We start from the raw sequence: 68,728 nt of genomic DNA on the forward strand, positions 1-68,728 counted from the left end.
AGCTCCGGTGACCAAGAAGATCCTGCACCGTGGTGATGGAGAATTAGGTGGAGGTACCGTACCGCTAGGTCAAATGGACTTATTAGTTATTGAAAAATGGAAAGGATGAGAGTAGAAAAATTTCTCAAATATACATGCAGAGTTACAAATGATAGACGACAAAGACCAAAACCCATCACATTTTTATCTAGTATAAAAGGTGGCGTGCTACCGTTACTTTTTGTTTCCCATGAAGACCAAAACCCATCACACTCACTACTTGAATTTAGGTATATGGCAACGGCTAAAGAAACGTGGCGATAGAGCCAATATAGTTGCAATAGGTATAAATTGCCACAACAGAAATTTAGTTGCGAGCCGTTGCAATTAGCTTTGAGGCAATAGGTGCTTTGCAACGGTATTTGTTTCATGTTGCGATACTTGTAATTGCCACACAAAGAAGAATTGCATTAGCTAGTTGTTGCAACTTCCGATGTCATGGCAATACCATGTATTGCCACACAAGTCGGCCGTTGCCATAGTATTTAGTTGCAACGGACTGACACTATGGCAATAGATTGTTTGGAAACGGCCAATATCATGGCAATAGGGGGTATGGCCACGCATATATTTAGTTGTGATTGATCCTATGGCAACAGAAACCATTTCGTTGAAATAGACTATATTGCCATGATACATGGTGGCAATAATTATTACTGCAACGGAAAGTAGTTAGAAGCAAAAAATGATGCCGCAACAACATGTTGTTTGAGGTAATTAACTATTGTAGCATCATTCAATAATGTGTGCAAAAACTTGTATGGATAGAACTAGAGTTGTGGCAATAGTACGTAGCAACGAACTACACTCGTTGCATTTAGAGTTTTTGCATCAGCCATATCTATGATGCAATGCATATTGCATTTGATATATTTGGATAATATAAATCATATTTGGAAAAAAATAATTGTACAAAAATGTGAGTTGTATCATCATGAATATGAAATGAATCCATCATCAATTGTGCCAATAGGTAAAAAATAGTATGTAAAGCGTCCAATACATTATTCGAATTGAAAATAGTTCATAGATAATCAACACTACGACGACATCTATCTTATGTAGGCTACATCAAACTTTGGTTAACACTGCATGATTCCTTATGTTGACCAAGAAAGGCATCCAAGTTCGAGTGATCCATCTAAGTTCAAATATCCTGCTAAAAAAAAGAATTTGTATGCATCAGCAATACTCAATACTCAGTAGCAAGTCATTCTTTTTGGAACAAATATGATAGAGACGAAAATAATTCTCAGCCATGACCAATTTATTGATGGTAGATAGAAATCTTATAATAGAGTTATAGTATCAATTCACCATAGGTAATGACATAGAATAATATATGACAAAGTAGACAAATAGCTAGAATTCTATTGTGGCCTCAAGTCAGCAACCCTGGGAAAATTAAATAATCCAAGGGAACAACAACACAAGGATTTCAGAGTTAGATAGAAAAATTCAGGATTTTTTTTCTGAACTAAAACAAGTCCGCTCAACATGCTATTCGACTGAAATCAAACTGAACCCCCACAGAGAATTAAAAAAACGATTAGCAGCCTACATTTATGTGCTAAAGCAGCCAGTTTGTGCCTACACTAGTTCAGCAATGATATATTCATGTATATTGACCAGGCCTAACTACTTTGATACTGAATCCCCCAATATGTGCTAAAGTAATGTGATCTGAATTATAATTATGAAAGCTACCATAGAAAAAGAATAGTGTTAAAAGGAACATAAAAAGTGAACAGCAGAGTCACCTCAGCTATTGCAATTCATGTATGCATATTCTGATCACATAAACAATGAGAAAAGGAATGCTCAGTTCTTACCTAACATAACTTATCACCTAATCACACATAATAAGTCATAGCTATGCTTAATCTGCTCCCAGGAGATGTACCATGGACCATTTCTTTCATTTTTTGTTGGAAAATAGAAGCAGGTGAAGCAATTAGCAAAGCTACTCGCTACTGACTTCAATCAGAATATTGACCAGATGAAAAATTTAGGATTTTTTTTCTAAACTAAGCTACAAGTCATTATTAATGGACACAGAGTTTAGGTCGTAAAAATTTTTCCAAATATTGTCTAGAAATCATATTTGCATTTTATACCTGTTGGCTTCTTGTCCGTACACGTTTTATAGCAACATTCATCAGTTGATGTGTAGAAATATAATTCTTGTTGTTTTGAGAAACACTTCGCGTCGCCTTAGAAGCTAGAGTTTTTGCAGCAGTTTTCTGAACTATTGGTGTAGCTTCAGTCGGATCGATGCTTTTTGGGGTAGTCTGCATAGGAAGAAATTGTGGAAGAAACTTAGCTTATATTCCAATACCATCATGGGTGCAATCAATATCAAAATATTATTTACCTGAACTGTTCGGGTTTCGCACACATTTGAAGTTGGAATATCAGCAACACTTTCCTCAACTGTTGGCGTAGCTTCACTTGGGTCGATGCTTTTTGTGGCAGTCTGCATATAAAAAGATAGTGGAAGGAACTTATTAGATCACATTCCAATACGATCATGGGTATGTTGATATCCAAATAATTTTTTACCTGAACTAATAGGGTTCCTCTAGATCCTGCAAGCGCAGCCATAAATTCTTCCTAAGTGCTTGGAGTTTGTTACTCTCTTCCTCTTTAAACTGTTGCAATTTTTCTTTCAATCTCCTTTCACTTTCAGCTTCTTGATTTGCAAGTTTTTCATTTAACCTGACAACGTCTTCTTGTAGCTCAATATTTTTTTGGTTGGCAGCATCTGTAGCACGGGCTTGTTCTTGGAGTTGATGCGGCATGGATTCCCTCATTGTTGGACGTTTAGACAAGTACCCATGACCATGAACAGTGGATATTTTGCATCCTGTGCTTTGCTTGTAGCTTGACTGGAAAATATTATTTTCCTCACAAGTGGACACGAAAGCAGGATCAATGCTGCATTGTCTCTCTACAACTTTAAACAATGCATCATCCTAAAGAAACAACAGCAATGGAGTTAGCATTTCACTTCAAAAATAAAACAATTTATGACTCTTGCTGTGAGTGGTGCATTATTACTCACATATACAGCCCTAGATGCTTCGTCTGACCATTGCCCATTCTTCATGTGCGTGCACATCCAAAGACTTAGATCACCTGGTTCTTCACCTATTTCAGGGTCTCTCTAAGATGCCAACAATGTATCACATGACTTGATTGTACACTTGTTAAGAAAGAACCATACAGAATACCATAGGAAAAAGAACCATAAAGTATGTCGTAGCATTACCTGCTCATCGCTAAGTTGGGAAAATGGTTTCGATCCCATGCAATGATTGGTCCTTTTTTTCTCATGGTTGATAGAGTTCCTGTTGCTAACCTTCTGCAAATTGTTGAAGTAACAACATATATTAGTACTCCATTGAACATATTGCACATGCATATAAGAAATGGAAATGAAAGGAAACGCTACCAGACCTTGAAATCATCACTTCCAAAGTACAGAATCAAGTAGTGCCACTCAACAATATCTAAGTCTTCAGGCTTGTGTTTCATCCTTGCATCATAACTATCATATGCCTTGTATGTAGCACTCAATGTTGATCACCATGCTTTGTACCGCTCCTTAGCTATGGCCCATATCTTTTCCTTTTGATCATCCATGTTTTGTAGGTCCCACCGATTCTATTTATTTGAAAGCACGTTCAGAAGGTGAAGTATTTAGCTAACTAAAGAAAAATGTAGGCAACAATATTAAATAATTTGCATACCATTATATCAAGTGCTATAGAATTCTTCACATTTAGCTCTATATCTTTCCATTTTCGGACTCCAATAAGAGGAGCTCTTTTCCTAGTGAACATTACCACTTTCATCAACAAACGAGCGAGCGTTAGGGCCTATGGGACCTCCAAGTCTTGATGAAAAATCAATTTTTAGTTTCTGGGAGCCGCTCTTTATTCTCTTTATGGCTGCTACTAAACCCTTGGCTGCACCACGTCTACCTTTATTGCGCCCTTCATTGGAACCTGCTACAAAAATAATAAGTTGGATATCATGACACAATTTGAGCAGGGGAGATGAAGTTGTAAAAAAATGTAGGACGCATAGCACACCATGTCCTTTTCTTTTTGTCCGCCAAGCATGAGATGGCAATTCCTTTTGTGGAGATGGGTTGCTAGCAAGACGTCCGTCATCAGGAAGATTGTCATCATCACTATCATCATCATCTAAATATGATACTGCAATTAATGGAAGCATCAGTATATACAATTATATGGTTTGCGTAAGTAGTAATATAATTGAGTGGAGAAATAAAGAATAGAGATTACAAATGTCTGGAAGAAATTCTTGACGCCTTAACCATTCTTTATATGTCTTTATGGTTTCATCCCTATAATCATCTCTGAATTCTGCATGTTATGGAAATGTAAGTTTATTGGACAAAGCAACGGGAAACTTAAATTAGTTGTGATGAGTGGAGGAATTTAACTTACCCGTATCTGGTTGATCTTGTTGCAGGTTCACAAACCACTCCTTATAACCATCAATTGGTTCTTCTGCAGTAGGTACATCTACAATTTTTTCTGTAGTTCTACAATATAATTCGGTCTGTTGAACCGTTGTCATCACTATTCTAAGTTTCCTCTCTCTCTCTCTCTCTCTCTCTCTCTCTCTCTCATTGGCAGCAAGCATGGCTGTTGTTTGGTTCTCATAATCAACCAAGATGAGGCTTGTTGTGTGATTGCCACATCGCTCCTTATAGTACAAGAAGTCTCGCCCACTGTAGCCCAGTCTTGATTTTAGTAAAACCAAGTTGTAAAATGTGATATAAGCCCTATCACATTCGAGCTCGACAATTTTTGTATCCGGAGGCGCCCCATCGCGATGGATAATTACAGTCCACATCTCACCAATGAGACTGCATCAACAAAAATTCGGTCAAATTTAGTATATTATTTAATTGATGTTGTGGACACAAATCAATAAAGCATTAAGAGATATAGCTAATCTGATCAGAAAATAATCATTACAAATATATCTAATAAGATGAAAAGAATAACAATAAGAGGTATAGCCTGACCAGAAACCATCCATTAGAAATATATGAAATAAGATGAGATGAATGACTAGAAAATATTTATACATAACCAGCCAAAAAATATTTGCAATCAAAAACAGAGATGATTTGCATATGAGATGATTTGCATATGGCCAAAAAACAATTAGAAGAGATTGATTGAGAAAAGGCAAGGAAAGTTCTTTCTATTCCCATGGACTGCCCTGTCATGAACAGGATAACAAGTACCTATACATGCAACCAAAAACACTCGTACTGCTACATGCATCTATATGCCCTGCGTCTACCCCTAGTTTGGCTCTTGCAGGGATCTGAAATCCATGAATCTCCCCATAAATAAATAGAGAGTCCAGTTGCAGAACTAATTATAGGATTTCAGACCTAGATCATAGCGTACCTGCTGGTATGGGGAGGATCAAAAGATGCTATGTTGTCACCATTGATCCCATGGACCTGAGAAGGCGGACGACGGCGTTCGCCCTTGGTCCCTTTGTCGCCGGCGGCACCAGCATCATGTGCCGATTCATCCCCGGCGGCACCAGGAACAGGACTCCCGTAGGTGGCGGCGCCAGCAGATGGAGTCGCCATACGTTGTTGTTGCACCCCCCCCCCTCTGCGCCCGGCCAGATTTAGATGGGAGTGCAGTCGTGCGGGAGTTAGGGGCCGGCCTTTTAGAAGGATTTGTTAGGGTAATATTTAGGGGAAATCTGGCGGGATTATTAGTATGTGGGAAAAAAATTGGAGGGGAGCAGAGAGAGTCCTGGCGGGATTAGGCATGTCAGCCGGGTCATGCATGGTGTCATGGTGAGATCAACTTATCATAATGTGAATTTTGGGATGTGTGTAAAATAAAAGTACGATCAACACAACCCAAGATATGTGGATAAAGTTCTACCAAGTAAAAATTTGGATTGTCAATAAATATATGCATTTGGATTTAATCATTGTCGAGTGATCAAGTTTGTTCAAATATGTGGAAAATCATAAGTAGCATGAAAGGTACCTAGCTATGTGAATAAGGTTGACCATGTCGAATTTTGCATTATAAATATATAAACATTTGCAACATTTGGAATGAGTTATCAAGTTTTCATAAGGTTTGGGTTATATCAGAAACGTGTTTGGGAGCGGGCCGGGGCTTAGCCCAGTTGGTCAGCCCTCGTGGGTACGAGATGGCAACCAGAGTTCAAATCCCGTGGGTTACGTCTCTAGTAGAGTGCGGGATGGACCAGTCGGGATTTAAATCTCGGTCCCCATGCCATGTTCCTGAAAGTGCATCTAGGCCCCTAATTGATTTTGGTGATTCTTGACAATCACAATTTGGGATATGATGCTTTGATGAAGTTGTGTGCAGGAATAAAATGAAAGATTTAAGAAGAAGATGAAAAGAAGGTCCCCAATTCAAATATGTATGGTGGTGGAGTTCACTGGTTATTTAATTCAAATTTTCATTTTGAATTTGAGTATAGGACCACCGTACTATAAAGGGGGATGCTGTCGATTGATCCAGGTTGTCAAAGTGCTTCAATTTGAGATGAAATACTCCTTTTTGAGAAAACCTTCCTTCCAAGTTCATCTGGGTCGGATGATCCGGCCTGCCAGCCAATATCCTCTGCCCTAGGCCGGATGATCCGGTCTGCCGTGCTGTTCCCCCCTGCCCTGGGTCGGATGATCCGGCCTATATACCTAGAACCCTCTGTTGCTGGCCGGCTGATCCGACCCCCTGGCCGGATGATCCGGCCCTGGGAATTCTGGAGAGCTTTTCGTGCTTAAAGTCAGTGCTGGGTCGGATGATCCGGCTCTAGGCCGGATGATCCGGTACCCCTCAGTTTACACATAACGGTCACTTGAGGAGGGTGGGGTATTTATACCTTCTCACCCCCCTCATTCATTGTTGCTGCTTCCAACGACCTAACACCCCTCCACAGCATTGATCTCAACTCTCTCCTCCATCCAAGAGCTTGTTTCTTGCAAAGATTCACCTAGGGATTGAGAGGAAGTGAGATTTGGGTGTGAGAAGAGAGCACTTTGTGGGCTTTCACTTGTTCATCTCAAGAGGCACTTGAAGCATCCTTTGATTCGTCGATTTGCATTTGTTACTCTTGGAGCCCAGCTCCTAGACAGTTAGAGGTGCCGGGAAGCTCCCATTCCCTTGTGGTTTGAGCTTCCGAAAGTTTGTATTACCCATCTCTTTGTGAGATCAATAGTAAGTAACTCAATCCTCCTTTGTGGTTGATTGTGAGAGTTTGGGGCTAGTGACAGCCCGGCTCTTTGTGAGCATCTCAACGGAGACGTAACTCTTTTGTGGAGTGAATTTCAGATTAAATCTTGTGTCTCCATTTACTTATTGTTATTCATATCGTTCTTGAGCTTGTTTTGACCCGATCTACTAGATAGGTGTAGATCTCTCACATTGGATACCTGCATAGGCTTTGCAATACCTTTTGCCAACTTTGTATTCAAAGGGATTTGTCAAAAATTAAGTATATTTTGAATTTAGTTGTTGGTCACTTTCTCCCGGCAGGAAGATCCGACCTTAGGCCGGATCATCCGACCCCACGGAAGATCCGACCTAGTGCCAGATCATCCGACCACTGACGATTTTCTGCCAAGATTTTCAGGAAAATTTGAACAAGGCCTATTCACCACCACCCCCCCTCTAGGCCTAGCGTCGGTCCTTTCAGTTCCTCGGGGTGGCAGGAGGCTAATCTATTCTCTGGCCTCTACTCAGAAACGTGTTTACTTATAAAATATGTTTATACTTTGTCAGGCAAAGATGCTTGTATAATATTTATTTTAAATTTGTGGACCAAGATGGGAGCAAGTTTGACCAAGTCAAAATCTCGATTCTTAATATTATATACATTAGAATAATTGGAATCGAGTGATCAAGTTTGTTGAAATATGTGCAAAAACATAAGTACCATCAAAGGTACCTAGCTATTATGTGAATAAGGTTGAAAAAAATAGAGTGATCATGTTTGTTGAACTATGTGTTCAATAAAAATTAGTGAAAAATGGTATGGCTTGGCATCCCTATTTAGCTCGACCATGAAGTAAGAATAGGAATATATTGATTGTTGTACAAATGTAACGAGTTGTAGTAATGTATCATAAGTGGGTTGGAATTTTTAATTGTTATGAACTATGTTGAAAATAAAATAGTAACAAAAAATGCGTAAACACAGAAGTATAGCAAAAAAGAAATGAAACATAGTCAGAATTTTGAGGAAAATAAATTTAAAACGATGCTAGGTAGCCAATAGGGCAGCCCAAAATAATCAGGGCAGCCAATAGGGCCAGGTAGCAGGAGAGATGGCTAAGCTATAATTAGTCAGGGAAATTCAAACCAGCATGCACGCCCGAGCCTTTAAGCTGAGCAACTGGAGCTTTAGCAAGCGAGGTGGGACTAAAGTGGTGGTTGTGCACCCAGCAGCGCTTGTGACATGAAGATGGGCCAGCGCAAGTGCCACGTATATGGGCCCCTTCCCCTTCCTGCGCCCGGGTACCGCATCCTTTCCCCTTCCCCTTCCTGCACCGCATCCCTTCTTCCTCCTCCGGCATCCACCGCATCCCCACCAGCGATGCACGAGATCCCCCGTGTAGGTCCGCACCAAAAAGAAGAAGGTGGCACTCTGTGTGGACTCATCCTTGTCTGATGAGCCACGTGCATCCATCGGCAATAAGTTCCACAAGGGGAAGAGCCCCCAAGCCACGGATCAGGGGACCTCTCAAAAAAAGAGGTGGTGCAAAATGATGTCTTCATTATATTATTGATTGACAAACCTTTTACTAGAAATTTCGGCCAGTTAAACCATATTTGTTAAACCTTTTACATTTCATGTGATAATGCTTTGATGCACATACACCCAGGGGCATTGATAAATTGCAAAAATAAAATACTCTGATCAGGTCTGAAATAACATATCTAGTTCATTCTCATGGCCAGTTGTGCTACTACATTTAGAAATCAGAAGGTCCAAGGGCATGGATAAATTGCAAAAATAAAATACTCTAAGGTCTAAAATACTGAAACATATCTAGTTCCTTCTCTGCTGCTACATTTAGAAATGCACTATATGAAAAATGCACCATCAGGTCCTTCAATGCTAGAATTCACTGGTGCTACATATCCATCATCAATATAGTCGTCGTAGGTGTCATCTTCTTCATCGTCTGCTATGTCAATAGCTGGTGGATCAGGTGTAGAATCAGCATGTGCCTCTTTAATAATAGAAGCATCACCAGTAACATCTTTAATACCCGACCTAGTCCAATTTGTCAACTCTTCAATAGCCTTTAAGCGTACGCAGATACCTCTCAATTGGGTACATCCATCTATAGCATACAGGTCCTCCTAGTTTAGCCTCTTCAGCAAGATGAACCGGCAAATGCATCATGATATCAAAGAAAGCTGGTGGGAAGATCATTTCAAGACGACAAAGAGTTTCTCTAATCGAAATGCTCAGTTTATCTAACTCTTCAGTGCTCAACTCCTTTGAACATATTGCATTGAAGAACCTACTAAGCTCATTCAATGGGATAACAACCTCTTCTGGCAATATGTTACGTACTGCAATGGGTAATAGTTTTTGGAATATAACGTGTCGGTCATGAGTTTTAAGTCCAGAAATCTTACACCTTGTCATGTCCACGCATCTCTTGATATTAGAGGCATAACCATCAGGCATCTTCACACCTTGAAGAAATTTGCATAAATATGTCTTCTCATCCGGGCCCAGAGAGTACAATGCAGGAGGCAAAGTGTACTTGTCATTCTTCACCAAAGGATGTTGATCCTTTCTCATGCCCAATTCTTCCATGTCAAGGCGAGCCTTTTCGCTATCCTTTGATTTACCAGCCATGCCAAGCAAAGTCCCTAGTATGCTCTCACAAATATTTTTTTCAATATGCATCACATCCAAATTATGCCTTAGAAGCAATGTTTCCCAGTACGTCAGTTCAAAAAAAATATTTTTCTTCCTCCAGTTGTGCCATCTGGTTTCTTCCTCACATTGCTTCCTCTTTTTTGAGGCGTTCCCAAATGTCACTTGCTCAAAGCTTTCATACTGCTGCAACACCTGTTCACCAGTCAAGGTACTGGAGCCTCCCTGGTTTCCACCTTGTTGTTGAAGCTAATCTTATTGCGGCGCCATTTGTGGCCCATTGGCAAAAAACGGCAATGACCCATGTAGCAGTGCTTGGACCCAAATTTCAACCATAAATAGTCAGTATCCTTATTGCAGTATGGACATGCAAACTTGCCTTTTGTGCTCCAGCCAGATAGCATGCCATATGCAGGAAAATCATTAATTGTCCAAAGTAGAACTGCACGCAGAGTGAAATTCTTTTTCACCTTTGCATCCCATGTCTCAACACCTTTTACCCAAAGATCTTTTAGCTCATCAATTAGGGGCTGCAAATATACATCTATGTTATTGCCTGGAGATTTTGGCCCTGGTATCAATATTGACATCCATAACGGTTGTTTCAAACACAACCAAGGAGGCAAATTGTAAGGTATTAGGATCACAGGCCATATAGTGTATGTCACATTCATCATCCCAAATGAATTAAAGCCATCAGATGCAAGACCCAACCTTACATTATGAGGATCCAATGCAAAATCCTCATACTTTTCATCCACGTGCTTCCATGCCATGGAGTTAGCAGGGTGTCCGTATTTTTTCATCTTGGACCAGTCCCTCCTTATGCCAATGCATATATTCAGATGTGCTCGCTCTCATGTATAACCTTTGTAGACGAGGAGTAACCGAAAAATACCTTAAGATTTTCTGTGGAAGATGCTTCTTAGGTGCAGCATCACTACTCGACGCCTCCTTTTCACTTGAACTAGTCGTTTGCCATCTAGACTCACCACACGTTGGACATGTATCCATGTCAATCGTATTCCTTCCGAAATAAAACACAATCATTAATGCATGCATGTATCTTTTGATAGTCCAGGCCAAGATCATGGACTACCTTTTGCACTTTCTCTAAAGTGTCCGGAACACAGTGGCCTTCAGGAAGCACAAGCGAGAACAATTGAAGAATGGCCTCTAATGCACCGTTACTAAGACCAAACATGCACTTTATCTGAAATAGCCTGATAATGAAAGATACCTTAGTAGCCTCCTTGCAACCTGGGTAAAGTTCCCTCTGCGCCTCTGTTAATAATTTAAAGAATGTCTTGGCACTTTCATTCAGCTCTTCGTTTCACTACCCATGATGTCTCCATGTATTGCACCACTGATTAGTGAAGAAACCAGATCCCTCGTAGAATCACAGTCACCTGTTGCATCGTCATTGCCAACCCCTTCACTAATGCCCTCAAATGAATTCTTTTCTTCTCCTTCCCCTTAGTTAAAACTTTCAGAAAACCCTCTAAGAATCAAATGAGTTCTAACTTCTTTAATTGTTCAGTAGGACATTGTACAACATCTTGTACATGGACAGGGTGTCGTTTCTCCTTTAGATGTACCAGCAAATGTAGCCTCTATAAATTTCTTGAATCCTTTTTGCCACTCCTCTGTTTGTTGTGGCAGGCGCATCCAAGACCTATCATCACGCGAATACATGCCCCTCAATATTTTCAATTAAAATGATACACTAATTAAAGTGATCAATGGCCTGCATATACAACAATGAAAAAGGCACTCAATTAAATAAATCTGTAATACAAATGTGTGTTTATACATAGAGTCCTTTGAATTCTTTGCCAACAGTCAAGCAGTTTGAGAAATTGTGTGTTTATAAATTCCCAATTATTAGATGTTCTCTACCGATGTTTACTGTATATGTGCTACATCTCACTTCTATTGGAAAACAACAACTGTATTTAACACAACGCACAAAAATTTAGCTAAATTAGCAGCAGATTTATTTTACTTCCTAATCTAAACTCACCAACACACGACGAACAGCTATCCTTTGCCTTCCTCCTCTTGCTATCGCGCAAGTTTTTAATTAAATTGAAACTACAAATGACATAAATTTTTTGAATCCTTTCTGCCACTCTTCTGTTTATTCTGGCAGGCGCATCCAAGACCTATAATCATGCAACGACATGCTTCCAAATCTATTTTCAATGAAAGTGACACCAAATTAAAGTGATCTATGGCCTACATGTATGACAAAGAAAAAGGCACACAATTAAATTAATCTGTAATAGAAAACAGGTAACTAGAATGGGCTTCGTCCAGAAAACAAAAAAAAAAGAATTTTATGCAAAAGTACTATGAAATCTTCACTGCGGGGCCCTAAGAGACAACATCGAGTCCTCTGACTTTTTGGCCATCGGACAAGCAGTTAAAAAAATTGCGTATACAAATTTCCAATTAGATGTTCTCTTTAACTAGGGTCCTCTGCCGGAATTTTTGTTTGGTCATCTTTACCCTATAGTACTACATCTCAATTCTATTAAAAAAAGCAACTTATTTAACACAAAGCACACAAATAGTCCTAGTAGGTTTGCAGCAGATTTAATTTACTTCCTAATCTAAACTCACCTGCACACGATGAACAACGTTTATCCTTTGCCTTTCTCCTGCTGCCGCTCAAGCTATAATGTTTAACGAAAACTGCAAACGACAGAGAAAAATAGTCTTGGCACTATCTCCAATCCTGTCCATTTATGCGGTAAACAGTAATAATATAAGCAGCATATTAATTTACAATACCTAATCTAAACTCACCTGCAGGTAGTACGTCCGTCGTCGATCTACTGCGGGGCAAATCGATCAGCTGCAGCCGCAAAGGCACACCGGCCAGGCGCACTCTTGCCGCCGGCCGGCCAGCCGCACTAGCTGCTCTACCACGATGGCGCGCTGCTTGGTCGCCCCTCCTCCTTGTGTCGCCCGTCTAGACCACGGCGCCACTGCAGTATACTAGATCGATATAGTGAAATCGAACAAGTCCCGATCAATCTATTCTTTTCTTTGCGGGCTCAGGTGCTGGTTATTTGGGTCCACCTACATATTGAGCCAGCGAAATATATCTTGTTGCAATACAATGATTTATTGCCACAAATTAAATTAGCATATACCAAAAAGTATAATCGATGGCAATAGCATCATCTTCATGCAACCACTAAATTTTTTGTTGCAATATAGATAAATGTATTGCAATGCACGTGAGGATTTAATGCAATGCAACAAATTCGTAGCAATATCATTTACTACTCGCAACCACTTTGAATTTGGTGGCAATAACCCTTACATATTGCAACAAAAATAAAAATTATAACAACGGATAATAAATGTTGCAAAATTATCAGCTACTCACAACCATATTTCAAATGGTTGCAATGGCATCAATCATTTGCAACGGAATTACAAAATGGTTGCAATAACACCTATCTAATGCAACATATTTTGTGTTGTTGCAATGTGCGCCGTGGCATTAGCCCTAAAATCTAGTAGTGATTTTTATCTAGTATAAAAGGTTTCAAATTATGAACATTACAATTTACATATGGTGCTATAACAGTTCGTCCAACCTCCAATCTAGTAGCGTGTTGCGTAACATAGGACCGTAATGAGATGAATAGTGAACATTAACATGGGTTTATGCATCTTTCATCGGTATATATTTTGTGGTGATTCTGCTTGTACCTTCCCTTTCGCAGAAACTTTTATGTTCAACTTGCATATCATAATGAAAGTTCAGGTCGTTTAATTGCCTGTCGTAGGTCCTCATGAAAAGAAAAATACTTTATGGTGTAAGATCATGAAATTGTTGCCGATGAACTAAAAGGTGAAACATCCTTTTGCATACTATTGAAATCGTAAGCATGCGACGCTGATGCGTGAAAGTTCATAAATAGTGGTGTATATTGCTACTACCATAGGAAAAATTAAGACATACTCACTACAAGATTCAAAACAATTTCCAAGAGTGATTCCTGGGTGGCCGACGGGGCTTGGACTCTGTATTGTTTTCTCCAGCTATTAGCCGAAGGTGCTTTATTATGATTGGTCCATTTCCCACACGTGAAATTAAATGAAATTGCTGACGAAGATTTGCCGACCACACAAAGCTGACGAGTGCATAAAAAATACAAGTATCCCGTGGGCCATCTGTTAGCTACCTCTCGGCAACTTTTGCAAACCTCGTAGTGACTCCACATCGTTTAGCACGAGCTTTTGTATGCACTTGATCTGGCCTTTATTACTGATTAATTACCTATTTGTGGGGGGAGGGGTGGTCGGAGCTTATCAACACTGCTCCGTCCAGTCGGAAAGCGACAGCTCACGGTCTAAAGACAAACTATCCAGCTAAGCTGGCTAATTAAAAACAAATAGTGGTGCAAGCAAATGCGCATTTCTAACGCGTGTTCTTTGATACCTCCATTAACTATGGCATGTTGCAAGACGACAAAGATCAGAACCCATCATATTTTTGTCTAGTATAAAAGGTGGCGTGCTACCGTTACTTTTTGTTTCCCATGAAGACGGGTCACTTTTTTAAACATGTACAGCGATGGGCCGTCACTTTAATGATCTTCAGTATTGTGCATTTTTCACGTGTGGTTTCTGTATTTTCTTTTCTCCTTTATCAATAGAAACATGCTGGCTCGTGCCGTTCTCTCTAAAAAACGGATGCAAAACTATAGATTGACGTATGAACACATTAGTTGCTAGTAAGTGAAATTGTAGCAGGACTAGCTGTGATAGTAGAGCTGTGTGTGTGCATAGGAAGGCCATGCATACCGGCCATAGTGTTTTGCTTCTCCTATAAATACGAATCAAACCCTGAGATAAAAGCATCAAGTTCAGCACAAGCAAGCATTGACATCTCCCGTCTGTGAGTGCCCTTGCTTGTGAGCACCGGCCGGCCTCAAGTTCTTGCGCGTCCCAGGAAGGAAGAGATGGCCTCGCTGCCTCTCGGCAGCACTGCGGGTGTCGTCTGCGACCAGGTCTGCCTTCCCGTCTCACCTACTGTTGCCTCCTGTTCTTCGCATCTTCTGGCTGCCGCTCGAGCGATGGTGCCCAGTGGCTTTAGTTTGATGGCTTAATATTCTGTGTCAGCCTGAGGATGCTGCCTGATCTGTTGCTGCTGCTAGGCTGATTCCGCTAGTTAGGCTTGAGGATTGCAAAATCCTGCTACGATAACCCCTTTGGGAGGGCTTCTCCTTCGAAAACGGCTCTGTCTTCTAGGAGATATTTCTTATTGTAGCAAAAATAATGGCTCCTCCAAATGAACTAGATCGAGCTTCACCAGCTCTCGCAAGCCAGAGAAGATGGAGCCCTACGAAAAAAAGCTCTAGATAGTCATCAGTCAAGGAGTCATATTGTATAATACCGGCATAATCAGTTTATTATTTTTCCTGTCCATACTTAAGTTCTGATGAGATCCAATCAGAGCGGTGAGGTTTCTAGTAGCGGTAACATGTCGATGCTGATGATGATCCTGGAGTATGTTTAAAAAACAGTTTACAGTACGTCATGTCGAGTGTGGAACATATGCTCTTGTGAGCTGTATCTGTTCTGAATTTTCTATTAGACAATTGTGCTCTGGTCAACTTACTGTGTCACAAAAGATTGATGGTTGTTTCTACCAGGACAGAAAGCATTTTTTTTAATTTCCTATCCTCTATTTGCCAGCTTTTGGTAGAAGCCAATGGCTATGCGCGGACACTGATTTTGAACCGGCCAGAGCAGCTGAATGCACTCTCCTCCGCAATGGTATGTTAAGAGTTCACTTTTTGATAATGGAATAGTTCCAGCCTCCACATCAAGAGATGTCATAGCTGTTCAATATTACACTGCACTCACAGCAAAAGGACACACTTAATTCAAATAGGACAAAAATGCTTAATAAAAGAGAAGCCTTTTTAATTAGCATATTGCACAGTACCTGGATTTACTTTTAGAATAGTTGGGGGGACATGATGATTGTTCTTCCATGTTGCAGATTAAGGCACTCTTGAGGTGTTTCACTACTTATGAGAAAGATGATGGAGTTAAATTGTTGATAATGAAGGTATCTGACACCACTATGTTTCTACTGTCATGCAATGTTTGAGGTGATCTAACATGAATTTTACATTTATACTAGTGTTCAGCTTAGGCTTTTGGTTAAACTAATTGGTGCATGTAACTCTCTCTCTCTCTATCTCTCTCTCTCGCCCCCTCCCTCCCTCCCTCCCCCTCACTCCCTCCCTCTCTCTCTCTCTGAGCGCGCGTGCTCCAATAGAAATAACCAAGTAGCCAAGTAGTGGCATGGAAGATGAGTTGCCCAAACATCTCTCAAAATCAACAATACAAAGAGCTGGAGGTGTTATTTAATTTGTTCTGAAGCACTTTATTACTCTGTTCTCTTCCAATTTCAAGCGAGTGATTTGTGTTGAACTCATGAGGTGCTAATATAGCGGTATTTTTAAATGTGACTTCTTGTATTCTGTAGATCTAACTCTCTTCACTCCTTAGAACACCTTCAGACTTGCTACAAAGCTTACCTTTTATTTTAACTTGCTGTTTTTCCCCCCCTTCAGTTCAGATTGCTTTCGCATTTTCTTCTATTAGCTCCTATAAATTGATATGATAGTCACTATCCCTTTATTGCCTAGATGTCTCCTATTGATCTCATTGTTCGTAATTGTATTGAATTTTGTTTCCAGGGGAAAGGAAGAGCATTTTGCTGTGGAGGTGATGTTACTGCATCTATACAGTCAATACATAATGGTAATTAAAGCTTTAGCTATATAATATTCAAATTTGATTTCTTTACATATTTCACATTATCTCTGTTACATATTACATGTTCCATATGGCTGTAATTTTGTTCCACGTGTTTAATTCTTAAATCAGAGGGCTGGAAATGGGCTGCTGATTTCTTCCGAAATCAGTATTTGTTAGACTACATAATTGCAACTTACACCAAACCTCAGGTGAGCTACATCTCTACATAAATATTTATTGTAGCTATTTAATTCTATGTTCCTCGCCTTTAATGGATAAATGATTTGACCATAGGTTTCTCTTCTAACTGGAATTGTCATGGGTGGGGGTGCTGGTGTTTCTTTACATGGAAGATTTCGAGTTGCCACTGATAAGACGGTATGTGCCACAGACGCCCCCTTTTGTGAGCTTGATTGCTTCTAGTAGGTCTTTTACTCATTTGATATAATACGGAGAATCTTGCTTGCTTTTTATTGGAAAAATCAGAATAGTTTCAAGTGCCAAATCTTTATCATTTACATTTTGAATATTTCATGCAGGTTTTTGCAATGCCAGAAACAGCTCTGGGTCACTTTCCGGATGTTGGGGCCACATATTTTCTCTCTCGGCTGCCTGGGTTCTACGGTTACCATTTTATCTCCCTTCTTTATTCAGTTGAAGTATATGTAGCCATGTCATTTCTATCTGGTTAATATTGCTGGATATTATTCATATTCCTGAAATATTGTGCACCGTCATGTTCTCTTTTGCACTTTTAAAATTACATGTGTTTAATTGACTTTTAGCAATTGTGCTTCTTGTGCCAATGATCTATGGAAGCACAGAACTGATTGTAGAGATAATCATACATAAAGAAACAAAAAGAGACCAAATTTCTGGTTGATGACAAAGGCAGCTCAGGAAACCCTGCTCACTAAACTGTTACCATGTCTTTGTCCAGGAGAGTATGTTGCTCTTGTTGGTGCTAGATTGGATGGTGCGGAAATGCTTAAGTGTGGTCTGGCAACTCATTTTCTCCGGTCAAATGTAGGTTCCCTTGTAACTTCAATTGTAACAGATAGCATCACCAAACATCCTTTTCTATAAACTCTTGGAACAATAACCAATCACTGTAGCTGTCAACTTTTGCTTTCAGTTATGATGTTTCCTGTTATAATTATGGTTATTATTGTCTGGAACATGCTACATAAATCTTGACCTCAATTGATATAGTATTTGCATGCTTGGAATTTTTGTTGGCCTGCATGGTTAAGGCTATGTATGTACTATATGAGTCTATAACTCCTAATAAATACTATTTGTTCTCCAGAACCTGCTATTGCTGGAAGAATCTCTTAAAAAGGTTGATACTTCCGAAACTTTAGCTGTGCGTCGTATTATTGATCAATTTGCTGAGCAGCCATCACTGAAAGAAAACAGTTCCTTGAATCGGTAAAAGTTTTTCAGATTCAGTGACTGAAATATATCCTGATTCACAAATTTATTAATTTGATTCTCTGGTCCTCCACAGGTTGGAAATCATCAACAAATGTTTTTCCAAAAGGACAGTTGAAGAAATTATATCTGCTCTGGTGAGTTTGCTGCATATATAGCTGCAGCTTTACACGGGTTCACCTGTTCTGTCCTGAAAAATTAACTAATATCTATTATGTCAGGAGCAAAGGGCCTCAAATTTGGCTGATGAATGGGTTGCTGCGACAATCCAGTCCTTGAAAAAGGCTTCTCCTACTAGTCTAAAAATCGCCCTGAGATCGGTATCCCTCAGAAACAACCTCATATCTACTAGTATACCACCTCAGTTGTGTCCATCATATCAGAATATAGTTGTTTCATTTTTTTTGTTTCTAACTTTGGTTTCAGATAAGAGAAGGGAGAACACAAACTATTGGGGAGTGTTTGCGTCGGGAATATAGAATGGCTTGCCATGTTGTGCGAGGCGACTTCAGCAGAGACTTCTTTGAGGTAGATATTAACATCTTTAATACTGCTCATTTTTCTTCAAGATCTTTCTACTTTGTTGTCTTTGCGGGGCAAGGTCTCTATACCTAACAGCCAATTCATGTTGCAGGGAAGCAGGGCTATACTGATAGATAAAGATCAAAAGCCAATGGTTCGAATAGTTTCATAATTAGCATATTCCGATCGAAATCTATTTCTGACAGCTCATTTTATCTCAAATGGCCTTTTGACGACGGTGATATTTTCTTATGGGGATACTTGCAGTGGATGCCTCCAAGGCTGGAACAAGTGCACGACGAGGCAGTTGAACAATATTTCTCCAGAATTGATGATCCACAGTGGGAAGATTTGAACCTACCTACCAGACATTCCCATGGAAGAAATATTGAGTCCAAGCTTTGAATGAAGATTTGAAGTGTTGAACGGAGCCTCGGTGATGGTCAGAATAAAACATCTCTTAAAGTTTGTGTAGACTGCATACTACTGATAAAATGTAACTAAATATGCCTTATATGTCAACTTTTATCACAGTAGAAACTCTTTGCTATTTATCTATACACGAAGTTGTACACATTTTAGAATAATTACGAGTGGCTTATTGCTGTTGTGATCTCTTATGGTTTGGTGGTAGCCGATGAGCTTTGTATGAGAAGGGAATTCCACCATCATCAAAGGCAGGCTTCGCTACACTGCCACCTCACAAATGGATGACAATTATAATTTGTTTTGATCTTTTCATTTCATTACTCGAGTGATAGGATGAAAACTTTCCCCTAGACACTCCATCGTGCAGCAAGGACACAACTACCCGTGCAGCGATGGAACCTGCCCCATCCTAAAACAGCATGTGGCCCTACCCTCACCAGATAAACAGCATGGTGGGCCGTCAAACTCAGCGAACCCGATCCAACCGGCCCAAAAAATATTATCATTAGTCACCAAAACTCGAAACAGGGATCCACATGTTTTCAGGCATGGGCCAACCCGACAGACTGAAAAAAAAAACAAAATAAAGGAGAACAAGATCTCCATACATCCTAACAAGTTTCTTATTAACATTATTTGATTATATTAATAGGCACAGGAGGTGCCCATTATTTTTGACAGGAAACGAACCACCAGGATCAGGGCCGCTTGGTGGCCCCACAGGGACGGGGGCCATCCGGCCATGGCCATCAGAGTTCCACTGAAGCAGCATCCGAACCATGGATGCCCCTGCATTGGAGAAATGGGGAATCAGATTAAATAGAAGTTTTCAGTCAATGTCTTGATTGAACAGCGGATTAGCCATGCATGATTTCGGCCTGCTCCGAACATTCGTCTCTACAGAGTGGTGGCAAATGAAACCACCAAAACCTGATGTTGTACCTGCAACAAAGATGAATATAAGGTAGCCGATGGCGTAGACGAAGGACAGGAAGGTGGCCACGTAGAGCGGCTTGCTGCCGAGGTTGAAGGCGCACAGGAAGCAGAGCGTGCAGGAGTCCACACTGCAACCACAGTCGCCGGGAACGTTGTACGGTGCTACCTTTCTCGTTTCGGAAACGTCGTTCCCGTACCGAAAACGCGGGTATATTTTTATCTCAATAGTGTTAAAATCACTCTTAAACAATATATCAGGTACCGCGTTTCACGTTTCTCAAACCATCAGTTCGGAAACTTTTATGACTGTGACAGTAACCGTTCACCCATGTACGCCGGTCATTGAAGACCAGACCGTAAGGTTTAAGAGGCTGGACCATTAAAACAAGGAGAAAGCAATCTGTGCATCAAGACAGACCGGAGATTTCTACTGATCTACTCGGTATCTCAGAGTAGGTGCTCGAGCAGAGCGCCGCGGCCGGAGCCGAAGAAGCAGGACCAGGTAAAGGCGGGCGATGAGCCACCACCCCGGCATCGCCACGCCACGCTTGTTCCATGCTCCGGCCATGGCTACAAGACAGAGGAGAGCGCGAGTACTTAGAAACGCTCTGCTTCCGCCTCCATTTATAGGGCCGTGATAAATTTATACCCTAGGTGGCTATATTTTTTGTTATTTAGTACATTGGCATCCAGCCATAAATGAGATGGAAAATGATTCTGCCCCGCGTAGCTACCATTGAAGTTGACTTTCTTTTGCACATCCTACCCCCAATGACTAACTTTTATTTTCAGGCAACTATATTGAGCAAACAATGAAAATACTATGAATATTGTAAGGGTTTAAAAACATGTCTATCTATCCTAATCCTCATCAATAGTATTGAAATCCGCACTAATAATATTCAAATATTTTGACAGTAATTTAACCCGACATGGTTTGTTTTATATGTTGTGCGGACTGAGCTAGGATGATATGCTTCTGCAGAGCAAAGCTCTTCACAAATTGCATATTGTCAATTTTCTTTCTGAAGGGCCATAAACTACAAGTAACAAATTTTATATGCTGGGAGCCTTGAATTGTACTCCCTCCATTCCAAAATATATGTCGTTTTGGCAAATCTGGATATTCCTGTAATTTGGAATTATAGTGAGTACGTAATTCCTATATCATGTTATGTTTCTATCAAGCGAATTCGTGTAGATGTAGAGACAATACACGAAAATGAATCTATAGGTACTTAGGGCACATACCGCGAGCAAATAGGGCACCACTAACCCCATGGGCATAGACACAAATTTCATATCTCTGGAGGCGTCTGGGAGCAAATGCTTCTTAATTTGTATGAACTCCTCTCGGTGCTTAAGTCTATTAGGTTTAAAAGAACAAAAAGGGAAACAGCTGGCGTTACCTGTCACATTGGGGTTATATATGCATATATTCAACGGCAATGCTACTACCCGGCCGCCCGGACGGAAGTGGAAATATCGGACGTGAGCCCACACCACACCCTTCCACTTTTTCTCATCCACTCATTCCCCGTGCATCTCTCTCCGGTCGCTCGTAGGCCCCGTTTAGATCGCAAATTTGTATAACTTTTGGAACTTTTTGCTACTATAGCATTTTCGTTTGTATTTGACAAATTTTATCTAATCATGGACTAACTAGGCTTAAAAGATTCGTCTCGTGATGTATAATTAAACTGTGCAATTAGTTATTTTTTTTACATACATTTACTGCTCCATGCATGTGTCCCAAAATTGATGTGATGGAGAGAGAGTGTAAAAAGTTGGAAATTGGAAGGGATCTAAACAAAGCCCTACTCGTTCTCATCCACACCAATCTCTCTATCTCTCTCCCTCTCTCTCATGCAGGCTCAAGTGCCGGGGAGGAGCTGCTCCAGCCGCCGCTCCCCTGCCAGGGGCGAGTCGCGCCAACCGCCGTGCGGGCTCGAGCTCCAGGGCGTGGACCCACGCCAACCGCCGCTCCCCCGCGGCAAGGGTGAGCCGCGCGGGCCGCCGGAGGAGCTCCGAGCAGCGGCCATAGCAGGCAGCTCCAGATGGCGGGCAGTAGGCGGAGTGCACGCGGTGGGGGGCGGGCCGCCGCTCCCCCTTGCCTTCCCCTGCCCCGGTCGGCACTCCCTCGCCAGGGGCAAGCCGTGCCGGCCACCGGAAGAGTTCTGGGCTGTGGCCATGCTGGGCAGCTCCGGGAGGTTGCAGAGGAGGAGCGATGGTTGTGGCAGGGGAGCACCAGGTGGTCATATTGCAATAGGTATCTCATGATGTTGCAGTAGAGATTTTAGAATGTTGCAATGGGTATCTCTTGGTGTTGCAGTAGAAGTTTTTGGATGTTGCAAGTGTTATAGATGTGCTGGGTGTTGCAGACGAATGCATTTTGCGATATTGCACGATTGATTTTCTGAGATGTTTCGATGTTGTAGCAATTAATTTTTGATGTTTCATCTCTTGATTTCTCATGTTGCAATATTTTGTTTTAAAAATATTGCATGGAACATATATTTGATGTTGCGGTGGGATTTTTCCTTGCGGATATGTATGTTTAAATTGAGCTATTTTTTCGCTTTCATCTAATGTTGCAACTATATTTTTTCAATGTTGTAACTATTTTTTTATGTTGCAATGGGTAATTTATTATAGAGCTACTGTAGCCGTTAGATTAAAACAGAGGGTGATGCATGTGTCCGACGGGAGTTGCTCCCGCGGGACGGCAGTCCCGTATATTCAAAGCAAGCTTGGATCTAGGTGTAGGTGTAGATCTGAGATTTGGTGAACTTGTCAACATTTGGTCAAGGAGTCTGCAGCAGCACCAATACCTTCATTAATCAAGACTCCCCGCTTCTGAAAGAAAATTGCACATCATGTCACATGGGGCAAAAGATATGAGAGCTTAGAAATCTCGGCGGAAATAACGCAATGATATGATAATTATTATTACTAAATCAGCGCAGCTTGCAGTAGTTGCTTATTATACGCTGGGCTTAAAGAAAGTGAACACACATAAATATGATACCGCTTCAAAGTCCGAACTTACACGAACTTGCTTGCTACCAGGCAGACATGAATGAGATGGTGAACGCCATTCTAGGCGTTGACTTATGCGACACAATAGATAATTAGATATGATCTAGCTTTTGTGATGAGTCATTACTATAGAACACAGGTTTAGTCCCAGTTAGAAAACCCCTGTAATCATGATTCCCCAACCGAAACCACCCGGGACTAAAGTCTACCTTTAGTCCCGACAGGGCAAGAGCCCCTTTTAGTCCGATTGGTGGTTTCAACCGGGACTAAAGATCCCTCCTCCGTACAGCCACGTAGCCGTTTGGACATAGAACTAATACTTTCATTAGTTCTGAACCTAACATCGGCTATGACTAATGTAGAAACCGACAAGGAGTTCTGTAATAGTGAGTAATCGCCAACAAGTAGAGGCTATTGCTTTTTAAATGAAGTTTCCGAAATGTGTGCATTTTATAATTCACGAATTATATATGTCGTAATGAATGGAAGTGAAATTACAATGTGCATGGAACATATGGAAGTGAAAGTATATGATTGTGGAGCAAAGTTGGGCTTGTTTATGCACACAAAATGCATTGGAGCATGTAGCTAATTACTGCATGTAATTCACGGATACGTTACATGTACTAATCCATGAATTACATGCACTCTACATCAGCTTATAAAAAGTTTCCGTAGTTAGTAATAATCTTTCTACCCCTCATTAACACTCATACGAGGGAGACAAGGGTAGTGGAAGAAAAGAGGGGATATTTTGGTGGGACTCACAGAAAATAAGCTCCATAAGCATCCTTTGGAGGGAGGGGTTTATGGGCTTCTGGGCATAAGCCTCGCCTATAAGTTTTTATATTTGGATAAAAAAACCTTATTAAGAGCTTATTAGTAGGGTTTATAATAAATCTCTCCAAACCAAACACCCAAAAATAGTTGTGGTGGGCAGTCGACCTTGGGAGGGGCCATGGCAATCGCAGGCAGAGCAGAAGCATTATCCAGTTCAGCAAAGCAAAGCATTGACACCTCTCCTCTGTGAGTGTGTTTTTCAGAGTGCATAATCAAAGCAAAGCCTCCGGAGGAGCGCCGGCCTCGAGACGCTTGCTTGCCCGCCCCAGGAAGGAAGAGATGGCCTCCGGTGCTGACTCTGACCAGGTTTGCCGGCCCTTCTCACCTTATGTTTGCTTGCTTCTAGTTCGTCTCTGCATCTTCTACCTGCCGCTAGCTCGAGCTCGCTTTCTCGGCCGGTTCGACGGTACCCAGCTGACTTATAGTTAGATTGCTTAACGTTTATGGCACGGAGAAGCTGCTGCTAGGCTGGTTCCGCTAGTTAGGCTTGAGGATTTCAAAGTCCTGCTATGGTGACCTCATTTGGGAGGGCTTCTCCTTCCAAAACGGCTCTGCCTTCTAGGGGATATTTCTGATGTAGCAAAAATGGCTCCTCCAAACGAAATACAACTTCACCGGCTCTGGCAAGCTGGAGAAGCTGGAGCCACACCAAATACGCTCTAGGTATAGTAGTCATCAGTTAGGGAGACGTACTGTACAATACCTGCATTAACTAATTTTTTATTTGTGCTGCCATACTTAAGTTCTGGGATCCAATCTACCAATCAGGTTGGTGAGGCTTTTAGTAGCTGTAACATGTCAATGGTGGTGATGATGATCCTGGAGTGTATTTAAGAAACAGTTCACAGTATGGCATGTCGAGTGTGGAACATATATATGCTTTTTGTGAGCTGCATGTATCATTTCTGAATTTTGCTCTGGGCGACTTCTGTACCACAACAGTTTGATGGTTGTTTCTACCAGGACTGAAAGCATTTTTTTTATAATTTTCTATCCTCTATTTGCCAGCTTTTGGTGGAAGCGAATGGCTACACACGGACGCTGATTTTGAACCGGCCAAAGCAGCTGAATGCACTCTCCTCCGCAATGGTACCTTAAGAGTTTGCTTTTTTGATAATGTAGTAGTTCCAGCCTCCACATCAAGATATGTTTAGATGTTTCTTATAACACTGCACTCTCAGCAAAAGAACCACTTAGTTCAAATAGAAGCCTTTAGCATATTACACACTAGCTACACAGTACCTGGATTTACTTTTACAATATATATATATATATATATATAGTGGGTACATGATGATTGTTCTTCCATGTTGCAGATTAAGGAACTCTTGAGGTGTTTCACTACTTATGAGAAAGACGATGGAGTTAAATTGTTGATTATGAAGGTATATTAGTTGCACCACTATGTTTCTATTGTCATGTAATATTTGTGGTGGTCTAACTTGGATTTTAGATGTATACTAGTGTTGAAGTATAAGTTAATTGGTCACCATTCTAAATCAGCTTAGGCTGTGTGCATGCAATGCGTCTCTCTCTCTCTCTCCGTATGTGTGTCCAACTTCCAACAGAAATAACCAAGTAGCAAGGTAGTAGCGTGGAAAACGAGCTGCCCAAGAATCTCTCAAAATTAATAATACATAGAGTTTGAGGTGATCTCAAAATCAAAACCTCTTCACTTCTTGTAACACTTTCAGAATTGCTACAGAGCTAACTTTTAACTTGCTGTTTTTTTCCCTTCAGTTCAGTTTGCTTCGCATTCTCTTCTATTAGCTCCTATTGATTGATATGATAATCACTATCCATTTATTTACTAGATGCCTCCTATTGATCTTATTGTTCACCATTGGAAATTTTTCTAAAATAATATTACCTTAAAAGAAATTTGTAAAAAAAATATGGCGCTTTTCAAATATTACAATAGTCGTATTCTATCGGCTGCTGGAGAACCGACAACCCAGCTATCGGCCTGCTTCCAAGGGCCGACATGCTGGTATCGGGCAATAGAGGACCAATAGGATGGCCATTTAGACTGTTTACTCTCATTCAATATTCTAAAAGAAATAGTAAATATATTTAAAAATTTGTAAAACTTTACAAACATGCTATTCAATATGTGTACATTCCATTTTGCATATATGATCATCAGTTAGTGCTATATAATTAGTTTCATTCAATTTAAAAAATAGTTAAATGTTTTCTCAACATGCATTGGAAAATAGAAACACAATTAAAAATTAAGGAAAATTTGCAAACATGTTGTCGAAAATGTTTACATTCTATTTTGTGCACATGATTATCAGTTCTTGTCATCTATTTACTGTTATTCAATTTCAACTCTTAAACATACAGAGCTTTGGAAATTTCAGACCTACTGTCGTCATTTAACCTTCCAAAAGAAATAACAAACATCTCCAAAGTTCATCAAACAATTCAAACATATTATTTAAAATGTGGATGTTCCATTTTGTACACATGGACACACGTTGGTTCTATATAATTAGTATCATCCAATTTCTAAAATGATCAAGCTTTTTTTATGAGAAACTTCAAACTCAATTATAGAGCACTTGCTTTGTAGACATGTACACGAGCTAGTTGGCCAGCACACAGCCGACAGGCCTTTTGGGCCCAATCTGGCGCCAACAGGCCTGTCAGCTGGCCCAAAGCCGATAGCAATGCTATAGTCTGTCCAATAGCCAAAAGGCTACTAGAATTGCAATTTTTGAATATCACCACCTATTTTTGCAATTTTCTGTTAAAATAATATTATTTTGAAAAAAAATAATTCTTTGCCATTGTATTGAATCTTGTTTCTAGGGGAAAGGAAGAGCATTTTGCTCTGGAGGTGATGTTACTGAATGTATACAGTCTATACATAATGGTAATTACAGCTTTAGCTCGTCTCTGCCGTATATAGTTTTCAAATCTGATTTCTTTACATATTTTGCGATATCTTATGTTACCTGACATAATACCCATGTTACATGTTCCATATGGCTCTAATTTTTTACCACGTGTTTGGTTTTGTGTTTAATTCTTAAATCAGAGGGCTGGAAATGGGTTGCTGATGATTTCTTCCGAAATCAGTACTTGTTGTACTACAAAGTCGCAACTTGTATCAAACCTCAGGTGAGCCGCATCCCTTCATAGTTATTCATTGTAACTATTCAATTCTCTGTTCCTTGCCTTTAATGGATAGATAATTTGACTAATAGGTTTCTCTTCTAACTGGAATTGTCATGGGTGGAGGTGCTGGTATTTCCTTACATGGAAGTTTTCGAGTTGCCACTGATAAGACGGTAAATCCTACAAACGTCCATTTTTGTGAGCTTCATCGCTGCTAATAGTTTTTTACTCATTTGATATTATATGGATAATCTTTCTTGCCTTTTAATGGAAAAATCAGAATAGTTTCAAGTTCCAAAATCTTTATCATTTATATTTTGAATATTCATGCAGGTTTTTGCAATGCCAGAAACAGCTCTGGGCCTCTTTCCAGATGCAGGGGCCTCATATTTTCTATCTCGGCTACCTGGGTTCTATGGTAGCCATATATCTCCCTTCTTTATTCAGTTGAAATACATGTATCCATGTCATTTCTATCTATTTAATATTGTTGATGTTATTCACAGTCCTGAAATATTATGCAATCTAATATTCTCCTTTGCAGTTTTTGAATTACCATTCACTTTATTGTTTTTAAGCAATTGTGCTTCTTGTACAAAATATCTATGGAGGCACGGAAGTGATTGTCGAGATATAATCATATATAAAGAAACAAAGAGTGACCAAATTTCTGGTTGATGGCAAAGGTAGCATGGGAGACCTTGTTCACTAAATTGTTACCATGTCTTTGTCCAGGAGAGTATGTTGCTCTTGTTGGTGCCAGATTGGATGGTGCAGAGATGCTAATGTGTGGCCTGGCAACTCATTTTGTCCAATCAAATGTAGGTTCACTTGTAACTTCAACTTTAATAAATGGCATCACCACCAAGCATCCTTTTCTATAAACTCTTGGAATAAAACCAATCACTATACCTGTCAACTTTTGCTTTCAGTTGTGATGTTTCCTGTTACAATTGTGTTTATTATAGTCCGGAACATGCTACGTAACGCCATTGATATAGTATTTGCATGCTTTAAATTTTTGTTTGCCTGCATCATTAACGTTGTATATGTACTATATGAGTCTATAACTCCCAGTAAATTAATACTCTTTGTTCTCCAGAAGCTGCTATCGCTGGAAGAATCGCTTAAAAATGTTGATACTTCCAATACTTTAGCTGTGTGTCGTATTATTGATCAATTTTCTGAACAGCCATCACTGAAAGAAAACAGTTCTTTGAATAGGTAAGAATGTTTCTGATTGAATGGCTGAAATATGACCTGATACATGATTTCATTAACTTGATTCTCTGGTGCTCCCCAGGTTGGAAATCATCAACAAATGTTTTTCCAATAGGACAGTTGAAGAAATTATATCTACTCTTGTGAGCTTGTTACAGTAACTGCAGCTTAGTTTTATATGGGTTCACCTTTTCTGTCTTGAAAAATTAACTAATATATGTTATATCAGGAGCAAGTGGCTTCAAATTTGGCTGATGAATGGGTTGCTGTGACAATCCAGTCCTTGAAAAAGGCTTCTCCTACCAGTCTGAAAATCTCTCTGAGATCGGTATCACTCAGAAACAACCTCGTACCTATACTATTAGTCTACCATCTCAGTTTTGCCCATGAGAATATAGTTGTTTCATTATTTGTTTTCTAAATTGGATTTCAGATAAGAGAAGGGAGAACACAAACTGTTGAGGAGTGCTTGCGTCGGGAATATAGAATGCTTTGCCATGTCGTGCGAAGTGACTTCAGCAGAGACTTCTTTGAGGTAGATATCAACATCTTCAATACTGCTCATTTTCATTCAAGATCTGTTTACTTTGTCATCTCTTGGGGCAATGCAAGGTCTGTATACCTAACATCCAATTCCTGTTGCAGGGATGTAGAGCTATACTGGTAGATAAAGATCAAAACCCAAAGGTTTGGATAATTTTATATTTAGCACATTTCGGTCAAAATTTACTTTCTGATGGCTTATTTCATCAAAATAACCTTTTGATAGTGGTGCTCTTTTTATGCGGGTACTTGCAGTGGATGCCTCCAAGGTTGGACCAAGTGCATGACGAGGCAGTTGAACAATATTTCTCCAGAATTGATGATCCACAGTGGGAAGATCTAAACCTACCTACCAGACGTTCCTATCGAAGAAATATTGAGTCCAGCCTTTGACTGAAGTGTTAAATGGAGCCTAGGTGATGATCAGAATAATATACATCATCTTAAAGTTTTGTAAGAGTCTGCGTAGACTTCATACTATTGATAAAATATAACTGAATATGCCTTATAGGTCAACGTTTATCACTGTAGAAACTCTTTGACGATATTTATCACTGAGTTAAAACAAATCACTCACCACCTCAACATTTCCCTACGGCCCATCAACAATCAACAAGCAAAACTCATCTCCCAATGCTTATCTTATCCTGCTCGAGCAAATCACTAGGATGTGCCTGCCCATGCTGCACGTCCAGTCTCCAGCTCGAGACATCCCCATCATCCAGCTACAAGGTCCTCGATGCACCGACGGCAAGCAGACACACTCACCATGCTGTTCGCCGAGCGCCGGCCGGCGCCATCCGATCTCCACCAGGCCCCAGTGGCTGACATGGCAGGTTCAAATGGAGCACAAGATAATCCAACGGTTTGTCACAAGAAGATATATACCCTGCTGGATGATTCGGTGCATACAAGGATGCACACCGGATCATCCGTCAGTACAGAGAAAGTCTCGTTCAAAAAACAAAGTACAGAAAAAGTCATTGTATCAGTGTTAGCTTTTGTAGGTTGGGCTATAAATACTACATTATCCACCTCGGAATTTCAGGTTGCTGGACTCCAAGGAAGGCATAGGCACTTGGAAAAGAGTTCCAAGCCACAAAGCTGCTAAAAGGATCATTCAAGGCATGTAGCACAATTATCCTATCTAGAGAGTGAATAGTACTAGATTAGGCCTTAGAATTAAGTGTGGTATGCAGATCGAATCTCCCTTGTAATCATTGGTGTGTTGGAGCAGTGACAAGCAAGCTGCAAGCCACGCCAGGTCTAATTGATAGTACAGTCACAATGATAATACAATTGATAACCTTGGAATCCCCTTTTTCGATGTGCAAGAATGATTCTAGCCCCGGAAGCATCGAATCCCTCACCAACTACGAGCTGCCGTTGCCAATGGACATCTTCTCACGAGCGTGCACAATAATGCATTGCTTACATTCCAAAATTACTGAAATAATTATCACGTGCAGAGTGCACTGTAATGTCACACTGCATGATTTTAGCATGGTGTTCAAAGTCGACATGATATCGCAGAGCTCAACTTCCTACTCCACCGCAACTCTAGCTCTACAAGGTTGTACTAGTTTTCCGAAATGATTAAATCGCTTCAGAAAGCTAGTTTAATTTACTGAAAGTAGAGAGGACCGAGGGGAGCCCTTAGAATCATAAATTCGCACCCAAACACATGAGTGACATCCTCATCAACATACTTCCAATACTTTTGTTGTGTGTGGTATTATTGATCAATTTGCTGAACATCCATCACTGAAAGAGAACAGCTCTTTGAATAAGTAAGAGTGTTTCTGATTGAATGACTGAAATAACCCTGATTCATATTTCTTAACCTAATTCTCTGGTGCTCCCCAGATTGGAAATTATCAGCAAATGTTTTTCCAAAAGGACAATTGAAGAAATTATATCTTCTCTTGTGAATTCGATATAGTAACTGCAGCTTTCTATGGGTTCACCTGTTCTGTCCTGCAGAATTAATTAACGTGCTTCTTGTCAGGAGCAAGTGGCCTCAAATTTGGCTGATGAATGGGTTACTACGACAATCCAGTCCTTGAAAAAGGCTTCTCCTACTAGTCTGAAAATCACCCTGAGATCGGTATCCCTCGGAAACAAAAGCTGGCGCCTCAGTTCTGTCCATGAGAATATAGTTGTTCCATTTTTTGTTTTCAACTGGAATTTCAGATAAGAGAAGGGAGAACACAAACTGTTGGGGACTGCTTACGTCGGGAGTATAGAATGGTTTGCCATGTCGTCCGTGGTGACTTCAGCAAAGACTTCTTTGAAGTGAATATCAGCATACCCAACACTGCTCATTTTCATTCAAGATCTCTCTACTTTCTCGTCTTTGCGGCGCAAGGTCTGTATACCTAACATCCAATTCCTGTTGCAGGGATGTAGAGCTATACTGGTAGATAAGGATCAAAATCCAAAGGTTCAGATAATTTTATATTTACCACATTTCGACCAAAATTTACTTCTGACGGCTTATTTCATCTAAAATAACCTTTCGATGGTGGTGATCTTTTTTATGCTGGTAGTTGCGGTGGATGCCTCCAAGGTTGGAACAAGTGCATGAGGAGGCAGTTGAACAATATTTCTCCAGAATTGATGATCCACGGTGGGAAGATTTGAACCTACCTCCCAGACATTCGCATGGAAGAAATATTGAGCCCAAGCTTTGATTGAAGTCTTGGGCAAAGAGTTGAACAGAGCCTCGGTGGTGGTAAAAACAACACATCATCTCAAGTTTGGAGAGTCGCTGTACACTGCAGACTACCGATGAAATAAAAGTAAATATGCCTCACAGGTTAATTTTATCGCAATGGAAACTCTCAGTCTGCGTGTGTTTATACGTGAAGCTGTACCCATTTTAGAATACTTATAGTCGGCTTTGTCGCTCTCATGCGTTTTGTATGAGAAATCAATGTTCTGCCATCATCAAAGATGGGCTTCGCTACAATGCCATCCCACGAACAAATTACAATAAACAAGCCATGTCTTCTTGAGACTCACACTATAATGCCATATTTGGCCTTTCTAGTTGATTTCAGTATTTTTCATTTCTTTAGCCATATGATAGGATAGAAAATGCTCCAAGACTCGCCGAGCTTGTTATGTGTCCAGAGATGTTCCCATCACCAATCACGGACGTTGCTGCTATTCCCTCCCCTTGCCACATGCAGAAATCTCGTTTTCGTCACGCATCACTAGCTCACCGGCTTTCCCCCGCAAAAGGCAGGCCGGCCGGCCACCGTACCACCGCCGCTCTGCTGCCACCTGGGCGGGACCCGATGAAGTGGATGGCTGTACATCTGCGGCGTCGACGGCCTGTCCGTCAGCGGCGGCGGCACCATCGCCGGCTCGGGCCAGCGGCGGTGGGCGAGCACCTGCAAGCGCAAGCAGACCCCGGTAATAACTGACCAGCCGGTCTGACTCCCAACCACCTAGCCTGTCTGGCCGGGCTTTGCACTCTCTGCACTGATGAAGCCACCAGGATTCTCTGAACCCGTGTCCTTGCTCTTCCTGTTCACGTTCTTCAGAGTTCAGTTCAGACGCGCTAGCTCGTCGTCGCCAGCGGCGAGGGGATGGTCGCCGGCCGCACCTGATCCGACGTGAAGGCCAGCTTCCTCCGGATGATCGCGCCCGCCGGCGGACAGGCCCACCACCGACGGCGTTAACCTTGTTTTTTTTTTCTAGATAGAGGAGATTGCACGGAGTACTGATCTGGGCTTCAGAACACAGGCCTGGGCTGGATCGCCACTCATCCAAAATGGGCTGGTACTCACCCGTGCGATCCAACTACACTAAGCCCGGCGGCCTCTATTGTGCCTGGGCTTCAAAACCGGGCCGAGATCGGATCGCGATCCGAATTGGGCTCGCATCATACCACGGAAGCCAATTGTACTAGCCCACTGCTCTACTTCAACGGGCCTAGCGGCAGCATTTTGCTTTGGACGGCCCGCTTTGTTCCGACTGGGCTTGAAAAACCGGACCCAAATCGGATCGCGATTAATAATCGCGATCCGAATTGGGCCTCGTTTTGACGGCGCGATTCAATATGGGCGACCAGGATCGAGGCAGGGCGGATGGACCCCGGTGCATTTGCGGAATAGCCCCTTGACTAATGCTCATTTGCAAACAACCTCCCTAGATCAGGATTGGGCTAGATTAGACTTGGATTCTTGTTCGGCCTGTTTAGGGCCCATATGGAATTGGACATGCGAATCTAAGCTCCGGTCCCCCGAAGCCCATCGAGACCCGTGCGACCCGGCGTCTCCGCCGCCGCCGGGCGCTTCCCCGCCGCCGTCGCCGGGCGCACACCCGTGGCCGTAGGGCGCGTCCCGGTTGCTGGCGTCTCCACGGTCCAGAAGGTACGCCTCCTACACGTCCCCTCTCCTCTCCCTCCTCCTTCGGCGGCGGCGGCAACCTAGATCACCGCGTGCCGCGGCCAACCTCGCCGCCGCCGGCTTCATTTAGTCTGCCTCGGATCTCTGCTCCTCTCGGAAGACCAGCCGACCTGACGAGTGGCGTCACCCGCAGCCGCCCGAGGCTTTGCTGGTTGACGCGCCGCCACCCGCCACCCGCCAGTCACCCAAAACCCCAGCCCGCGTATGGCCCGTAGAGACGGAGTTGTAGAAATGGGAACCTCGGACTGCTGCTAAAATCTCCCGGAGCTTTTAGAGTCAGCAGGCTACACACATAGCTATGGCTTACAAGTATTTGTGTGCAATTTGGTTCTAAAAAATAAGGTGTACCAATTAATTGCCCATTGGCTCCACAAGGACAGGAGCAAATGCTCAAATGTAGGATAAAATGGTTTCTTTGTAAAGTGTAGCGCCAAAGCTTATGGATTTGTTACGATATGCCATCTTTTGTCCGTGTCTATATATTTCAGTCTGAGAGCACGTCTTGATGTATGGCAGGATATATGCTGCAAAATGGCTCAACCTTCTGTCATTCTTGCAACTGCAAGCTATGATCACACAATCAGATTTTGGGAAGCCAAGAGTGGTCGCTGTTATCGTACAATTCAATACCCTGACTCCGTAAGTACTTGCTATTGGGGTCATGAACAGAGCTATCTTTTTCTTTTTGAAAATGTGAACAGGGCTACCTAGTTTAGCAGAAATCTTACATACTGTTTGGCTGCTGTAACATATTATCTGCAGCAAGTTAATCGTCTTGAGATAACCCCAGACAAGAGATTCTTAGCTGCTGCTGGCAATCCTCATATCCGCCTTTTTGACGTCAACTCAAATAGCCCTCAACCGGTACGCATACATGTTTTTAACAACAATCAGTATGAATCACATGTTTGTTTTTCCTTATTTGATAAGAATATTCCTAACAGGTAATCAGCTATGATTCACATACTAGTAATGTGATGGCTGTGGGATTCCATTGTGATGGTAACTGGATGTACTCTGGCTCTGAGGATGGTACTGTGAGAATCTGGGATTTACGGTGAGTTTTTGAAACCTAATATCTTTTATATTATTTCTTAAGTTGCAAGCCTATTTGCTTGACCTGCAGTTCTACTGAAAACTTGAAAAAATTATTCTTAACTAGGGGACAATCCAGTGCCGATACAGCTCCAGGTGCTATCATGCAAACTCATGACATGGTCCACTGGGTTTAGTTTAAACGGACTAGGGTATAAGGAAACTTAAAAGGCTTTTTTTTCTTGAACATGCAGGAGAGCTGCGTATCAATATATTAAGAAGGAAAACTTAAAAGGCTACACATATGAACATTTTGAAAATAACCACCTCGCAAATTGATAATTCATCTGTAAAGAATCTGGATGCACCAATGTTATGGAAATCTGACTATCTGATCCCTCCAAATCTCATACAACTTCATACATGAGAGTTTGTGTGGTAGCACCACTAGATAGTGTGCATTAGAATGTTTGATAATGCGTTCTAATTTTGTACTTTGTTTACCATACTATATTTCTTCTATGATTCCCTTCAAAAAAAATTATGTGCATGTTGGTTTCAGAACTGGCACCTGTCAGCGAGAATATGAGAGCCGTGCAGCCGTCAACACTGTAGTCCTACACCCAAATCAGGTTACATTCATTTTTCTTCCTTTTCTATTTGTGTGTCCTTAAGTGCTTTAACTAATTGCAAATTTCATCATTCAAATACAATATTGATTAAGTTACACTTCGCTATAAACTTGTTGGCTAGCTAGGGCATTTATGCATTGCTTCTGTTTTAGGAGATTGTTTGGCATTGAATCCTTTGCCATTTCTGTAATGCAAATATGCTGACAAAACAAAACTGACCGCAAGTAGCTGTGAAGCTATTTTTTCTTTGTAAATTCAGAGGTTTCAATATTGTTGTGGGTACCCATGTTGGAACCAACTTGGGAGAGTAAAATGGACTTTTATATGGCTTGCCTTCATCAAAAACTGCAGAGGTGCTTGCTTGTTGCGTGTTTAGTCTGCAGTACAGAATTGCAGCCAAAAGACGCTACTATGCTGAACTGGGCCTATGTACACTCTCTTCGTTTTTTAGAAAGAATCCTGTTAAACTTCATTTCTTATATTTGACTAAATAGTAGTATTAGTGTTCCAGACTGTATGGATGATTTAAGATAGTTTTGTTTTGCCAATTTGCCCCTGTTACTTCTGTCTGTTTATTTCCACCAAATTTAGTTGTATCTTTAATTTTTCAGAAAGAACTGATATCTGGTGATCAGAATGGAAACATACGTGTGTGGGATTTAGCGGCTAACTCTTGCAGCTGTGAACTGGTGAGTCACATTCCAGTTTTGTGGCACTACTGTGGAAAGGGAAATGCAAGAACACAATTGATGTGTTGGATCCACTTCTGTAGGTACCAGAGGTTGATACTGCTGTAAGATCTCTGACAGTTATGTGGGATGGGAGTATGGTGGTTGCTGCAAATAACCGTGGGACATGTTACGTTTGGCACCTGCTTAAGGGTACTCAGGTCAGTCGATTCTGCTGACCTACCTGTAATTAAATATAGAATTTGTGATTTCTGAATTTTTGAAGTTAGCAAATTCTGTTGTGTAGACAATTACCTGTTTTGAACCTCTACACAAACTGCAAGCCCATGATGGCTACATTCTCAAATGCCTGCTTTCACCAGAATTTTGCGACCCTAACAGGTAACGTGGTGGTCTAAAAGACTTATTATTTTCATGTTTCTTCCAGTGTTATTGTGTCTTTCTTGGATTCCATGCAACATATTTGGGATTGGTTTTTTAGGTATCTTGCCACAGCATCATCTGACAACACTGTAAAGATTTGGAATGTTGATGGCTTCAAGTTGGAAAGAACTCTAGTCGGTAATGTTCAGAATGAATCTTCTTTACACAACATTCCATCCCAGATTCGCCTCATGTTCCAAATGATATCCTGACACTCTTTGGACAATCAACTTTGTCAGGCCATCAACGCTGGGTTTGGGACTGCGTGTTCTCCGTCGACGGCGCTTATCTGATAACTGGTACGAACTGCGCCTTACAGAGTTAACCATCAGTTACAGAGTTGACCAGATGAAACGTTTGTTCTCCTTCTCTGTTGCAGCTTCTTCTGACACCACAGCGAGGCTGTGGACGATGTCGACCGGAGAGGCCATCCGGGTGTACCAGGGCCACCACAAGGCCACCGTGTGCTGCGCTCTCCACGACGGAGCCGAATCGGCCCCCTCATAAGCATGCCGTGTGACTCTGCATTCTGTACATACCTTCGATTTCAGAACTGTTTCAGCACTCGTGTAACTTGAGGACTACTGGTGGTTGATGTTCGGTTGCTGAAACGCTGGGTTGTCGCTGTAGCTGTGCTAATGTGCTATGCAGCAAGCCTTTGGGCACCTGTACAAATAATTCGCATGCTGTTGATGGATGTTTCTGCAAATCTTTTGCTCCCATATGAACTGCAGGAAACTAATTAACTGTCTTGTTCTACCTTGCAATTTTTTTCCCGGAGATGCACAGGAGAGCTGTTGCGTATCAGGTTTGGTTCCACGTTTCATAGAAGGTCCAGTGACAATTTTCACTTGCACAAGGATCCAAAATATAGTAGAAAACAAGCCACACATTTTGTACATATAACGAAATGCCCACATGGTCCTCTAGTAGACTAGTACTAGCAGGCACGCGCACGAGGCGAGCATGCAAACGCAGGCGACCACAAAAAACTATCGTGGTCTGGAGCCAGAGATCCTCAGCGGCCGCTCGCGCCCGCCGTCACGGGGTGGTCGGCTCCAGCTCCGGCCGCCACGGGCTGCCGTGGTGGTGCAGCGGGTCCGGGCCCCCCGGCACGGACCGCAGCTCCGGCCTCACCCTCCCAGACGCCGCCGCCGCTGTCCACGACGTTGACCACGCCGACGACGCGGCCTTCACCGCCGTGCCGCGCTGCTGCTCCTCCGCCGCCGTGTGCCGGTTCGCCGCACCAAGCCCACCGGCCCGACCTGAAGATCAAGAGCCAAAGAAAGGTCAGAGACCGACCACAGGAACATGACGAGCGCGACGCGGTTGATGCGAAAGAAAATGGAGAGGAGAAAAGGAAGACGATGAGTTTTTTTTAAGCCAAAAGGAAGATGATTTTACCAGGAATTACATGCATCAGATCGAGCATAATAATGCCAAATAAAAGGGAGAGGACATGAAGAGTTTTCTGGGAGAGTGAGAGAGAGAAAAAATATTAAACGAAAGGTAAAGCTTGTTGTCGTACCAATGCCAAGGCGCCCATGAACCGGAGGAACCAGCAACACAAGGCAGCACGCTGCCGCCGCCAAGCACAGGAAGAACCGGGCCATGGCTTGTTGGCCAAAGGCGACACAACCTGGAGCTGGAAGAAGAACCCGCGGTGTAAAAACCAGAGGGCGCACACAAGCTGCTATCCTCAAGAACTAGCCGTGGTGTACAAAATAAACATAGGACTTGTGCCTGTTCTGGGCCTCTGGGGGTAGCGAGAGACGCAGAGAGAGGACTACTTATAGATGCAGAGTTCAGTTTGTACTGCAGTCTACAACTGCCTTGTAGGAATAATGTGGTGAAGATAACTGGAGAGTAAAACCCGGATCAAACGGTGTACGGGGGGGTAAGTAAAATTTCAGGGTGGTTACGTACAGTTAAGGCGTGACGAGACGCCTGCCGTCGCGTCGAGAAATTTTACCGTGCCGTGGCTTGCTTGTCTGTTCTGGGAAAAGGGCGCCTCGGCAGCTAGCTACTACAAAGATTGTGTGGGGGATTGGAGCAGGAGCAGGAGCAGGAGCAGGAGCACTGGAGTGGAGATCCTGCGGATCCAGTACGCGGTTAAGCGGGGAAAGGGAAGATGACCGCATCTTTTGCTTGCTCTGACGTGTGAGGGGGGAGAGAGAGACAGAGAGAGAGAGAGAGAGTCACAGGTGGCGGGTCACGGCTTGGTTCGAGAAAGCTAGCGGCCGTGCATGGCTGCAGGCGCACTCGATCATGTGCAAACAAAAAGGAAGAATCAAAGTACTGTGTGCAGCCAGATGGGACGAACGATGGTGTTTGTGTTTGTCCTCCATCTAGCTCTGTTTTGCATTGTGCTCGATCAAGGGCCCATTCGGAGCAACCAGAGATCCATGGAATGCAGGTGGCACTAGGTACTTCAAGAAACCGAACCGACATAAAAGCTGCAAGTTATGTTAATTGGAAAGAGAAAAACAAAAAAGACTAGAGGTACAAAACTGCACACTAATGGAGGGCAGATGTGGAGCGACGTAGCTACGAGGAGCAGTGCGGGGATGTAATAGCTACAGTTAACTGGCAAGTACGTTGTTCGGTGGTGGCGCTAATCAACAATCGGTGGTCGGCTTCCTCGTGACATGAATCTCGTTTGGTTAGTTAGCGAGTTGCATTTCTCTTTATATCATACTATGATGTTTATGTTCTCTTCTCACGCCGTATTGTATCCAGGTTTGTGCCCTAACCATGTATTGGCGCCTCACCCTCCGTTCCCGGCTTGACGGTACCAGTGGAAAATTATTTTGGTGGGGACTCCCATCCTTCGATGATTTGTAGTGTTGTTGAATTTGTAGTGAGGGAGGGGGGCACACGACCCTTGTTCCCGTGGCTAGATGGAAGTTGAATGCCTAAGAGTCTGCGTGGGCTTATTCTAGCCTGGCTAGAATCTAGAGCCAATGCAGTCGGACCACGTTTGGTTTCTTGGTCAATCTAAGTTTGGTTGATTCGAGGTTGTAGTTGGTTGTCGAGGTTGTATTTAGTTGCATGTAGATCTGATATAATAACCATGCCTTGGCTACAAGTAAAGTTACCGATCCATCTGTTTCCCTTCTCTTACCATCGCTACATCCCGTTATCGCCGGTCCCTTCTCGTCGCCGCAGCGCCCACGCCGGCCAAACTCCGCCACGGCCCACGCCGGTCGCGCGAGGGAGCTGCCCTGGCCGCGCGTGGGACCTTTCTTGGCAGAGCGGGGGAGTGCCGCCGCCGCGCGAGGGAGCTCCGCCGGCCGCATGTGACCGCTCTGCCGCCGCGTGAGGGAGCTTCACCCGTCGCGTGTAGCTGCTCCGCCCGTTGCGCGTGGGAGCTTCGTCGGCCCACGCGTGGGACCTTCCGCTGGCCCGTGTGCGGCTCCGCCGGCCTGCACAGGGGAGCTCCACCGGCCGCGTGGGGAGTGCCGTCGCCGCCGTCGAAGCTCGCTTTGAGCGGACCGAGCGAGAAGGAGGTGGGCGGCTGAGCAGGTGCCGAAGTTGAGGGATGCGAAAGAGTTGTGTAGGGGGGGGGGGGGGGGGGGGGGTTAGCAGTAGCCTGGCGCGCTGGAAACCATCTTCGCTCGCGTTTCCAGCAAGCCAGCGTCCGAGGTCCATTTTTGCTTGCTGGAGCCTAGCCTAGAGGATTGGCCAGGCATCCAAACATACAGAAGGTGCCTCGCTAGAGCCTGGCTTGGCCCTAAACCAGGCATCCAAACAGACCCCAAGTATTTTGGCCAAGAAACTGAAAACAAACAGAAGTTTTTGTTGGCTCAACTTATTTCATGTATCAGGGTCCCACATGCAGGATCACCGCGCAGCGGAAATTGTGGCGTGCCTCCTGCCAAGCAGAGCAAAACCGGATGACCGGAACGGCCTCGATGTGTGTGGCATGCAAGTTGTGAAGTAGAGTAGCTAGCCACAGGAGGATTGTACAGCCAGGAGTCAGTCGTCCGTGTTCTTGGCGTGCTACGGGTGGCTGGAATGCTGGATGATGAGGGCTCGGTAGGCAGTCAGGTGCCCAGTCGTCCTCCTCGGTACCTGGAGGCCGGAGCAGGCACGGAGAGGGGCAGAGCCTCCTGGCGCGCGTGACGTCCGCGCGCTGCGAGCTGGGGACTGGGGCGCCATCCATCCATCGGCTCTATCCCGAAAAGGGGCGCCTGCGGCCTGCGCACCGTCACCACGGCCAGCTCCGGCGCCGACGCGACGCGCCTGCCGCGGCATGCATGACGCGCGCTGGCCGCTGGCGGGCGCCAGACGAGGCGGGGCTAGCACTGGCAGTTGCGGTCGCCAATCCTCTCGATCCAGCGGGGGCCGGGGGCAGGGAGCGAGAGCGACGACCGGCCGACGTGACCGCGACGCGCGCCTACTCCTCCGCCTCGGGACCGCGGCGCGTTGCGGGCAATGATGGCGGCGCACTGGCGCCGGGGGCGACGGCCGACGTGACGCAACTCACACTCGCGTCCCGTCCGTCCGGCGGGTGACCGGCCGACGGGACGGTTGGACTAGCTGGAGCACGGCTTCCACCAGCGCACTCAGCTGCCAGCATTTACGCCGCTGTCTCCCGCGCGCAGCTCGCCGTCGCCGTCTCGTCCGGGGACAATGCAGTCAGGTAGGCTAGCGCGAGCCTAGCTAGGCCGCCAGCAATGGCAGCGGCACCTTGGAAGAAGCCACAGGAGCTATACAGTGCGCCAGCAGCTGCCGCAGCGCTGCAAGAGTACGCAGGCCAGCGCGTGCCGCCACGAATTGCTGCACCCGCAGCTCCCGTCGCAGTGCCACGGTGAACTTTTCGCAAGGAACCGTCCACGCTGGAGGTGGCGTGGATGCCACGTCAGCGAGGTCCAACCATGCAGCTGGCTTTTGACCCCGACTGCACCATTTGAACATAATCTGGGACCTGTTTGAGCACGTAAAATAAGAGATGATATTACATCTTAGAATAGAAGTTGAAAAATTAAATTGATTCGATCGAAAGTTGAAGGACGAATTTAATCCTCGAGAATTAGTTGAGCGACAAAGACCGCTCTATTTTGCCAAAACAAAAGGATACGAGGTGAGCACGTACGGTTACAGCACGAGACCGAGATCAAAGGTCATGTAACGCTGGCGAGTGGGCCCCACGCCCGCAGTCCCCCTCCCACCCTCGAGTCGTGCCGACTCCGCTGCTGCTTCTCGCCGCCGTCGCGCGTGGTGATCTGCGCCGAGCACCCTGCCGGCGGCATTGGCCCCACACTCGGACACCCCGATGGGCCGCAAGACCAAGAAGGGCGGCGGCAGGAAGCCGCCCCGCCCCGCGGTGGGCGCGCCGCCGCCGCCGCCGACCAACGCGGACTGGGACGACTCCACCGCCGCGTTCAGGAAGGAGGCCGAGTCCGCGATCCGCGCCCTGCCCGGCGGCGGCGGCGCGGCGGCGGCGGCCCGCCTCGCGGAGCGCCACCCGGCGTCGCCCCTCGCGCTCCACGTCCTCGGCCACGCGCGCGCCTCGGCCGCGCGGGCGCGCGCCTCGGCCGCGCGGGCGGGCGACGCGGTCCCGGCGCTCCGCCGCGCCGCGGAGCTCGCCCCGCGGTGCCCCGGGATCGCCGCCGCGCTGGCCTCGGCGCTTCTCTACGCGCGCCAGCCCGGCGAGGCCCTCGCGGAGTGCGCGCGCGCGCTCGCCGTGGCGGACCCTACCGACCCGGCCCTGCACGCCGCCGCCTCCCGCGGCGGCCTCGCGGCGCCGAGCCCACAGGCGCGCGTCGCGGCGGCGCGGGAGCGGCTCCTCGGGGTCCGCGCCGACGCGGAGGCCCTGGAGGCCGCGGGGTTCCGCGGCGCCGCCGCGCCGCTGCAGCAGCCGGTGATGGTGCCGACGAGGATGTCCTGCTGTTGCCGCCACGCCACCAAGCGGAGCGCGGTGACCGACGACGACTTGCGCGGCTTTCTCACGGTGAGCTTCGACGACCTGACGGCGCACTGCGACCAAACGGGCAGCGTGCATCTGCTCACCAGGGCATTGGAGTTTGCCAAGGCCACGAAGGCGTGGGCGTACTGGCTGTGCCCTGTGTGCGACAACATTTTCTTGGACGCGAACTCGTTCGTGTCACACGTCGAGGGCGAGTACATTCATGAGCTTCAGGAGTTGCAGCCATTGATGCCCAAGAGAGCAGCCTTGGATGCCGACGAGCTTCAGTATTCCTTGAAGTGGACGCCATTTGAGCTGGGAGAAGAAGACCCCGAGCGAAGAAGGAACTTGGACAAGATCAAGCAGGTCTTCTCTTGTCTCAATACATTTAAGGCTCTCTCTGTTGGCCTTATGGACAAGGTCATCAAGTTAGCGAGGGGCAGGTCCAAGAAACCATTGCCATATTGCATTCCTTCATGTGCCACCTCGTTGGATCCCAGGGAACTTCAGAGGCTCGTGAAACCATTGGACCAGCTTCTTAAACATTTGTCCAGAGGCTGGGAATTTGTGAGGACTTTGGGTAACGAAGGGAACAGCAAGGGTCGTTCTGAGATCATATCTCTAGTTCATGATGGGAGCTTAGTATTATCTTTGGACGCTGAGAAGATTGTTACAAGAAAAAAGGATGGCACTTGCGAGGAGGATGCATTGTTTAGATGGCTGTTAAATTCTCTGGAAGAGGTAGCCATGCCATGGGCCAGCTTGAGGCAGAAGTGTGTTTATCATGGAAACGAAGTCCTGGAAAGGATATATGAAATATCAGATTCGTTGCTGAGGCAATCAAATCTGAAGTGTGCTGGAAAGGAGAAAAATCATAGGGGTTATTCCCTTACGGAGGTCCTTACTTTGCATTTTAATGGTACTTATGTTTCGATTTACAACTCACTGTGGGTTGCATGCACTCAAAACATGGGAAGTTACGTCTTTTAGGCCGTGTAGAGTAGAGGGAAGTTCGATTTCTATTACTAGTAAACAGAGGGAATGCATCTTACTTTCCACAATGCTTGTTGATTAATGTTCATATTTTTCCTGGCAAACATGCAGGCGGATTCTATAGATGTTGAGATGTTGCTATTGGATAATGAATTGGGCTATTTAAAGAACAAGCTCGTGGAAGTTTGTACTTTTGATTACTGTGCTGCCATTTTGCCTCTTATCAGGGCCTATATATGGGTTAGTGTAGTGCTTATCTCAGTTTGACAATTATCCCATATCTTCTATCATATTGTAATTGCTTGAATGCTTGTATTCACGTTCCACAGGATAAATTGAATAATTCTCCAGGAGAAGGCTCGCAGGATGGGGTTGATAAAGGTGCTGTCGACAATAGAGATGGTTTTGACAGCCTCCATGGTGAATCTTTATTCGATGATAAAATTCCAGACACTGATTCAGATGTGCAATTTACGATCAGCAGGACAGATGAATGTGAAAACTCCTCGCTCTCACAATCAGGTAAAACTGCAAACATCTCTCTTAATTTGTTTTTATTTTCTGATCAGCTTATTTCTATGGTATCAAAACACCAACCAGAAAAGGGCTTCTGAGTAGCATTGCATCAATTGTGCAAGACCATAGGAGCAAGTTATATAAATATTTTATCAGCCATGTGATGACCATAAAGAAATATTAGTCTTGGTTATTCTAAATGGCAACTATCACGTTATTCAATTCTTTTGCCATAACCTCATGAAGAACTTATTTGACTGTGACTGAAAACATTGCAAACAGACAGCTCGAACTTTTCTACCGTCGAAACTGAAAGTTTTTCCATGGACAGTGGAGTGGCCACTGTACTTCACATTACTGCTGACGATCTGCAGATATTGAATGTGACTCTCCGGGTAATGAATTATTTTCATTCATCTGTCGAAATATTCAATATTTAGATATTTCTCCACTTAAAAAGATATCCTAATATTACTGCAGGCATTGTGGCATTCGAGGGAATTCCATGATAGGTTTCTGAATATGCCACTTGTACTACCTCATTTTACAATTGAAGTGCACTGCATTGTCTGTCTTTTGCGAAAAATATTTAATGCATGGGACAATGACAAAGACTATGGAGTCACTACTTTTCCAAGTGATGTAAGAACTGCTTTCAGTGATATTTTGAATGATCGGAATCTTTTCGGGAAGGTTTGTTCCTTTCACATTTTATTTGTCTACTTCTGTTATTCCTAAGTGGAACCTCTGCAAAAGAATATGTGATACATCATTTCTTAGGTGCTAACCACCAGACAGATACCTGGAACAGGTTATGATCAAAGTACCAATGGGCACTTCATTTGGTCCATTTGTGATTCTGATTGTAGCTAACTAGATAAATTGTTTTTTTTGGTTGTAGGAAGGTGTGAACATTGTATCAGAAATTGTATCAACAATCTTTGGGGCGTTGCACAAGTCACATGCTTCTCTGCATTCTGACAATCCAACATTTGAACACCAAGCAATAAGCACTACGAGATGTCTCGATTTCGTATGTGTAGCACATAATGTTTTTGGTTTGCCCATTAGAGAACAAAAGAAATGCAACTGTCTGAATGAATCCTCCGACGAAAAGGACTACACTACATTTTTCCATAGCGTTGATGTCAGTACAATTCAAACAATGGAGGTAAACAGCATTTTTTTTTTCCTTACTTATTTGATGCCCTCATGTGGAAAATATTAATTTCAGTGTTGTATTTTGTTGATTGTTCAGATGAAATCATTTGGTCAGCTCCTGAGAGATGCAGACAAGCAGAATCAGTACGACTCTGAGAACTGCCCATGTGGGAATAAAACTGAGCATTCTCTTCGATCTGCACCTCCTGTTTTTTCTGTTGGTACAGTTGCTTGTTCCATGCATAGTTTTTTATGTTAAGGAAAGAAGGAAACGCAAAGCAAGAAACTACACAAGACTAGTGCATTTGTTGCAGTGTTCAAATACTGCAGTCCCACTATAAAACGACACTATCATATAACCAGTACAGTTATACACCAAACTCGTGTTTCTATTACCACCACCATTAAATTTTACGAGAAAACATCCATTCTCGATAATAATTTTTTATTTTGCATCACAAACTTAATCTATCTCTTTGTGCCATTGTTGCAGTGTTTAACTGGGCGATTGATAAGGAAAGCCACATAGACATGTCAGAAGTACTGAGGAACATAACCACACCGTTGCAGTTTGATGTACTTTATGAAGTCCTGCGTCAAGAAGAGTATACTCTGGCTACAGCCGTATGTTCTAAAATAATCTCCTGATTTTTTGTACTTGTTCCTTAATTCCTTTGTTCACGAATTCTCACATCTGCGATGTTCTCCTTCAGTATATATGCTATGCACTTTAGGTTGTGAGTTCTATTGGGAGAGCATGAGAGAAATTACAAATGTCTTTCTAACTCTTAACATTTACTCCGTATTAGGCTAGTTGTGTATAGTTCTGTATAGTAAACTGAACTGTTGGCCTCCGTGCTTCATAGTTTCATTTCAACCTACCCATGGAGTTGCACACCTGTTCATATACGGACCAGCTTATGATAAGCACTTTGTAATCAGGTATGCTGTGTTGAGGAGGAACATCTCTGCTTTGCCTGGAAAGAGGGAAAATGGATCATATATGGAAGCAAGACAATAGAGGCATGAGTTCTTGATAACCTTTTACTTTTTGGTTCTTCCTTGTAATGGTCATGATCTTTGTTTGTATTTGCAGTTTGCTGATTCTTGGGAGAGTTTGCTCCATCGGTATCGCCATAGAAGTCTCCGACCCCAAATACTTTTCTTTGACTGTGTCAGATATAGCAGTATTCGTTGATCACTGCTGCTGAAGTTATTTTGTCATTTGATTGTGGTAGCATTCACATGGGATAGGTGCAAAGCCAATTTGGTGCCACAGCCTTTTGTACATCCTTGTCTCGTCTTGATTAGATATTTAGGTTCCATTTAGCTGAAACTTGGTTCAGATTTTTGAGCTTTATAGCGCAGTTTCTTGAGAAGCTAAGATATCAGTTCCATGAAAATATACTGCGTTGTGCCAGGAAATGGGCTCCCCTGGCCTGCTACAAAGAAGCAGCAATGACTTCTGATCTCGTGGTTGGGTTTGTTGGCTGCCACCATATTTCCCAATCTCCACAGTTTTGGGATCCAAACAGGTCCTTGTATGTTCAATTCATACCGTTAGTAAAATCCCCATGTTCCTAACAAGTAATATATACTTCAAATTGCACCTAATAAGTAACATACTCAAAGAAAAAGGAAATGGCAAAAATGATGCCAAAGAAGAAGATTAATTCTAGATTCTTAAAAAACAAAGTAATTTTGGAATATGTGCTTCTTCTCCTGATAACCCAACATTTTGATAACGAGCACAAATAATTCATTTGTGAGAATATCATCATATGGTTTATATACAATAAAGGAAAGAAGATGTTATTATTAAAATAACACCTATTAGCAAAGTAGAGTACTAATTATGCATATGTGAAACCTATCATTTGGTTTATTTGGTATACTTCGGAATGTAATTACAACCACTCGGGATCAACTCTAGCCAACCTTGTAAAATAACTCGGTTAATATAGAAGGAATTAGTTGACTTTGAAAAAAAGATGAAACATATACCAGATTTTGATTTGAAGATAACGAGTATCTAGATGAGGATCATACCTCTACCACCTCCATAGTCACAAATGAATATTTTTCTTTAGCCTCTTTGTAGCAATATGCAATGCTCTATCTATATCTCGAATTATGTGAAATAGCTTGTATGCATATTTAACACGCAATGTAAAAAGGTAAAAGAGCAATGATAGGATTTTCCTAACAATGTTGTTTTTTAGGCAACTAGGCTAACCAGCTATAGCAAACAAACACATTAGAGCAGCTCACCAAATATGAGCAAGCCTAGGTCATCCCTAGAAGCAGCAGCAGCCGCCGCCGCCGCCGCCAACCCACTTTGTCTAGAGGAGAAAATTCCAGTTTTGTTACATTGCTCAAAAAAAATATAGCAAAAGTTATAATGCCATTAAGATTCATTTGCCATTTAATTCTCTATCACATTTTAGTATGCCCATATAATTGTTTTGGGGGAATGCTGATATAGTTTTATCACTTTCAAAGTACACTATACGGCTTAGGCAGTGTGGAAAACCAAAGCGAATATATGACCGAACCTCATCAAATTTTACATAGTAGATGAATAATTACATGGTAGGTGAAAAATTCGTACTTGCTTCATTTCTCATAAAAACACTTAGCAAAAGTTGATAACCTTCTTATTAAGATCTGTCTACTGTTTTATTCTCTACCAAATTTTAGTATGCCCACCCAATCTTAGCGATACCAAAAGCCCCATCATGGGACCTAGGCAATACGGAAATTCAGGCGAGCAAAATGAACATGACACCACTCATGAAATATGCCTAAAAACATAGAGGCCTCACATCGCTCCATGATAGGCGAACATTTCGTGTTTGCTTCATTGCTCACTGAACGGCTCAGGAAAATCTGATGGCGCTCAAAAGATTCGCCCACCGTTTAATTCCCTACCAAATTCTGGTTTAATCACACGATTTTAGCACTGCCAAAGCACGGCACTGTACAGCTCAGGCAGCGCAGGAATTAGAGAGATGGGTCAGGCAGCAGCTACACATTTGGGAGGTGGACCAAACTTTTGAGACTGTCACGGTATCTTGTGAATTAGTAGATATCAAGCACGTTTATACAAGTACGAAGGCAGTAGCGTCAAAGCCTCTAGCCTAGCACTCTGGCTGACTGGTGGGCCCAAGAAAATCACACCACCCAAACCCCTCGGTCCCGGGCCCACCCACACCAACCTCTCGCCGTCCCGTCGTCCTCCCCCAATCTCGTTGCACAGCTCACCGCGGCGGCCAGCACCGCCACCGGGCCCCACCACCCTCCTCCACGGCGTGACTATAAAACCACCCCTCCGCCCCTTCCTTCGCCTCCACGCCTCCCCCGAAACCAAAACCCCCGAGCTCCGCCGCCCCCCCCCGGCCTCGCCGCGGCGTTTCCCCGAACACCTCGCGCGCGCGCGCCCGCCTCCTCCCGCCCCCCCACCTCCACCCGCGCGATGGCCTACGCTGGCGCCGCCGCTGAGGCGGAGGCCGTCCGCGCGGAGGCCAAGGAGATTATGCTCGCCGACCACGACGGCGACATGGAGGCGTCGCTCGCCCGCGCCCGCGCCCTCGTGCACGCGCACCCGGGCTCGGTGGTCGCGTACCGCCTCCTGGGCGAGCTCCACTACGCCGCCGCCATGCGCGCGGCCCGCGGAGAGGGCAGCCCGGAGGACCGCAAGGCCGCGGCGGCGCCGCACCTCCGCGTCGCCCTGGAAGCGCTCACCGCGGCGCGCCGCCTCGCCCCGGACTGCGTCGACGTCGCCGCCACGCTCGGTGACGCGCTCGCGGCATCCCGGATGTACGCCGAGGCCGAGGCCGAGTTCCGCCGCGCGCAGAGCATCCCGAACCCCTCCGACCCGGCCCTCCACAACGCCGCCTACGGCATGTACGAGGGCTACGAGCACGAGCGCGACCCGGCCTTCGTGGCCGAGCGGGTGGAGGAGGCCAGGGAGCGGGCCCGCGCCTCCTACGCCCGCATGACCATCGAGGAGCTCGTCCCATCCGCGGTCCAGCGGGTGCTCGACGCAGGGAAACTGCTCGGCGCCGCGGAGGGGCGCAAGCGCGGCAAGCTCGTCGCCGAGTCCTTCCCCAACCTGGCGCGCGCGCAGTACCTCCAGGCGTACATGGACCTGGAGTTCGTGCGCAGCCTCGACCCCGCCATCGACAAGCGCCCGTTCCTGCGCCGGACCCTGGCCATCGCGGAGCGCCTGGCGCGGGCCTTCCCCAAGTCGCCCGTGATCGCCTGCTTCCGCGCGAAGCTCCTCTTCGTCCTGGGCGAGTACGACGCCGCCGAGCGGGAGTGCCGCCGCGCGCTCGACATGAAGGAGCCCGACGACCCGCAGCTGGACTGCATCCCGGCCGGGTCCATCAGCGGGGAGAACCTTGGCGCAAGGCTGGTCTCGCTGGCCTGCGAGTTCCACGAGCTGATCAACAAGATCGTGATGATGGCAGCCGATTACTGGGACTCCATGAGTGGCGAGAGGCGACACGACAGCTTCCTACGGGTGAGCTCCGATGTGCTGCAGGACGAGTACAGGAAGGTTGATCCGTCGTGCGCGTTCACCATGTCCGACGTGAGGAGCTTTGTCAAGGAACACAAGTCTTGGAAGTTCTGGATTTGCCCCATTTGTGATCGCAAGAAGTTTGTCGACTCTGGTTTGCTATTGTCACACATGTGCCGCAAGCACCCAAGGGCAGTCCTGCCACGGCTGCAGTCACTTTTGGATCAATCGCTCAATAGCGAAGCATCAGAGGAGGAGGATTTTCTGGATGGGGTAACTTTTTGTGAAGATTCAGCCGAGCAAGACATGATCTGCCTCAATAAGAGCAGTGTTGTATTCAAATGGTTGTTCTATGCACCTTCAAGTGGAGTAGGAGCAAAGCCACTTCCTGAAGTACGAGCAAAGAAGCGTGAGAAAGGATCTATGTTACTCGAGGGCATTAAGGAGAAAATGAAGACCCTGCCTACAGATAAATCTAGTACAGAGGTAAGACAGTTTTGCGTGACTCGGACATGATTTTGATTCAGCATTTCTTCCCTAGATGAACTCGTGCACTGGTAGATTTAACGAAACTAATGTTTCACTATTTTCGGATTGCAGTTTGCAGAGGCTTTTCCGAGGATACAGGAGTTGTGGCTCAAATTTCTCAAAGCTTCTATGTTGGATTATCGAGGAGTCATTCTGGAACTTGCAAGATCATTCCTATGGGTTTGTATCTCTGAATTTGCTTACTTAGGTCTGCTGATACAGTTGTTTGCTCATATTGTATACGGATAACCATCTTTGCAGGGAGAATTGAAGAAATGCATGACTCAAGATCCACAACTAGCTGATAAGTGGATCAGTGCTACTGATATTGATGCCGTATTCATTACAGAAGCTGAACCATCCCATGCAGAGGGGGATCCTGAAACAGGGGACGATAAACAGGTAAAGATCTAGATGAAGATTGTTTCCGCTAATTTCACATTTTCTGAAATGATAATACCAAGGGTATTCGATCTTTTGGACCACTCCTAAGTTGTATTATTGTCTCACTAATTGATGCAACTAAAAGAATTAGATGTAAAGCACTACGCAACAGAGTTCCTTTCAGTTCTATTATTTCATTAGATGGTATGAAAGAGAAATAAAAGTCCTAACACTAGGAATTCCTTTCAGCCTTCCCAAGCAGATGGGGCTCTGATGGTCAGTGAGGATCATAAAGAAAGGTAATTATTGTATTCCTGACTTCTTGTCCTGTTCTTAACTTTCATTGATTGATGATGTCTTGTTTAGTAGTTCTATCGACTGCTTCTACTTTTATCTTATTGATCGCAATTACATGCAATGGAATGAGCTACATAACATTATTTAGGATTGTCTAGAGTAGAAAGGGGTGTTTCATACAGACAACACATTATTGTGTCACAAGCACCTTGTCCAGTGGTTCCTATTCATAATATTGGAGTATTTGTTAGTGTTGGACTTTCTGCAACACTTCCCAAGATGAAACACTTTTCTTAATTTATTATTTTTGCCATGAATGTGCTTTTCAGAAAAGTAATTAAAATCTAATAGAACTATGCAGTTACCTCCTTAAAAATTCTATTGGGCCCCTTTTTTTGCGCTTGATCATATTAAAGATCTTGTTAGCCAAACGAACAGTGCAGCTAACCATTTGCACAGGAGGATATTATTAATCATAACAGTCAGAGTCATTACCGTGTCACTGGTTTCATTCTTGAAATTTAGTTGCCCTATCCAAATAGTCCCCTGTCACTGAATGTCTCTTTCTTGCTCATCTTCTCAACTCACAAGTTTGGTTATTGTTGCAGCAATGTTTGCATTCAACATGGTGAGAGTTCTGAGACCCCAGCAGACAATACAGAATCAACAGACCTGGCAACCAGTGTGGCTGAAAGCGGGAAGGACCTAGATGCAACATTGGATAAGGTTGATATTGATCCAAAGATCAGTGAGAATAATCAAGAAAGGTAATAATGCTCTCATTTTACTCTGGTTTAATGCTTCCTGTCTGCTTTATAACCTTTTGCAAAGTTAGGTACTTGATGTCCTGTATCTAGTATTGATTGATGTTGTCAAATGTCTAGTAGTTCCATAGTCTGCTATTTTTTTTCCCCTGGGAGGAACATGCTTGTCAAATGTCTAGTATTTCAACAAATTATCTTATTGGTCATGATGTACTAGATGTAATAAACAACATAAAATTAATAAGGTCGCCTGTGGTGTCTATTCATAACAAAATAGAGTATTTGTCATAGCTGTCCTTGTGCAGAGCTTTCTTAAAACAGTTATAACGATTAATTGCTGTTCTTAGTTCAAAAGTGCAAGATGAATCTGTATATGGATTGACATGTTAAAGTTGATTGTAAAACTGATGTCTAATATTGGGAGTGTAATGTGTGGTCGCTGTCCATGTAAGCATGTTGTACTGCTGTATGGGTTTGTAGTGCCAGCTCTAGAAAGGTTGTCTATTCTAGTGTTGCTAAGTTACACTCTGAAGAGTTAACTAGAAGAAAGAACATATTAAAATAACATTAACATGGGAAGTTTAGCTCCTCATCAATAAGGTTCAGTACCAATTAACAGATAAGATGTTTGATGTGCAACTCTGAACGTTACTAGCTTTTTAGAAGTGGCTACATTTGGTTTACTGGAATACTGCTGAGTACTTTTGCTGTTGATCACATTCGAAGTCTGATACTCTGATCTTGTTTCATCATCTGATTATGCAACAACCATTTGCTGGTTTAGTTTAGAAGTTTTCCGGACTTAACATGCAAATAACCCCCTTTTAACTGAATGCCATTCCGTTTTCACATTCCCTACCACGTGTTGTGTTAGCATCTACTAAGCTCACAGCACTCGCTATTGTTGCAGTGAGGTTCAGGTTGAAGGTGAGAGTTCTGAGGCCACGGTGACCAACATGTCAGATCCAGCAACCAGCATGCTGGAAAGCGGGAATGACCTTGACGTGAAGCTGGAGAACTTGCAGATCGATCCGAGTTCTGACAGCTCCATCGCGACTTCTGGTGCCGGCTCAAGTGGCCAAACTGGCCAACAGGACTGAGAGGATGGTGTATGGACGCTTGGGTCGTGTCGTGTGATGTCTTTGGCCTCCTGCCTAGATCGTCAGAAGCTGTAGTAGAAACATTATGCAGTTCATACTCCAAGTAGCAAATGATAGACCTTGGTTGGTACTGGTCTGGAATTAAATCAAATGAGTTTACCAGCTGCCATTCTGGCCACAAAAAAGTTGATGCCTTGGTCGTTTTGGTTGTGTGCCGTCAACAATTTGAATTTTGAACTGAGGCCATCGATATCTTTCATGTTGAAACTCTGTCCGGCTAACTAATTCTTGAGTCCTGATGAGTCCAGTCTGCAGCCTTTCTGGTTCTGTCTGTCTGCTGCGGCGGCGGCGGCGGCGCCGACCTCCTCGCCGGCTGCAGACATGTTATCGTGCATGCCGAGGGCTCCGCTTCGTTCAGGTTTGGACCGGCAGGCTCCGGTTCAGGAATCCGTCGCCGTTGTCAGGTTCCGGTTCAGGTGTTGCCGCGAGACATGTTGAATTGAGTTCTTCTCGAAAAAGAGAACAGCAGGTTTTGCAAATGATTCAGAATTTTGTCAACCCCAAAGCAACCGGAATACACCAGAGAAAGGATTGTAACTTCCGAATGACATGATCTGTCATCGTACACCTGTAAAAATAATCTACAAAAAATCCGCCGGAAAATTGTAGGTACAGCTGTCCGAAACGTGCAAAAGAAACTTGTAGCGCGTGGCGTGAATAATCTGTTGGTGCTTCAACAACTCTCTTAAGCAAGGTGAAACACTGAACATGCAGCCACGATCGTCTGAGTCTGCAAGCACTGATGGTTCTCCTGCAGCGGCTCACAGCGGCGATCGATCCATGGCCTCGGCGGTCGGCCTTACGAGACGACCACCTCGGTCGGGGCGCAGCGGGCGTGAGGTCTAATGGGCTCCACCATCTCAGACGACCGCAAGGTGTTTGTGAAAATGCTTCTGAAGCCGGCCACTCCTTGCTTCTGGACGCTCCTGTCAGGCGTTGCGCTCAAATTGGGGGATGTGTTGTGTGTAGTCGAGGATGCCGCCGCCGCCGCCGCCTCTCTTGCATAGCTCGGTCTCCTTGGAATTGTTTAACCGACCATGACCAGGCAGCGCCATGCCATGGTGCTGAAACATGCCCAGGCTTACATCGCCTAGCTACATACTCCAGTGCACAGTCAGGAGGAAACCATGCCCATCATGATCAGAGGAGACGGTAATTCGCAAGCCAGATTTCTGTAGGCCATTATGAGATGTTCTCTCTGTTTTGAGGTAATTACAGATGAACAGTTAATGAATGTCACAAATTCGTGAGATGAGCAGAGTTTCAGAAAAGAATTTGATCTGTCATCTTTTGAAAGAACTCTGCAGAATTTTTCATCCACATGACAGATGCACCAACACGCTGAAATTTTCACTTGAGTAAGCCCTAACACAACATGCCAGAATCTGAACTTCAACAGAAGATTACCTAAACCGATGTGTGGACATGCAAATAACGCACCATATTGGCTATCAACACCCTCGATTCCTCCACTCAACAGAGGATGTTATACTTGCTTTTCATGCACAATATGCCCAGCAGCAAGCACACTGCTCGCTCACTCGGGAACCAGAGCAACATTTCCTCCACTTCAAACGGGCATACTATAAGGCAAATTCGACAACAGCCAATACAAGCAAGATCCACCCACCCAGTGGCACATGATAACATTTGGAAATAAATTCGCAAAGGCATAATTCATCAGAACTACTAAAACAGCTCAAAGATCCCTCAAAGTGCTTTCGGTAATCAACTAGGAATAGACAGGACACATCGTAAGATAAATATCCTACTGCACCAATCGAGAATCCTTTCACAAAACTTCTATTCAGTAGAAGAAGCCAAGCACTTTGCCACCGACGTTCTTCCTCCTGGCTTCCTCGTGGTCCATGATGCCAGCAGAGGTTGTCAGGACAATGTACCCAAACTGCATGTCAAACAATGAAAGCTGATTAGACTATGATGGTATCAATCTAAACGGATGCAGACAGGAAAACTTTTTTTTGGTGAGAACTTGAGAAGTAACCAGTTGGGGTGAAGAAAGGGACCTGACGAGATGGGAGCAGCCGAGCAGTCCACCCCTCGATCTCCTTCACGCCGACATCGAAGCGAGGGCTGATCACGCCGCACTTGTTGAGCCTCCCGTTCAACTCAACAACGATCTTCCCCGCCCGATGGTCATCAACGTACTCAAACTCACCAATGTAGCCTACGGAAGAGATCAGTAGCCATGAATCCATGCTCTCAAATATTACCAAAAAATTACATGTGAAAGACACACTAACCATGGCGCTGCATGACGATGAGGAACTTGATGATCACTTTTGAAGAGGGCCGAATCATGACTTGCCTCTTCCCACGCTTCTCTGCGTTGTACATACTCTTCAACGCATCGTTAAGGACGCTGACTCTCACCATCTTTGCCTAGCCTGCAGATGTGTACAAAAAATTTGGTAAGATGAACATATGTTACAAAATAAGAAGAGGTCAGTCATATAGGATTACAATCCACACAAGATAAAAAGAGAGATGCAGAAAACTACTCGATACATCAAAAATGAACAGATGAAATTGCTATAACTAATAAGCCTCTAAATCACAATCTGTGGTACACTAGTACACAACTAAATGCTTAAGATGGTGTGCGAAACAAAGAAACATGACTTTCTACATTGACAGTGAGAAAAGCCTAGATCAGAGAAATTTCAAATTCATGGAGTGAAGAATAGAAATTAATTAATCCAACGGATGATCAAATCAACAAAGAAATAATTGGTCTCAAGTTACAAACAATTAATAGGTAGCTAGTAAACAGCCTACTACGCATAAGCAAGCATCTAAAATTGACCAGTTGGAAATGGAATTAACCCAGGTCTACTATCAAAAACAACAATCAAAGTACCATGCAACACTTTTGGAATGTCTAATAATATACAAATTACAATTAGCTAGCATCTAAAAGACCACATAGGAAAGGTCACGAAACTCATATAACAACATCATTATGACCTCAAAACAAATTTAGTTGTGTTCTAAGTATCAAGCCATAGAATAGCACAACGCCCTGGGTTTTGACAAGGCACAATCCCAACACAGCAATATACATAGTTACCCTGAAGGGGAATAGTTGAAACAAGATTACTATTCCGATACAAAACAGATGGCAGTAAGCAGAGCACAGCAACCAAACAACACATGAAGAAATAGAAAAATCCAAACAAGGGGTCTGGAAGATTTAGGGTGAATAAAAAATAAATCATATCTGCGCCAATAGGTAACTGAGACATCCAGTGGACACACAACAGAGACACATTGAGTTTTACTTAAACCAGATTAATAGTCCCAGGTTGGTGTCTGTTTCGAAAATGGTAACTGAGACATGTGATCACCTCTACACCAGTAGGCCGGGCTCACCTAGAAGACATTCAACACTAGCACATAGAATTGTACGTAAATAGCACAAAAGACCCAGACATGACTAACAAATTTCAAAAAAGTTCAGCAGTTCCAATTTTATTCAGCAAACAAAGCAACAGTGAGAAACCGAAATAAGGTGGTGTTTGTTCAAAAATGTAATTCCGACAGCATGTGATTTGGTGGTGTGACTGTTAATGAGCCAATTTGGTGGGTCGCTGTCTTGGCAGTGGCATCCCAAACTACTGATAACCAGATAACCGGATAACCAGAGACATGCTACACGGGGCTGAAATGGGATGACTAGCCAATCAACAAATAACAAGCTCCAGATTCCAGTGATTAACAAATAATATCGCATCAAACAAGCAGCGTGACCTAGCAGCATTTCTGCGATTAGCACCAAGTAAATCACAATCCAGAAACCGCGACCGAAACGAAAGCTAAGGCGAGGGGTCCCACCAGAAGAACCCCACCAACAGCCTAGCGCCACAGGTGTGATCTCACAACAAGAACTCCTGAACCAAACGCCTCTCCCGAGCCGCCTCCGTAGCTACGACGGCACACGCGCACACGCAGCAACCCCGTGGATCGATCACGGCGAAGGCGGGGAGGGGTATAGGCTGCTAACCTCGGGTCTCGCCGCCGCCTTCCGGGCTGAGAGGTGGGATCTGTCGATGCGCGCGCGCCGCCGGAGAGGAGGAGCTAGAACCCTAGAGCGCCGCCGGGAGAAGAGGGGAGGCAAAGGGCAGGTGCTGAGGTTATTATACCAGCAGGGGAGGCAAAGCGAGGCTGGGCCACGCACTGGGTTTTACAGGCCGTCGTGCGGGTGTTGGGCTAGTCAATAATCTATGGGCCTGGTGGTTTTGGTCCGCGCGGCGCTTCGGGCCGTTTCCCTTGGTGCAGCCACTTGCTTTGTTCGGTGAGGACCCGTTGGGGGGCGGTGGGTGTTGTAGGGATGGGCTGGCTGGCAGGCCGAGCAAATCAGAGAGAGCCCATCGTAGTGAAGCCAGCAAGCATGCAAACAGACCTGAAACTCTTTCCGAATTTCTCCCAAAAAAAACACAGGCTATTTTCCTCCAATTATCTACTCTCTCTCTCTCTCCCCCCCCCCCAAAATATAGCATTTCTAATTTTGGCAGAAATCAAAATATAAATTTTGACAAAGTTATTGTACAAGAGTATGAATACCCGCCACATCAACAAGTACACTATGAAAATTTATTTCGAAACGGGTCTAATAATACCAATTTGGTATCGTAAATGTTGCTATTTTCCCACAAGATTAGTAAACTCGAAGATGGTTTGATCTAGTGTAAAACTAAAAGGCACATATTTTTGGACGGAGGAAGTTCCGTGGCAAGTTCATATTGGAAGTGACTCGATTCACGACACGGGTTAGCAGGTCACGAGTGGTGCAACATCGAAGGTATGCCGCTAACACACGGTAGTGATGCACGACCACAAACCTGTAACTGCCACCTTGGATAGTAACATGTCACGTCTCTCCAGAGAACCAAAAGGAAGCAGTACGACGGTGACGGGCACAAATCACTGGTACAAAATACAAAATAGATCTTTCGTGCACCCTTCAGTTCCGGCTAGGGTTGGACCCGGAACTAATGAAATAGATCTAAAAAGGAACGGCGACGCTGATGGGCGAAAATCGGTGAGAGAATCGATAGAGATTATATTGTTAGCGATTCATATAAAGGCATTATCCAGTCGTTCGTGGGAGCTCACCGTTCTCACCAGTTTGATCAGGCGCGTGTGCAGTGCCAACCGGCCGGGATAATGAGATGCTCCTCCAACCGCGCGCAGGGGCCCTCCCGACTCAACAACTGCCCGTACTACCTGCTAGGAATGGCTTTTTTTTTTCCTCCTCCCATGACTGCGCTTTTGAATTGAAGCCGGGTTATTATCACTAATTATATTTCCGGCCCATCATCATTCTTTCTTTATTTTCCAACAGATGAGCGTGCTATTAAAATCGAAGAGGAAGAGTGGTTCGTGTCTGATCAAGTGTTTACATGAAGCTCTGACCAGTTTTTGTACCCATAATCACTGGGATGCTTTTTCTCTAACCTTTTTATTTGGCCATTATTATTGGTTACGTCGTCGCCACCGTCACACACCGGCTGACCGGCGCGATGGTGCCAGACCACCAAGCGTCTCTCTCTCTCTCTCTCTCTCTCTCTCTCTCTCTCTCTCTCTGAGAAAACCAAAAATAAAAAGCAGTGACGACGCTGACGCTGACGGCCGGAGAGAGGGAGCCGACGGGAATACACACGAAGCATTATCCACTCCAATCAGGGGCTCGGCAACAGGGAAGACCAGACTATAACTAAACTGGTTGCACCTGATGGGAATCAGACATGTGGTGTTTCAGTACGTACATGCCTCTTTCTTCCCCGTCCTTCCCTCTTTTATTTCTTCGCTTAACTTTGACTTGATTACGCTTTTTAGCAGCAATGCTAAACTACTTCCAACCACAAACAGAGCCCATGTCAAAACTACTTCCTGAAATGCTAAACCTTAGCTTCTAAAAGATGCGGTCATCAGTTCTAGAGGGTGTACAGCACTGAACCCTGTGAAAGCGACACTATAGCCGTAGCCCTCTTCCTTCTGTCTTTTATGAAAACCAGTGTTGCGGCCTTTTTTCTAAAGAAATTCTGCTGGTTGGGTATGAAATAATACTCCATCCATCTCAAAATATAGCTACTTCTAACATTCAAATTTTATCTTCTACTTTCAAGTTCCCAAGTGGGTTTTCTGGTACGAGAGGTCTAAATACCCCTCCTTGCATGCAAATTAATTATAGCATGCAGATCTGCATGCAAGCCAAATAAGAAAACTATAATTATTTTTTTATTAGTGTATGGTAATTAAAGAAGGGTAATATAGATTTTTACTCACCATTTTCAATCTGTCTGAAAAACTCTATAAGTGCTATATTATAGGATAAAGAGAGTAGTCTTTTTTATTTTTAGCTTCTACCAGCTGGATAGGGTTTCATCCTGCCGGAAGCTGGGCAGGTATGAAACCCTGATCACGATTTGTATAATTTAGCCTGTATCTCGATGACCTTGGACCAAAGACTTAATTTGTCTTCCTATTTTTTAATCAGGAAGCCTACAAAGATGGAGTTAAAAAACCAACATTCGTGGCATGTTGCATCAACAACGCCGCACTTCAGTCGACATCAAGTACGCAATGATACAAATTAATAGAAAGATAATAAGCAAATCGGTCCAGAAGTTTCGTTCGGTCGGCCTTTGTCAATTCGATCAGGATGCTGCACGAATCGAACAAACATTATTAATTAGCTGCTTTATTAATTAATTATCTACCACACCTGTCCGTCCAGGAGCTAGGGTCTCCGGGAGCACACGTACGTACGTCATGCACGCGTGTGCACGGGCGTCAGCAGGGGCATCCCCTTCCTCTCGGCGTCGTCTACGAAGGAAACAAGGGTCCTGTACGTCGCCATGTCGTGGCGCCAGTGGTTTCACCATTATTGCCACCTAGCTTGATGAGCTGCTTGGGAGAAGGGACGAGCTGCTGGTGCCTCTGTGTTTGGACAGAATTGCCCTCCATCTGTCAGCAGTGATAAAGAAAATAGACAGTTAAGAAAAGTAAGCTCCTGTCCCTGTATATATGAAAAACATTAATTGACGAAGAAATATCATTTTTTTGCGGTACAAGGTCGAACACACCCATGTCATGCTCATAGTGGTTTGGGGGGGGGGGGGGGGGGGGGGGGGGGCTTGCTGAAAGTTGGTTTCCGTTAACAGTCTTAGATCTCAAAACCAAACGTTCCATGTGTGCGAATTATGTGATGCATAGATGCATCATGCATGATTCCTTTGAAGCTTTATGGTGTGCTTCTTGTGCACAACACAAGAAGAAACACCGATAAGAATGAAGCAAGTAGATTTCTTATCGGCTCATCAGGTAAAACTTTGGTGCCTCTGGCGCCTGGAACTGCTCCTCCTCCTTATTAATTAGCGCCGGGAATCTGGCCTTTCGAAAAAAAAAGAAGCAAGTAGATTTTCCTCATGGAGGAAAATACTGCACGTGTATTGTTAATTCGGACACGGACACTTAACTGTCTATCTACGCGACTAGAAGAAAGAATGTGCATGGTAGCTCAATGTTACCGAACCGGTGAGTAACTTTGTTTTATGATCTAACACTGGACCTAGCAACTAGGTTATTGACAAAACCTTGCATCTAGCTAGGAGAATTCAGCATTTGCACCTCTGTTTCGATTGCAAATTTTCTCTAACCTTTATTCAAAGCGCTTACATATTCTTAATTTCTTATATATGGTAGAAACCTAACATTCTAGAAACCCACTTTTTTTGGACTGCTTCCTCCTTCACGAGGAGGGATTCCGCTATTAAGAAAAGAAACCCACTGTTTTTTTTAACCCGGTGTACGTCAACCTATCTCTCGTCAGTGAAAACGAAACCCTAGCTAGCGCAACTATGGCTGTGCCACCTAACGCCTGTCCTCTGACCTCGAATCAACTGTCGCATCACTCCATCTTTGAAAACCAAGTCAGTTGTTGCTACCACGCACGCACCCGTACGTCGTCCTGCTCCGATCCTGCGTTGTTTCCTTCAAAGGGAAGCACCCAAAATTCACCTGTCACGCCGCCGCTCACCTTTCCGTGCTCCGTCCGGGTCCGGCGGCATGCACACGCACGACATGACACGCAGGAGTGATGGCCATGGCCTGCATGGCCCCTTGCTCTGTGTGTGTGTCTGTGTCTGTGTCTGTGTCCTGTGCGCACGCCGCGGCTTGCTTCTCGTGTCGTCGTAGCGCACGGTCACGGACGCTGGCAGCTGGGAACCGGCCGGCCGGGGCGTGGTGGCGCCATGCCACGCCACGCCACGCGTGGCCCGGCCGGCGACACGCTGCCCTTGTCCTCTCTCGACTGGTAGGGTGGCTGGAACCGACCGATCCGTGGATCTGGGATCCGGCGGCATCGCTGGCGATCTTGACATGGCGCGCTGTGCTCGTGCTCGTTTGCGCCTGCTGTCGGCCTGTGATCGAGATTTCACAAAGATTCGCCGCACGGCGACGCCCCACTTCCTGTGACCTCTCTCGTCCGCCGGCTTGTCGCCGTCGACCTCGTCGATGCTCACGACGTCCTCTGCCCTGTCTCGGATGTAAACGCATGGTGGCTGTGCTGGTTTGATGACACGCCTGCCTGTCCGGTGGGCCTCCGGGCCATGCAGGTCATTTCACACGGTCTTATCCCCCCTTCAAAGTCGTCTCATGTTATTACACATCATTAACATTTTTCGGATACATTAACATCGTTTGAAACATGCTAATGAATTATGCAATAAAATGTCATCAGCTGGGTAAGTTTTCGCATGCCCCCATGACCCTGTGCTCCCGTGACTCAGAGAAAACAACGTGCTCCCGTGACCATGCTTCGTCTTCTATAGTAACAGGTTTGTTCACGTACGTGCCTGACAGTAGCCGTACGTGCCTGATTGTCTTGGCCAGATGTGAAGATCCGTCGGAACAGAACGAGATACCCGAAGGGCCTTGTGCCTGACGCCGACGCTGCTCTTGTTTTATTCCGACGAGCAGGCGGCGCGCAACTCGACAAGGACCCCCATCACACCGGAGAAGCAGCAGCCACGAGCCCCTCGCAGGCTCGCAGTGTGCAAACGTCAAACTGCTCTGAAAATTGGACATTGGCAGAAGGTGCAGACAACAAGAACAAGCACAGAACACTTTGCAAAGTTTGTGCTTATAGGCCAGATCATGGCGAGATTGTCAGATAAGGATGCGTCCAGCTAATATCCTCCCAATCTTCAGATGTGCATGGTTCATCTGTCCTAATCCTGATTTTAAATGAATTTGCAAAAGTGGCGAGATAGAATAGCATCTTGGTACACACAAAGCTATCTTACCAATGGAGTAGGACATGGATAGTTACAGGTTGCATAAGTTACAAATTACAATCAAAAGTTTGGAATAGTACAAAAGGACAAGCCATGGGGGGCCAAAGATGATGGAGGTGGAGGGGCAGCTAGGATGGATTGGTAGTTGTACTCAGCTCAGCATCATCTAGTTCTCTCCACACGTCCACTTCCCCACCACCTCGGCCAGCGCCGTCGCGGCGGCGCCACCTTCCCGGAGCCCCTCGGCCGCGGCCTTCTGCAGCTCCGCCACCTTGGCCCGCACCGCGGCGCCTTTGCCTTCGCCCTCCATCACCTCACGCACCGCCGCCGCGATCTTCTCCCGCCCCTTGGACTCGGGGACGCGGATCGCGGCGCCGACCCCCTCCGACAGCATCACCGCGTTCTGCCTCTGCTCGGCGTAGAGCGGCCACGCCACCATGGGCACGCCGTACACGAGGCTCTCGAGCACCGAGTTCCACCCGCAGTGCGTCAGGAACCCGCCCGTGGCCCGGTGGGCCAGCACCCTTATCTGCGGGGCCCACGACGGCACCACGAGGCCCACGTCCTTGGTCCGCTCGACGAAGCCTTCCGGCAGGTACGCGAAGGGGTCCTTCTTGCTCTCGGCGTCGTAGTAGTTGTCGTTGACGGCGCCCTCGTCGCTGGGGCTCCGCACCACCCACAGGAAGCGCTGCCCGCTGAGCTCCAGCCCGAGCGCGAGCTCCCTCATCTGCTCGGCCGGCAGCGCGCCGCCGGAGCCGAAGGAGACGAAGATCACCGACCTGTCCGGCTGCCGGTCGAGCCACTCGATGCACGGGCACGGCCCGTCGCTGCTGCCGCGGTCGGCCTGGATGAGCGGGCCGATGGGGAACACCGCTGGACGGCCAGGCGCCGGCTGCCGCAGGATCTTTGCCGGGCCCGGCTCAACGGCGTCGAAGGAGTTAACGAGGATGGCGTCGGCCTCCCGGTACTTGGCGCCGTGGTGAACCATCCACTTGTAGGAGGGGTTCGACTTGTCCTGCAGCGGCATGAGCACGTCGGGCCCCGGGATGGGCACGCAGCCGGGGAGGCGCAGCGGCTCGGCGAGGTCGCGGAACTCGCCGGGGACGGAGGCGTCGAGCTCCGGGAGGTGGAGGATGAGCGTGAGCACGTGCAGGTTGGTCGGGAAGAAGAGGTACCTCCGGGCGACCCCCGCGGCGCGCGCGGCGTCGAACGAGTCCGCGCCGAAGAGGTCGGCGACGAACGCGACGAGGCGGGTGGTCCGCCGCAGGCGGAGGAGGATGTCCGTGAGCGCCGGCACGCTGCGCGCGCACTCCTCGGACATGAGCGTCTCGATGGCGGCGCCGCGGGGCAGGTCGGAGAGGTCGACGGGCGGGAGCGCCAGGGAGGACACGGCGGGCGGCAGCGACGCCAGGAACGCGCGCTGCGTGGCGGACGCCGTCGACGCGAACGTGACGAGCGTCGCCGTCGCGCCGTGCCGCGACGCCAGCAGCTTGGCCAGCTCCGCCAGCGGGATCAGGTGGCCCATCCCGGGCGTCACCAGCATCGCCACGTGCGGCGGCGACGGCGCGCCGTTGCTGTTGCCGTTGCCGTTGCAGCACGACGACGGGCCGTTGCCGTTCTCCATTCTGGGCGCGCGCGCTCGCGGCGTTTCCGGCCGGGGGTGGGGGGTGGGTGCCTTTTTTTCGGGTGGGTGGTTGGTTCCGACGGTGTCCTCGGGTGGCGCCGCCTGATCTGAGAGGAATGACGAAGCTGATCCGGTGGTGGTGGGTTGGCTGGGGGACGTGTGGTGGTGGCCGGGGTTTATAAGGCGGGTGCCGTGGTGGGGTTGGGGACCGGCCGGCCGGCGAGTGAGTGGTGAAGGGAGAGCGGAGGGGGGGGGGGCCGCGCCTCCAATAATTCAGCCATGATGGATGGTGATGACTGATGAGCTCAGGGAGGCGTCATGATCACGCACGCCGCCACAGCCGTGGATCGAACGCGAGCTCTCGCGTTCCACGGCTGGGTTGGGACGACTTGGGACAGCCGAGCTGATTTCAAGCTTCTTTTAGCAAAACTTCTTACAGAGGCTGCAGTTTTTCTTGTTTTTTGTTTTGTTTGCTCACAATACCTCTATTTCGGCGTAATTCTAATACTGAAATTAGACTAAATAACATGTTCAAAGACGATACCTGCTCTAAAGTTTATTACATCCCAGTGACATTCCACGATAAGTTTCGGAAATAGTGAGTAATCTTTTCCCTTTTTTTGTTAAGAAGATCCGGTGGACGTACAACGGATTGATGAACCTTAGAAAAAAGAAAAAGAAAACAAGATCACTCGTCCTGTATTGTTCTCTAGTTGATCGACCGTCTTTTTCCATGCGATGTGCGCGTGCCACCTACCCCCGGTGACGACGAACCGCCTCCGGCCGCCTGGAAACGAACCAAACCGAACGACGCGACGACATCGGCAGTGGCGATGCGTCGACGCGTCGTTGCACGTCGGCGGTCGGTAATGTCGCGCCGCCGCCGTCTGGATCATCGGAACAGGAGGCGCGCGCGGAGCCACGCGCCGGGGGCTGCGGGCTAGCCTACCAGCTAGCTCTTTCGTTTGTCAGGGTCCGGGCCGTTCTCCCGTCACGGTTCGGAAACACAGGTCCAACGGTTCGGGCGTGGGTGATGACGAGCTTTCGTCGTAGTCGTCGTCGTCGTCGTCCACTTCGATCCGTGCTGTACTTCCAGGTGGTTCCACGGTGCGGGCGTGTGGGTGTGTCGCGAGGCGTCTCGGGTTTGGTCTCTCCGGTTTGACGGGGCGAGACGGCGGCCGTGCGGCCGGTCGGCGGCGGGTCGCGGCAGTGTCGACCGGCCGTGTATCCGGCAGCAAGGAGGGCATGCGGTTCGCGGATCTGGGCAGTCCGTAGCAGCCGACTCGCCGCTGACACCGACTTGGGCTTCTAACACGTGTTGCACGTGGGCCTTCCTAGCTCGACCTGCTGCTCTTTCCGGGAATTCTATACATGTTGCGGAAGATTCTACCCCACCTTCCAGTATTTAAGATTCATGTGAACAAATACAACTATTGGATCAACACACTTAAACCCTAACCTTCACCCTCTCTCACCTGCACCTTCCACCCGTGCCCACGCCGCCGCCCCAACGTGGGCCCGCGCAGCCGCGCGCCGCCCCGCCGCTGGCCCTCCCTTGCCCGCGTCGCCGCCCCCTGCGGCCTGCCGGCGCGGCCCCGTGGCCAGCCGCGCGCCGCTGCCTCTCCCGCGGCCGGCCGGCTGGCACGCCCCGTAGTGCTGCCGCCGCCCGTGCCGGCCCTGCGTGCGCCATCACCCGTGCCAGCCCTTGCGGCGGCGCCAGCTACCGGCGCCGGAGAAGAAGGTGGGGAAAAATGTTGAGTTCAATATTTTCGAAATGTTAGTTCAATATTTTTTCAGTAAAATATTGAATGGGCCATCAACTGGGTCTTGGTGGACTTTATAGGTGAGTTGCTTAACCATCTTCCATAAGATATATAGGAGTCCCCTGCTCTTTCTCGGGCCGTCTTGCAAGTGCGATCGCGACAAATATGTTTTTCTTTTTCCTAAGAACTTACTCCCTTATAATCAGATAATAAATAAAACAGCAAGCGAAAGGATAATGTAACTGGTACTCTGGCAATGATTATGCACATCTTTGGTTTGATACGTGCTGCATTTTGTTAGGGCGTATTGCTGCTACCAAACTTCAATCATTCCATCAAACGTCAAACATATATTAAAGAAAAGGATATGGTCATCAATCATCTGAAAAACTTCAACATCTAACCTCTCAGATACAGATGACAGGAGAAGTGATCAGAGTTTAATGATACAAATGTTAAATACATAATAAGTTGTGCTAAAACATTTGGAGGGATTACAGTTCCGTTGTTTCTAATAATTCTGTTTAATCCTATCCCAGTGATATGCCCATGAATACGTTGCTATGACAACATTCCTAGATATAGCACCATGATACGATGTCATGGAATCAGCATTAACAACATATTACCTCCATCTTAAATTATAATTTATTTTAACCTTTCTAGATATATATAGCAAAAATTACATATTTAAAGTTTGATCACAGATAAATTTTCTCTTTATTGGTTACCATGAACTTAATCGTCTTTATTCTTAGTAAAGTTTTTATTCTATTTTTGATTTGTGAAAATTAAGGTCGATTGCTTTATCATTTCTTCAAGTATTAGAAAATATGATCCGGGACCCAATCTATAAGAAGCGGAGCGGCTTGAATAGTTCGCTCAAACTCAGAAGATGCTCTTGATAGAATTATTGTTACAGAAGTTGTATAATCAAATTTAAAATAAATTTAGACTATTTGCATTTCATAAATATAGGGCCTCATTTTATATTTCGCACCTGGACCTCCAAAACTTTGGTACGACCCTAGAGGGAGTATGAAAGTATTAATGAGTTTAAAGACCAAAATATGGTTCTAAAGTTTAATTAGACCTCAAATACATGCGGTGATAATGTAAGTTCGAGAATAGCGAGTACTTTTCTCTCACGAAGAAATTACGACCTACGTTGAGATCCGATTGACAGACGATGGATCGACGTCAGATGGTGGCCGAAGCCGTCAGCAACGGTGGTGTGGTCGTCAGCAACCTCCTGAATCGTCAGAACGGGTCCAACTTTTTGGGCGTTGACGAGTTGGTCGCCCGTCGTCAACTCCAAGCTGGTGTGGCGCCGTGGCGGCGTAAGCGGCAGGGGTCGCCATGCTGCGCACGTGCGACGTGACCGAGCCCAGTTTACAGATCTGCTGGGCCGTGGTGGGCTCGCACTCACGCGAGGTGTGCTTGTACCCCGCTCTGGGCCAGCGGTAATACAAGAGGGAAATGAAGTTGATTGCCGTGCATCAGTTCAGCTAATGGGCCTCCGCCTTCCTACTACCTTTGCGTGCGCAGCTCCTTCTCCGCCGGCCCAAGTTTCAAACTCGAGCTCGGCGCCTTTCTGCTTCCCCACCCGAGGAAAGCGGAAGCCCGAAGAAGCTTACGGGGCCAAGAAGGAGCACGAAACGGCTCGTGCACCTGTGCCGCGCTGTGCGGCCATGGAATGGACGCTCGCCGCACGTGGCGAGATGGGGGCCAGCAGCCCAGAAGGAACCTGGCCGGCCGATCCCCGCCGGCCGCTCGGGCGGGCCTGACCTGGCCTGGCCTGGCCACGGAGCTTGTCCTCCCGGCCGCCGGCACGGCGCCACGGCCACGCGCATCATCAGGACAGCCCCCTTCAACATGCCCTTGTTGAAGCGGACCAGCGCGGGCGCCGCGGCCGCCCGGCCGTCATCCACGGCCGGGTCCCAGTGCTTTGCCCCCGTGTACGGCGGAGAACACGCCGCGGCGACCCGAACCGGCCGACGGACACCAGCCGTGCCTCGAGCTCCGCGGCAAGCGCGCGCCGGGCGGGTGGGCTTATTACTGCGCAGCACAGTGCCGCCGCCCGCGCTGGAGGAGCCGCCGCCCTTAGTTCCCAGCGGCGAATGGAAGACGACGAAGGGTGCGGGCGCGGCGGCGACGGCTGCAGCTGCACATGACGCGCGATCGCGGCCTGCTCGGCGGCTCCACGCGCCCGCGGATCACGTCAGCGCGTGGGCCTCCGCGGCGACGGTGCGCTCGGTCAGCGGCGGCGCGCCCACAGCTGACGCGTGGACGAAGCTCCTCCCGATCACTCTATGCGCGGACGACGCTCGAGGTAGCTGTGACCGAGAAGGCGCTGCAGTTCATGGGTGGGTGAAAAGAAGACGCTGCAGTGTTCGGTGCTGGGATCGCAGTTGGCCGTTCAAGCTTCGGCAGCTCGCCGACGGCTCTGTGCCAGCAGCGACAGTGCCCACCGGCAACGCGCAGGGTGGGGCCGGCCTGGAGCACCGGCACATACTACGATGTACTGTGAGAGCAACTCCAAGAGTCTAGCTAAATTCATTCGGATCTGTAAAATAGAAAAATACTGGGAAAAAAGCGACCCAACAGCCTCTCCTTCTCCTCTCTTCTCTATCTGGCTCGGCATCCCCTCCCCTCTGCTAGGCATCTTTGCCGAGTGGCTCCAACTTGCCATCTTCCTCCTCACACGCGCTCCTCTTTTCCCGCGGCACTTCCTCCTCCTGCGCGCCCTCCCCACCCCTCTGCTCCATCCCCGCGCCCCCTGCCCCCCGTTGACTTGCCGTATGCCGCCACCCCCGTCCCTGCTTGCCAGCCGCTCGCAGCCGCCGCTTCCAGCCCGCGTGCGACGGTGGAGCAGCGCTCGACCGGCCGTCCCAGCTAGCTAGCGCGCGGCAGCGGAGGCGCATGTGGCCGGCCCTCTGAGCAGGCGCGGCTCCTCCGTGCAGGCATGGCTCGTCCCCGCCGCTACTCCCTTGCGGCCGAGGAGACACGGGCGTCCACCCTCCCCTCGCCGCCTCGACACCCGTGGCTGCCCCCTTCCTTCATCAGAACACAAAAGAGATTTGTAATAAAAATGTTTCTACTAAAAATTAGAGAAAGAGGTTGTCTTGTATTTCTTGGCTAATAATAATATGGTGTTCTTGTTTATGTATTAGAATGTACGAATTAATAATCAAGTAACCAAGACTAGTAGGTACATATGAAGCCAAAAACTTCTAGTATTGATTGGCTAGCACATATCCTCCTATCTTTCTCATTCAACATTGATGGCAGGCCAACACATAGTTACTCTATCTCTCACGTTGTCTCCCATCCCATCGATATAGTTGCAATACTAGAAGCTTGTTTGGTTGAACACTTGGATGACCTCTCTAATAATAGCATACATGAAAACTTGTTGGTTTATGCCTATCAAGCAAGTTTGTAGATGGGATAGTTGGTTGAAAGTTTAGTCCTAAGATACATATAGTCATTCACCCTTCATTTAGAGACGTACGCAACCAACTTGAGAACAGATATTTAAGAGATAAGGTGCCATCCACCACTAGCAAAGTGGACTTCTCCTAGTACCTTGACACTCGGAGAAGTGCTAAAAAGATAGGGAACAATTTTGTCGAGTTCTAGAAACTAGGAAATCCTTAGCATTTTGTCATGAAGATGCGAGATTCTCCTAATGTTTTACAATGACACTTGGG

At 45.7% G+C, this 68,728-nt stretch overlaps 8 protein-coding genes across 10 annotated transcripts; 5 read left to right on the forward strand and 3 right to left on the reverse strand.

Moving 5' to 3' along the window:
• The first annotated feature begins 14,881 nt into the window (after positions 1-14,881).
• Positions 14,882-19,333, forward strand: LOC112902668 (3-hydroxyisobutyryl-CoA hydrolase 1-like). The gene is made up of 14 exons (XM_025971830.1): positions 14,882-15,020; positions 15,709-15,789; positions 16,019-16,087; positions 16,725-16,788; positions 16,915-16,994; positions 17,080-17,163; positions 17,325-17,409; positions 17,726-17,811; positions 18,095-18,216; positions 18,296-18,356; positions 18,441-18,539; positions 18,646-18,747; positions 18,854-18,895; positions 19,009-19,333. Exons 1-14 carry the CDS (start codon positions 14,973-14,975, stop codon positions 19,144-19,146), a joined length of 1,161 nt encoding a protein of 386 aa, XP_025827615.1. The 5' UTR covers positions 14,882-14,972; the 3' UTR covers positions 19,147-19,333.
• Positions 19,334-24,106: 4,773 nt separating this feature from the next.
• On the forward strand, positions 24,107-29,460 carry LOC112902669 (3-hydroxyisobutyryl-CoA hydrolase 1-like). 2 transcript variants are annotated; one of them, XM_025971832.1, is made up of 14 exons: positions 24,107-24,291; positions 24,994-25,074; positions 25,302-25,370; positions 26,803-26,866; positions 27,032-27,114; positions 27,201-27,284; positions 27,445-27,529; positions 27,847-27,932; positions 28,214-28,335; positions 28,415-28,475; positions 28,562-28,660; positions 28,766-28,867; positions 28,978-29,019; positions 29,102-29,460. In XM_025971832.1, the coding sequence occupies exons 1-14, from the start codon at positions 24,265-24,267 to the stop codon at positions 29,216-29,218; spliced, it is 1,122 nt and encodes a 373-aa protein (XP_025827617.1). In that variant the 5' UTR covers positions 24,107-24,264; the 3' UTR covers positions 29,219-29,460. The 2 variants fall into 2 exon arrangements, with proteins under 2 accessions (XP_025827617.1, XP_025827616.1); XM_025971831.1 differs by having other exon boundaries at positions 29,131-29,460.
• A 3,640-nt stretch (positions 29,461-33,100) lies between these two features.
• On the forward strand, positions 33,101-36,814 carry LOC112902651 (target of rapamycin complex subunit wat1-like). Its single transcript, XM_025971797.1, has 11 exons — positions 33,101-33,257; positions 33,810-33,932; positions 34,056-34,157; positions 34,238-34,350; positions 34,891-34,960; positions 35,572-35,649; positions 35,733-35,849; positions 35,936-36,030; positions 36,131-36,210; positions 36,312-36,371; positions 36,452-36,814. The coding sequence occupies exons 2-11, from the start codon at positions 33,825-33,827 to the stop codon at positions 36,577-36,579; spliced, it is 951 nt and encodes a 316-aa protein (XP_025827582.1). The 5' UTR covers positions 33,101-33,257; positions 33,810-33,824; the 3' UTR covers positions 36,580-36,814.
• A 299-nt stretch (positions 36,815-37,113) lies between these two features.
• LOC112872312 (protein FLORAL ORGAN NUMBER2-like) lies at positions 37,114-37,773 on the reverse strand. Its single transcript, XM_025935416.1, has 2 exons — positions 37,601-37,773; positions 37,114-37,337 (listed from the first exon to the last, which is right to left on the reverse strand). Exons 1-2 carry the CDS (start codon positions 37,683-37,685, stop codon positions 37,114-37,116), a joined length of 309 nt encoding a protein of 102 aa, XP_025791201.1. The 5' UTR covers positions 37,686-37,773.
• A 3,577-nt stretch (positions 37,774-41,350) lies between these two features.
• LOC112872313 lies at positions 41,351-46,013 on the forward strand. Its single transcript, XM_025935417.1, has 10 exons — positions 41,351-42,880; positions 43,088-43,216; positions 43,306-43,498; positions 43,775-43,887; positions 43,973-44,185; positions 44,394-44,663; positions 44,751-44,874; positions 45,147-45,277; positions 45,596-45,676; positions 45,750-46,013. The coding sequence occupies exons 1-10, from the start codon at positions 41,351-41,353 to the stop codon at positions 45,849-45,851; spliced, it is 2,886 nt and encodes a 961-aa protein (XP_025791202.1). The 3' UTR covers positions 45,852-46,013.
• Positions 46,014-48,128: 2,115 nt separating this feature from the next.
• Positions 48,129-52,385, forward strand: LOC112872314. Its single transcript, XM_025935418.1, has 6 exons — positions 48,129-49,661; positions 49,776-49,883; positions 49,965-50,105; positions 50,337-50,386; positions 50,993-51,151; positions 52,059-52,385. The coding sequence occupies exons 1-6, from the start codon at positions 48,129-48,131 to the stop codon at positions 52,246-52,248; spliced, it is 2,181 nt and encodes a 726-aa protein (XP_025791203.1). The 3' UTR covers positions 52,249-52,385.
• Positions 52,386-53,867: 1,482 nt separating this feature from the next.
• LOC112901956 (40S ribosomal protein S15a-1-like) lies at positions 53,868-56,469 on the reverse strand. Of its 2 annotated transcripts, none has more exons than XM_025970833.1 (4): positions 56,333-56,469; positions 54,573-54,716; positions 54,336-54,496; positions 53,868-54,214 (listed from the first exon to the last, which is right to left on the reverse strand). In XM_025970833.1, the coding sequence occupies exons 2-4, from the start codon at positions 54,703-54,705 to the stop codon at positions 54,116-54,118; spliced, it is 393 nt and encodes a 130-aa protein (XP_025826618.1). In that variant the 5' UTR covers positions 54,706-54,716; positions 56,333-56,469; the 3' UTR covers positions 53,868-54,115. The 2 variants fall into 2 exon arrangements, with proteins under 2 accessions (XP_025826618.1, XP_025826619.1); XM_025970834.1 differs by having other exon boundaries at positions 54,207-54,235; positions 54,314-54,496.
• A 5,034-nt stretch (positions 56,470-61,503) lies between these two features.
• On the reverse strand, positions 61,504-63,403 carry LOC112903008 (hydroquinone glucosyltransferase-like). Its single transcript, XM_025972214.1, has one exon. It carries the CDS (start codon positions 63,250-63,252, stop codon positions 61,795-61,797), a length of 1,458 nt encoding a protein of 485 aa, XP_025827999.1. The 5' UTR covers positions 63,253-63,403; the 3' UTR covers positions 61,504-61,794.
• Positions 63,404-68,728: the final 5,325 nt, after the last annotated feature.

Source organism: Panicum hallii, chromosome 8, assembly GCF_002211085.1.
Source record: "Panicum hallii strain FIL2 chromosome 8, PHallii_v3.1, whole genome shotgun sequence".
NCBI lineage: Eukaryota > Viridiplantae > Streptophyta > Magnoliopsida > Poales > Poaceae > Panicum > Panicum hallii.

Coding starts and splice junctions, on each gene's coding strand:
- LOC112902668 (XM_025971830.1), top strand. CDS start 14,973: ATGGCCTCGCTGCCTCTCGGCAGCACTGCGGGTGTCGTCTGCGACCAG. Junction 16,995..17,079: donor CAACTTACACCAAACCTCAG/GTGAGCTACATC, acceptor ATTTGACCATAG/GTTTCTCTTCTAACTGGAAT. Junction 18,748..18,853: donor TCAGCAGAGACTTCTTTGAG/GTAGATATTAAC, acceptor TTCATGTTGCAG/GGAAGCAGGGCTATACTGAT.
- LOC112902669 (XM_025971831.1), top strand. CDS start 24,265: ATGGCCTCCGGTGCTGACTCTGACCAG. Junction 27,285..27,444: donor GAGTTGCCACTGATAAGACG/GTAAATCCTACA, acceptor ATATTCATGCAG/GTTTTTGCAATGCCAGAAAC. Junction 27,933..28,213: donor CTCATTTTGTCCAATCAAAT/GTAGGTTCACTT, acceptor TTTGTTCTCCAG/AAGCTGCTATCGCTGGAAGA.
- LOC112902651 (XM_025971797.1), top strand. CDS start 33,825: ATGGCTCAACCTTCTGTCATTCTTGCAACTGCAAGCTATGATCACACA. Junction 36,031..36,130: donor GAATTTTGCGACCCTAACAG/GTAACGTGGTGG, acceptor TTGGTTTTTTAG/GTATCTTGCCACAGCATCAT. Junction 36,372..36,451: donor CGGCGCTTATCTGATAACTG/GTACGAACTGCG, acceptor TCTCTGTTGCAG/CTTCTTCTGACACCACAGCG.
- LOC112872312 (XM_025935416.1), bottom strand. CDS start 37,685: ATGGCCCGGTTCTTCCTGTGCTTGGCGGCGGCAGCGTGCTGCCTTGTG. Junction 37,338..37,600: donor TCATGGGCGCCTTGGCATTG/GTACGACAACAA, acceptor CTTGATCTTCAG/GTCGGGCCGGTGGGCTTGGT.
- LOC112872313 (XM_025935417.1), top strand. CDS start 41,351: ATGGGCCGCAAGACCAAGAAGGGCGGCGGCAGGAAGCCGCCCCGCCCC. Junction 44,875..45,146: donor ACCTCCTGTTTTTTCTGTTG/GTACAGTTGCTT, acceptor CCATTGTTGCAG/TGTTTAACTGGGCGATTGAT. Junction 45,278..45,595: donor AGTATACTCTGGCTACAGCC/GTATGTTCTAAA, acceptor CTTTGTAATCAG/GTATGCTGTGTTGAGGAGGA.
- LOC112872314 (XM_025935418.1), top strand. CDS start 48,129: ATGGCCTACGCTGGCGCCGCCGCTGAGGCGGAGGCCGTCCGCGCGGAG. Junction 49,662..49,775: donor CAGATAAATCTAGTACAGAG/GTAAGACAGTTT, acceptor TTCGGATTGCAG/TTTGCAGAGGCTTTTCCGAG. Junction 51,152..52,058: donor AGTGAGAATAATCAAGAAAG/GTAATAATGCTC, acceptor CTATTGTTGCAG/TGAGGTTCAGGTTGAAGGTG.
- LOC112901956 (XM_025970833.1), bottom strand. CDS start 54,705: ATGGTGAGAGTCAGCGTCCTTAACGATGCGTTGAAGAGTATGTACAAC. Junction 54,497..54,572: donor CATCGTCATGCAGCGCCATG/GTTAGTGTGTCT, acceptor TCTCTTCCGTAG/GCTACATTGGTGAGTTTGAG. Junction 54,215..54,335: donor GGCTGCTCCCATCTCGTCAG/GTCCCTTTCTTC, acceptor TTTGACATGCAG/TTTGGGTACATTGTCCTGAC.
- LOC112903008 (XM_025972214.1), bottom strand. CDS start 63,252: ATGGAGAACGGCAACGGCCCGTCGTCGTGCTGCAACGGCAACGGCAAC.